General features: G+C 29.4%; 4 protein-coding genes across 4 annotated transcripts; 1 reads left to right on the top strand and 3 right to left on the bottom strand.

Moving 5' to 3' along the window:
- Nucleotides 1–20,421: 20,421 nt before the first annotated feature.
- LOC129312636 (UPF0481 protein At3g47200-like) lies at nt 20,422–23,363 on the bottom strand. Its single transcript, XM_054955310.1, has 2 exons — nt 23,329–23,363; nt 20,422–21,702 (listed from the first exon to the last, which is right to left on the bottom strand). Exons 1-2 carry the CDS (start codon nt 23,341–23,343, stop codon nt 20,422–20,424), a joined length of 1,296 nt encoding a protein of 431 aa, XP_054811285.1. The 5' UTR covers nt 23,344–23,363.
- Nucleotides 23,364–25,141: 1,778 nt separating this feature from the next.
- LOC129313938 (uncharacterized) lies at nt 25,142–26,891 on the bottom strand. The gene is made up of 3 exons (XM_054957326.1): nt 26,849–26,891; nt 26,022–26,613; nt 25,142–25,157 (listed from the first exon to the last, which is right to left on the bottom strand). The coding sequence occupies exons 1-3, from the start codon at nt 26,889–26,891 to the stop codon at nt 25,142–25,144; spliced, it is 651 nt and encodes a 216-aa protein (XP_054813301.1).
- Nucleotides 26,892–43,084: 16,193 nt separating this feature from the next.
- Nucleotides 43,085–48,633, top strand: LOC129312511 (GDSL esterase/lipase At1g71250-like). Its single transcript, XM_054955153.1, is given in 7 exon segments — nt 43,085–43,313; nt 44,288–44,415; nt 45,508–45,622; nt 45,625–45,749; nt 46,563–46,812; nt 48,412–48,515; nt 48,517–48,633. Coding segments are annotated over 7 exon segments (1,068 nt in total).
- Nucleotides 48,634–49,095: 462 nt separating this feature from the next.
- On the bottom strand, nt 49,096–52,062 carry LOC129314393 (DNA repair RAD52-like protein 1, mitochondrial). Its single transcript, XM_054957834.1, has 4 exons — nt 51,704–52,062; nt 51,396–51,433; nt 51,194–51,288; nt 49,096–49,482 (listed from the first exon to the last, which is right to left on the bottom strand). Exons 1-4 carry the CDS (start codon nt 52,021–52,023, stop codon nt 49,339–49,341), a joined length of 597 nt encoding a protein of 198 aa, XP_054813809.1. The 5' UTR covers nt 52,024–52,062; the 3' UTR covers nt 49,096–49,338.
- Nucleotides 52,063–62,832: the final 10,770 nt, after the last annotated feature.

Genomic DNA, 62,832 nt, shown 5'->3' with positions numbered 1-62,832 from the left:
TTAAAATATCTTATATTATAAAATATCAAATTACTATTAAAAAAATATCTTATATAATGGTAAGCATTGTTGATCACGACAATCTAAACTATACTTTTTTTAAGAGGGAAAAAAAACCTTGAATCTATATTGGAACGGATCTCTTTTCATAATTGTCCTGTCTAAAATTACAAATCAAGAGGAGGGCATTTTTAAGTTTCACAATTAATATATTAATAATAACAATTAATAATGTATCCTAAAAAAAATAAAAAATATTGATTTTTCCCAATAATTTAAAAACATTGATAACCTGTTTTATATATATATATATATATAATTTATTATTTATTAAGAAGATATATCAATCCTAAGTAATACTACAATTTCCAAAAAAAAAATCTTGAATGCCACTTCGTTCAAGAGCCAACAACAATCTCCTATCAATCAGAAAGCTTCATGGGTAGGCCTCTTAATAAAAGTGTGTTATATGAGCATAAATTTAAAAAAAAAACATATTAAAAAAAACTAGCATATTAAATTAAAAAAAATTTTAAACTTATAAACCTCACTTCCTCATCAATGTAAAACTCATCACACAAAAACATAGTCATATTAGTACACGTTTTTAATCATTTCTCACTCACAAATGTGAACACTTCTTAGGCGTGAATCTTTGAATGACTGTCAAAATCTCAAGAAAATATTTTCCCCCTTCATTTCGACCTCTATCTCTAAAGTCAAAAGGTGGGAAAACAAAAATCTTGAAAAGCTTGTGATTATGATCACCTCGATGTTCTTATTTTATGTTGTGTCTATTTTTATAAAATTATCTTACATAATTTCTCACACTCCTGGCAACTGGCCCGGGTCGTCTTTTTATAAGTGCATTATTGTCTTGGACTTTTCTACAAATTGTATTTTTTATTAATAGTGAGATGTCGATGATAAATTGATAATAGTAGAAGTCTGAAAGGCACGTTCACGCCTTCACACGGCCAGTCAATGGTTTCTTATTCTTTCTTTTATAATAAAAAGTTTAAGTGGAAGTTAAGTGGGTCCCAGGTCTCATAAGGAGCTGGACATGCCTGTAAATTAAAAAAATATTTATAGATCATCCATTAATAATATTTTTAAAAATAGTACAAATATATAGATTTCATGTAAAAATTAATTTTCAGCTTTTAGCTTTTTATTGAGTCCGTGCAAAAATTAACAGATGACTTTTAGGTCTCCTTTGATTATTAAAAAAAAAAGGGATGAATGGATTGAAAAAAATAAAAATAAGATATAATTAAAATGTGTTGAGAGATAAATGAATCATATTCATAACGGAGAATGATAATGTAATTTATGAAGTCGGGAGTCATAATTTATGAAATTTTTTTAAGATGTGATGATTTTCACATTTATAATATATAATATTGAGTTTTATTATACTTATCATAAAAAAAAGTAATTCAGTTTATTTTTATTTTAATTTTTTTAATTTATTTTATTAACCAAATGGGGCCTTAAGGAATTACTCCCTGACTTTTATTATATTCATACATTTTTATATGAGTTAAGAAAAGCTGTTACATGGTTTTTATTTGTCCAAAAACATTCAATTATTGATCTAATTATAACCCTATTTATCTTCGCTCTTTGAAGAAAAGACCACAAAACCTGGGTTGGTCCTGTCACGAGACCAATATTAAAACTCTATGATGAGCGTAAAAAAGAAAATCTAATATTTTAATAGAATACTATAAACTTGATTAACTTTATCATCTATCAGCATAAGAATTACAATTTTTATTAAAATGATGGAGTGTTAGGACCTGGCTCCATCGATGATATCCGTCTTCACAACTTTTCTGAATGAATTGAATAACTTCAACACAGTCATTGTAAATATCCACATTCCTAAAATTATTAAATTGATTTTGGTTGAAAATTGTTTATGTGAAAAATCCCCATTAACAGTTATTTATTTATTTATTAAAAAATGATATATTAAAAGTATTTTCTCTAAACCACAATATAAAGTATTAGTAACTAATTCAATATTTTTAAAAAACGTAAGTTGAAATCTAAAATTCTTAAAAAAATTCACATTTTTAATTATACCTTCATTAAATGTTCTATATAACTGTACTTTTAATAATAATTAAAATTTAAATGCATCATTTTCTTAAAAAGATCAGAGTAATAATTGAAGTAGAGATATAATTGCAAAATCAATTGTAAAAGTTACTCAACGCCTTATATTTTGGATCAAGTAAAATTTTTAAAAAATATTCTATATTGTGGCTTGGAGGAAGTAACTTTTTACAAAATAAATTAATTATGTAATCTATATAATTTTGACACAATTTTAACTCACTTATTATTATTTTATATTTTCAGTCTATTTTTATAAAGTTATCTTACATAATTTCTTACACACCTCCCAACTGGCCTGGGTCGTCTTTTTATAAGTGCATTATTGTCTTGGACTTTTCTACAAATTGTATTTTTTTATTAATGGTGATACGGGAGATGTCGATGATAATGGTAAGGACTCGGTTTCGGTGGATGAGCACCACTGTGCTAAACGTCAATGCTACATCGTTTCATGGTGCCCCCACCCCCTTCCTTTTCAAAAACCAGTTATTATAAAAATAAATAAATATTATGATACTATATTAAATAAATAAATTTAAATTGTTGAAGTTTGAGTTCAACAGTTCAAATATAGAACTTGACTTGAATAGTTTAGAAATATACTGAAAAAATTAGAACTGTAATTAAAATAATAATAAATAAATATTTACTAAATGTAGGTGTTCGTCTACAAACAACAAGCTATCAAGTGTGTTAGAGATGTTGAGTCTCTAATTGATAATAAAAGGATCTCCAGGGTCACTTACCATAATTTACCCTGATGTCAAAGATACACAAGACTTGGTGGAACAAGGGTTTTGATTATTATTGAAGTGTAAAATGATTACAAATCTAAACTGAAGAAATAAAGGTAATTGATAAACCTAAGAATTATAGATGCAGAATGCAAGTCTTTGGAGTGTTAACTATTGTCTTCTTCTATGCTTTGGTAGTCTATTTATAGTGATAAAGTGATGGCAACTTCTCCTTTAGAATTTAGAATATTGTTTTGAAGAATCGGGGATTTCGTGAGACTCATGGCATGATCTTCACTCATTGTCTTTCATTTTTGGTAGCCAGCCTGTCTTGCCTAAATATTTGAGCACGATGATATTGTTCTCACAAGATCTGAGATCATTTGAGATCGTGTTTTTATGTACCAATGATCCACCGAGTGGGTTTGCAACTAGTGAAATTTCAACATGCTATCTAGCTATGGCTTTTCATTGAGCTCGGAGTTGGACTCTTTATCTAGATGATTAATTAGGCTTGACTCTTCAGTCACTTAGCCCATTTGACTTTATGACCTACCTAATGTTTTGATAAGTGACTTTTTATAATTAGCTCAAACAGTAGAAAACTCTTTTAACAGGAATTTGAACCTTATTTGCTACGTTAGGAGCAGCTAGTTCATTCTATTAGACTTAATTCTTGTTCTAAACTACTCAAGTACTTTTTTTCTAGCTTTCCAGCATAGTTTTAAACTGTTAAGGTCAAATTCTATATCTGAATTGTTGAAACAAATTAAATTTATTTATTTAATATAATAAAAATAATTTTATAATATTTATTTATTATTACAATAATTTTGTGATTTTAGAAGAAAAAAGAGAAAAAAAAAATCTTCCATAAACGGATGCAGTTTAGCCGCCGAGCACGGCGGTGCTCATCCTAGAATGAGAACCGAAATCGAATCCTAATGATTGAAGTCCGAAAGGCACATTCACGTCTTTCAAACGGTCTGTCAATGGTTTCCTTGTTTTTTTTTTTTAATATAAAATAAAGTTTGGGTGGGATTGGATTAGCGTAAGCAGTTAACTTGCTGCTCCTTTTGTTATGAAAAAACGTTTGGGTGGAAGTGGGTCCCGAGACTCATCAGGAGCTGGACATGCCTGTAGATTAAAAAGAAATGCTTCTATAAATATTTATAAATCATCTATCAATAATATTTTTAAAAATAATATAACTATATAAAATCCATGCAGAAATTAATTTTTAATTTTTAGCTTTTTATCGAAGTCGATAATCTACCTCAAGAGGCCATGCTTAATTGATAATTTTTAGGTCTCATTTGATTATTAGAAAGGAATAGAATGAATGGATTGAAAAAATAAATATAAAAATAAGATAATTAAAATGTGTTGAGGGATAGGTGAATCTTAAGGGAGAATGATAATTTAATTCATGAAGTTGAGAGTTATAATTCATAAGATTTTTAAAAGGTGTGATGATTCTCATATTTTTTGTATATAATATTAAGTTTTATCATACTTATCATAAAAAAGAAAAATAATCTAGTTTATTTTTATTTTTATTTTTTTTCAATTTATTTCGTTAACCAAAAAGGACCTTACGGAATTACTCCCTGAATTTATTTTAAGATGTTTCATGCATTTTCATATGGGTTAAGAAAAGTTGTTACATGGTTTTTAGTTGTCCAAAAACATTCAATTATTCTAATTATAACCCTTTTCATCTTCACCCTTTGAAGAAAAGACCACAAAACATTGGTTGGTCCAGTCATGAGATTAATATTATGATGAGTGAAAAAAATATAATACTCCCTCCATCTCAAATTATAAGATACTTTCAGACAAAATTTCATATACCAATAAATCTCATCAAATACACTTAACCTTATCTTTTCAAAATAAAAATATAAACTTTTCAAAATACCCATCATTTAATAAATTAAAAGAAAAGTGATGAAAATTAATTATAGAAAGAGAACAGGTAATATTGAAATTAGTGCATTTAATGAAACCTTAATTTACTTAAAATATTTTATACATATTTTGGGAAGAAAAAAACTCTTTCAAAAGTGTTCTATAATTAGGGATGAAAAGAGTACTATAAATTTGATTAATTTTATCATCTAGAAAAATCTTGTATATATATTGGAAAGGAAAGAGGAACTGTATCCAAATATATGTGTGAAGTTCTGTGAACTTGGATTTGTCAAATCTTTTGGTTGCTGGTGTGGCTAGTACAAAAGGCCTTTATTTTTTTTTCATTGATGAAGGGACATAGAAACTTGGGATGTAATATGTGAATAATTCTACCTTAGTGTTTCAACTTGCATAAAATTAAAGTCACTTATTGCATTATCTTTTTTTTTAATAAAGCAACATTATCAAAAGCAATTATAAAACAATTTCATCATCCGAGTTTACATTTTCATCAACTATCACCTCCTGTAAGAAAGGTGAGGGCTGATCAATGTACAAAAATTAACATCCAAACTATGAAAAAGCTTCACTAATCTCTCGGCATAAGAATTACATTTTTTATTAAAATGATGGATTGTTAGTCCCCACTCTTTATGGTGTAGCAGCCTGGCTTTATTGATGATATCCTTGAAGGGGTGATCATCTCCACAATCTTTTGAATAAATTGAATATCGTCTTCACAATCTTTTTGAATAAATTGAATAGCTTCAATATAGTCATTGTAAATATCCACATCCCTAAACATGTAAAACCAGCATAGTTGGAGGCCTTAAATAACAGTTAGAACCTATGCAATCACAAGGGGAACTTATCCATGTCCCTAAACTTATTACATTGATTTTGGTTGAGAATTGTTCATGTGAAAAATCCCCAATAACAGTGATTTATGTATTTTGAAAAATAATATATTGAAAGTACTTCCTCGAGATCATAATACAGAATATTGGTAAGTAGCTCATGGTTTTCAAAAAATGTAAGTTGAAATCTAAATTTCTTAAAACATTTTTACATTTTTCTAATTATATCCTTATTGAATATCCTATATAAGTGCCTTGATAATAACAATTAAAATTTTAATGTATCATTTTTTTTCAAAAATAGTAATAAATGAAGTAGAGGTATAGTTGAAAATTAATTATAAAGGTTACTCAATGCCTTATATTTTGAACTAAGTAACGTTTCTTGAAGATGTTTTATATTGTGGTTTGGAGAAAGAGTAACTTTTTACAAGGTAAATTATTTATTTCATCTGTATAATTTTGATTCAATTATAATTTAGCTAGTAAACTTTGACTTGCTATAACTTATTTCTGTTAGTTTAGGCTGGGTTATAGCATAGTTTTTAAATTTTGACTTACTATAACTGAGTCTCTTTAATTTTAATAATTTAAAATACTAGACCCAATATTTTAGAAATTAAAATGATAAACATTAAAAGTATAAACATAAAATAATTTTAATATTTACAATCTTTATAAAGATCACATTAAAAGTTTGCCATTGAAAATTTTCTTTTATCGCCTATTATATATATATATATATATATTGTTTATTCTTTATTAACAAGACATGTCAGGCTTGTATGACGTGCAAATCATTTCATCAAACCAACATGACAAGGACAAAGTCGTGTCGATAAAGTTTTTAATCATTGGATATATTTCTCACTCAGAAATGTGAATACTTTTTGGGCGTGAACTTTGTATCATTTGTAAATTGTATTAGAACAATATATCTACCATAAGGTTTCTTCCAATTTTCATTGTGATCACTCCCACTCCCACAAGTGCATGGGATTAATATAATAATAAATTCAGAGTATTTCGAGTTAAACCTAGAGATAGCAATATTTATTATTTTTAAAAATAAATAAGAGTTTTGAAAAGAATTTAACGATAACTAATTAAATAACACAAATAAAATGATAAAAGGAATGAACTAACTAATTAGAAAAGTGCTAGGGATCAAGATTCATATACTAAGATATTTACTCTAATTCATTTAATTATCTTCACTTATTTATAGTGACAACTATTACTAAAATATCATAATGACCTCTTAGTATATTAGAGCTTATTTATCTAAAGTTGAATTAGTTCTCACTAATTCTATTGAAACCTTAAATAAATCATGAAGCTACAATTTAGCCACCATAGATCTTAAATTATTTTAAATTTATTTATCTGTATCTATCTCTAGGTTTAAGCTAAATCTTCACCCCTCATTTTTGGGAAGTACTTCTTTGCCATCATGAATAATCTCGTGAACAATGCATTGTTGCCATGGTCTCACTTTTGTCTTCTTTCTCGAGGCAATAAGACTAGCATTATGCTGCCTCTTGATTTCATGGACGTTTCATATACATCATACATTGAAGTTTCGTTGTACAAGTATTTTAGCCCTATACAAAATTTACCTTGTACAAGTAGTGTTATGTGTATTTTAGGACGTTTTGAAAGGAAAATGAAGGATTGGTGCAAAGATTTCCTCTCCCTTATGTTTTATGAAATTTGGGGTTGAGTAGTAAATTTTTGTTATATGTGTATTTATGTGGTTATGATGTGTTGCACGAATTTTATATGATTCAGTGAGTGTGTTCAGGTAGTTGGTATAGGCTTTATGAGTTTGGACACCATTGTTGTGAGTTCTTGTGAAAAAGGAGTGAAAATTGATTTGGGTATCTTACTTTTTGTAAAAAATGAATTTGAGTGTGAAACTTATGCTATTAGCTAGAGTTAGAAGAAAGCTTTATGTAGACATTGAAATCACCTCAATCAGACATCGGACGGAGATTTGAGACTTGTCAAAATTTCCTCCCAGTGTTGTCATATGACAGTAGAAGTTTGCTACCAAATATCATGCAATGCACCGCGGCGCATGGCATAGAGGCTTTCGAGTTGCGGCGCACTGGCAGTTAGCTGCGGTGGCGTACATGCTATTTTCTGTATAATTCACAGTGTTGAGCCTTAAATTAAATGTTTTGAGTCTTATTTGAATCCCAAGCTTTTGCATTGTTTTGAAACTCTGATTTGAGACTATTAAAAGCGCATGAGAGTATTTTAAATGTTGAAAATCTTGGGATCCCATTACAAATGGTTTAAAATTGTTTCTCCCATTTGTGAGTTGTGAAAACTTGATAATTCTTACTGGGTTTGGATCTTTAATTACCTCAATTTTGTAGTTAATTATGATTATATAGGGAGGAGATTACACGCAGCATTGTTCATTTTATTCAAGTAAGGTTCTAAATTTTTAGATCATTTAAGTGTACAAAATGACTTTCATTTTTCAAGATCTCTTCATAAATATTTTTCACTCATTAAGAGCTATCTAATAGTAACATTATTTTGATGAATAGAGAAATTTTTTTAATTAAAATTTTTCTATAGAATAGTTAATCTAAGGTTATGATGATTTAGAAATAAATGTTAAGGTTGCTTGAAGGTATAATAAATATTATAGAATATTTTTCTAAGGTTAGAGCTCAAATTTCAAAATTTTTGAGTTAAACTCTAGACTATATGGTTGAGTTTATGCTAGATATGAGATGTTGTGATGGATTTCTAATTATTAGCTATTATTTTGAGTATGAATCAATATTTTCTAAGGCTATAAAATGGTAATTTGAGGCTTGACAATAATTTTTAAATTTTCAATTTATTTTGGACAAATTTTGGAAAAATAAATTGATGCAAATTTGATATTATGATTGATTTAAGACTTAGGTATAATCTATTGAGGTATGAGAATTTTAAAAAGGAACTTAAAAATTTAAATGAGACATTAACTTTGAAATTGTGTTAATATGAAAATTAGGCCTAAAACTTTCTAAGTCTTTAAATTAAAATTATTTATTAATTCAATATAAAAATAATATTTAGTATTATGATATTAATATTATACAAATATTATTAAATGGTTGTATAGATTGTGTTGTCTAAGAGAGTGGTGAAAGAAGTATTGTACAGAAAAACATGTTATTCAAGACATAAGGTAACTATTATTAATGTGTGATAGTGCATGTATGTGTGATTAATTATGTGTTTGTTTTGTTATTTGGAAAATCTTGATTTTGTTGATAAATAATATATATGTATATTTTTGTCCAGAAATAATTTTCAAGTGAGTTAAATTTATAATTATGAATATTTTGTGAATATTGGCACTGTTAAAAACATGAAATAAATTGTCTAGTTGATATAAGGATGTGCCAAATGATTTTTATTTGGTTGTTATAAATGCATGAATGTCGAAGTACATTAAAAATTGTTCGGTAGGGATTTTTGTTTGGTTTAGTTACCATATGGTAAAACCTCATTGGAACCCATGTGTAGCTTATAGCTTAGTCCAACTCACCTTTAGTCGGGTGATTTGGCATCCAAGCATGGCATAAGGAGGGTTATAAGTTGTAATCATGTTAATTAAATAACTGTTTAGATTGTTGTTGGATAATTATTTTTGCCCACTTAGCAATAACATGATTAACTATCTCATGTGTATTATTACATATTAATATTTGATTATTGGGACTTTTAAGTCTTATTCCCTGTTGTTATTACATTTTTTTTTTCAAAAGTGAGTTCGGTCGGAGAAGTACTTAAGGAATAACTCGGTGTACGAAACATTATTTTTTTAATTTAGTCTTTTTATTTATTAATGATGTATATCATGCCAACTTAGGATGGATATTATATTCTATTCATTTAAAAATATAAGGCATTTTTAACTGAATCTCACCCTCGATAAAGCAGTTACCTACTTTCAAACTAACTCTATCTTTTCATATTTATGCCTATTAAATATCTTACAATAAATATAAAGTCATTCATTAGTAAAGGTACTTTTGAAAAAAAAAAAGCAATAATTACACCTCGAAAGACTAAAAATGCCTTACATCTTTGAACATATAACATCTCAAAAAATTAAAAATGCCTTATATTTTTTAATAGAAGGAGTATATATATATTGAGGACATAGACTTTATTTATGAATTATTGTATTTTATATGCCAAGAGAATTCTGTCTGTCCCTCATGGTATTGAGTATTTGTGAAGTAAAATTTTGATTCAAGTATGCCCGTATGTGGTAGTTTTGTTTGAGTGGTAATCAGTGCTTTAAAAAAATATTTGGGCCTAAGTTGGGTATTTATAGTAAAAGTATGGTCTGCAAAATGTTGCTCAACTGACTATAGCTTTGAAATTGTAACAAGGGTGTACATTTGAAGAATTTCATGATTATTTTTCTCAATTACTATAGTAGAGTAAATTTATTATGTTTAAATCTGTCTATAATGATAAACCTTCTTTATCATGGTAAACTATTTATAAAATATTTTTATTATAGGAAAAATAATTTTTCTACCATGATAAGAGTTCAAAATTATTAAAATAATTTATCAAACTATTAATGTCATGCACCAAAAATATAACGTGACTGATATGGGATATAAGCACAAGTCCATCCTTTAAGTCTCGATCAATGAAAGTTTTGAATTAATACATCTGACTTACTATCAGCTTAGTTATATACATCTAATTTTACTTTTCACATAATTAAAATATCAAACTTTTTGTAAAAAATTTGGCAACATCTCTCTTATGAGTATGATCTTCCAAAATCTCTACAATAGAAATTTTACAATTTATACCCAACAATATCGAGCTCTACTTTAGCAATAGATAGATAATAAAACAAATCGAATCAAGACCCTAACTATAATTTATGTGGAACACTTAATTATATTTTTATGACATAATTCATAAATTCATATTTACATCAATAGGAAATATTTATAGAACAAATCTCCACCAAGCTCAGCAAAAAATCCCCCATTAGAAAGCAAGACATACAGTATTAGCTACGCTATTTGAAGCCAAAATAACTTTTTAGTGAATAACGTCCCAACCATAACATTTTTGCATAATTAAAATGAATAAAATATAATAATTACATAAGTTAAAGAGAAAGCAATTCAAAGTAAGCACGGAATGAAAGTTCTATATAACTTTAATATCAAAAAAATTTAAATCTATAACAATAAAGTAGCTTTACCATTTGACCTTGACATGTTAAAATAATTAAATAAATACATAATTGAAAATAATAACATTTGGTAGTTTTACAAAAAATCATTAAAGTATGAAATCATCAGTTAATTAAAAATTTATATTTTTGAAAATTTATCAAAACAATTTACAAAAGCGGACACACAGTCCATGAAGATAAATAACTAAACATGGCTTATGCCATAAAAACAAATGTGGACAAACAGTTCATAAGGATAAATAACCAAACGTAACTTGAGCTATAAAATAAATGTAAAACATACAGTCCAAGAAGGTAATGCTAATCAAATGTGGCTTGAAGCCACGAAAACAAACATAGGTAAAAGCTCACGAATATCAAATGTGAGAACAGAGCTCACAAAAATTAAATTAGCTAGTCATTGACTATGGCAAGGCTAATGGAACTACCATTAGCAACTAATGTTCTATATAAAATCTCCTACAGCAATAATTGCTAAGGTTAAAATGCACACAAATTTTTATCTAATTGTTGGATCTCTTTGAAATTTGGTAGACTTTTAGTACTCTTTGAATGTGATGTGTGGGCTCCAAAATTGCTCCAATAGGAGGTCATATGATGAAATGGTGCACATCAAAAGTTAGTTCAAATGTGCTATCATGATAGCAAAAATGCCAAACTTGTAACGTGTCTAAATTTTTATTCATCCATTAGATCTTTGTGAAATTTAGAACACTACTAGTACTCATTAACATTGACTTGTAAGCTTTGAAATCACTTTAATCATAAGGAAATGGTGAATTGGAACCTCCCGAAAGTTTTCACGAAAGGGCTATCATGAGAGCAAAATTAATGCTGTCATGACGGCAACTAATTGCCCCTGTTTGTCCAATTTGCTTCTGTACGCTATATAGTAATCCTTTAAACTTTTTCAAGAGATATTATATGTGTGTTTTGCTAATGTATAGATTACTTAGTAATTTAAATTGTTTGTTTCCTAAGTTGGTTTTAAAATCAACTCCTTAACCATACTTAGTTTATTTGGTTATGGTATGCTTTTGCTAACACTCAAGACAAGTGTTACAAAAGGATATCATAAATGTGTATCAAAATGCCTTATCATTTTGAATAACCTCCCCCTTTCAAGTACATGATCATAATTAAAAAATGCTATTGGATATGTATATATCAAATGGGGAGCATTCTCATTTTCAGTTTATTTCCTTTGATTCAAAGAAATGTCATCTTTGTATATTTAGTGGGGTGTGCCATCTTTATAAAGTGAGAGATATGACAAGAAACATGGCCAAAGGTCAAAACTAATTTTCTGCACAATTGCCTTTTCAAACCTTAGACTTTAAGTGTTCATGACTTTTTCAACTTAACTCCATTTTAAGTAAACAGAATAACTTTGAAAAATTTATAGAGTTAGTAATCAAAACATTTAAAATCTTGTGAGATATATGTGATCAAAGATGAAAAACATAGTTATAGAAAATTATATCTCACTCTTTTCCTTAAAAGCAAAAGTGCATGTTTTAATTTAAATTATCTTGAGCCAATATTTTATATTTAAATCAATGAGTTTAATAGAAAGACTTCTAGCCTAATAATATTATACCTTTCAATTCTAAGGCTTCCAAGATGCATCCAAGCTTGATGAATATCTTCAATCTTCTTAAGCTCTTTTTGAATCATCCTTTTCTTTATATTCTCTCATCTTGAGTGCATGCTAATGATGATTTCAATTTCTTCCTCTTCATGCTCACTCTCATTCTTCACTTTGAAAAACCTTAAATGATATATTATAAATAAAGTAGTTAATCTATGTGTGAATATGCATATAAGTATAGGTATGAAGATTATGGTATTATGTATATAGTCAACTTATCTATATTTGTCATCATCAAAACTTAAGCTAAACATAATGTCACAAGCCATTATGTCTAACAATTTCAATGTTTCTTATTATTGTATTGCTTTTGTTTCTATCATGCATATTTTATCTTATATGTATATTTATGTTGCTGAATACTTGGACGAGGGTGATCCTGTAAATATATGCAATTCTTGTGGTGTATTGTTGTGGTGTAATGAGAAGGGACAAGATCAAAAGTCTAGAGTTAGCCATTCTATTTCACTATATTGCTTAAGAGGCAAGGTTCAATTTCTTACAGTGAAGTCACCTCCTGATCCTTTGAAGAAGCTTTTTTTCAAAAGGACAACCCAATCTTCAAAGAATTCCTACTCAAACATTAGATCATATAACAACATGTTTTCTTTTACATTAATTGGAGGGAAGATTGATCATTCTAAAAATTATGATTATAGTTCCCACTCAATCATATTATCAAGAATGAACAACCATAGGATTGGCAATTTGTTGCTTCCTAAAGGTTCAAAACCAATGTACTCCCAGTTATATATATATATATATATGATACAAATAATGAAGTTACAGATCACATATCTACAGTTAGGTAGGCTTAGATCTATTATTTTGTAATTTTTATCAACTACCAGATGTATATATGCTTTTACATATTATGTTCCTATTTTCTATTTTCATTAATATTGTATACATCTAATTTTTTAAAACTTACTCATTACAACAAGCATTTAAAGGATAATACTATTGATCCTAAAATAGTTCTTCAAATCAAGGAGATGCTTGATGTATGCAATCTATTTGTAAAACAATATCATTCAGGCTCATCAATTATTAAGGGTTGCAACCATAGTGATGTGAAGATTTGTTTAATTAGTACAAGAGAGCATTATGGGCATACTTCCAATCTACCAACTACTTCTAAAGTTGCCACACTGGTTGTTGGTGATTTTGACATGAATTTTCATTTGAGGAATATTATAGTTGAAGAATTGTCTAGATCTACTCAATGAATCAATGAGTTGCATGCATCATACCTTCCTTTACTATATCCAATCTTATTTCCTAAAAGAGAGGATGGTTATAGAGATGATATTGAACATCATGCTAAGAGTCTTTCTCAAATGAAGAAGAAGAAAAGGCTTAGCATAAGGGAGTTTTTTGCCTATCAGTTAATGAATTGGGTAAATGAGTTATCAATAATACTACATGCCAGAAGATTATTACAGCAATTCATAGTTGATGGATACATAATGCTTGAATCATAAAGACTTCTATGGGTGAGAACACACTAGAAGGAACTTAGGGTAGACTTATATCAAGGATTGTCTGATGCATTATCAAGGGGTGAAAGAGGTGCATCTTCTACTAAAAATGTATTATACTTCCTTCATCCTTTATAAGTGGTGTTTGATACATGTTACAAAATTATCAAGATGTCATGGCCATATACAGATGGGCTAGCTATCCTAACTTATTTATCACTTTTACATGTAACCTAGCTTGGCTAAAGATAATAAAGTTTTGTGAAAATTTTTCAATATCTCCTTTAGATAGACTGGATATTCTATGCAAGGTATTCAAGATTAAATTACAAGCATTGATGAAAACTATTCGAAATAAAAAAATTATGTGGGACTATTTGTGTAAGTATGGTATAATTTTTTATGTTACCCATTTATATTTTCATAAAGTAATGTACCTATATGGACCTATGAGGTTGCATTTTCCTTCTTTGACATTGAAATAAAGAATTTCAGTTCTACTGGTATAAATCTTATTTCTCAACACTATATTTAAAATTACAAAGTTTCAATACATAAAAATATTGTACTATGAGGCTTGCTATGTCATATAAATTTTTGGTTCTAAATATATTAATATATCATAGTTATCTTATAAGGTAATTCAATTATATTTTAAATTGATTGAAATTAATAATTGTAATTTTTTGAAATTACTTGATATGTGTTTACTATATAATCTATCATCTATATTAAATACTGTCTTGTGCATAATTGTTGAAATGCTTCATACTACATCACCATTTATTCATTCTTCATGTCTTTATGTAGCTAAGACAAGATGTTGGTCATTCTCAATTTTTTTCTCCAATCACTTCATGTTGGATGATAAACCAATATTATTCTCTCATAGTTCCATAAATGCTTTTACAAAAACATATAATGCCAAAAATTTTGTGAAATATATATTAGGACTTATATAAAAATAAAGATTTGAATTTTTTTAGCATTCAATTCAATAGATTTTCAAGTATTTAAAAATGTTAGTTAATCATAATAAACTGGGTTCATTGGTTTAATATGTTGATTAATTAACATGCACGCCATTCAATTACATGTAGTAATAGTAAAAGCAATTATCACATCCTAAATATACTTTTTACACATTTATTTTTATAGTGTTTCAATCATAAATTTGTCATATTTTCATTATCCTTTTTAATTTGTTTTAGAATTAATTGTATTGTTAGTTTTAAAAAATCACTTTATTTTAGTTCGAGCAAAGTTATGGGTAGGATAAAAAGAAAACACTCTTAACATCCTTAATAGTTTAAAAATATTGTATGGTCTTACATGTATATGCTTTTATTTTTCATATCATAACTGTCTGTTTCTTTATTATGTTTATAGAGGTATATACTATTAAGTTTCAAAAAAGATGACTCCCACATGCACATATTTTATTGTTCCTTGATAAACATGATAAACCAAAAGACCCAGATGATATAGACAAAATTATCTCTGCTGAAATCCCAGACTATGAAACTTCTCCTTTGATGTATAAGTTGGTTAAGAAATTCATGGTACATGGTCCCTGTGGTATGTCAAATCCTAAGTCACCTTGCATGAAAGAACAAAAATGTAATAAGCACTTTCCAAAAAAACTCAATGACCACACAACCGTTGATAATGATGGTTATTCTACTTATAGGAGAAGGGATAATGGCATGATAGTTGATAACAAAGGTGTGTTGTTGGATAACCGTTATGTTGTCTCTCACAATCCTACTTTTTTTGTTAATGTTTAGAGCTTATATCAATGTTGAAAAATGCACTCAGTCCACATCTATCAAGTACTTATTCAAATACATAAGTAAGGATAATGATAAGGTGGTTGCTTCAATTTATGATAGTAATGAAGATGAGATCATGGCATCATGGCAATATTATAATTTTAGATATATTTCAACTTGTGAAGCATCATGGCATTTACTTTCATTTGACATATACCATAGATATTCTTCTATTGAAAGGTTAAGCTTTCATTTCCCTAACCAACAATACATAGTATATTCAAATACTAACAATGTTGCAGATTTGTTAGACAAGCTAAGAATATGTGAGTCAATGTTTCTTTCCTGGATGAAATTCAATCATTCTAATGATTTAGCAAAAACATTAACATATTTAGAGTTCCCTTAACATTTTGTTCATCAGTGAAGCAAACGTGAATGGAAACCTAAGAAAAAAGGTTTTGCTGTAGGTAGAATTACCCATATTGCACCATCAACTAGAGAACTTTACTACCAATGAACTCTTCTCACTAAAATAAAAGGGCCTAAATCATATTTGGAACTTAGGATTGTTAATGGTATTACCTATTCCACATTTAAAGAAGCATGCTTTGGTTTTGGTTTGTTGGACGATGATAAAAAATATATATGTGCTATAAAGAAGGCAATTGGTTACATCTGGGTCTTCCTTAAGAAAATTGTTGGTCAGCATGCTTTTATGTTTATGCCTCAATCGTCTGAATTTTGTTTAGAATGAGACTTCTAAACTACTGTCAAAAGATATGATGTATATACCTCACAATGACATGTCATTTACAAGTATGTATATTATTTGCATTAAATTGAATTTTATGTAATTTTTAAGTATTTTCATATAACTTTATTTTATATATGTGTGATATAATGCAAGCATTAATATATCACAGAATGAAAAGGAACAAGTTGCATTGAAAGAGATTGAAATGCTTCTAAACCAAAATGGAAGGAGTTTTTTAGACTTTCCTTGCTTCTTATGCCCTTATCATCTTCCACAATTGACATTGCAAATCACCTAATCTTACAAGAAATGCCTTACAATCATGGCGCTCTGCAACAAGAGTCTAATTTCCTTATCAACTCATTAACTGATGAGTAGAAGATCATTTTTTATTATATCATGTCTTCTTTATCATTGCTAATTGGTAGATTCTTCTTTGTTAATGGTTTTGGAGGCACAAGGAAGACTTATTTGTAAAAGCATTAACCTTATTCAAGAGGAGACATTGTTCTTACGGTTGCTTCAAGTGAGATTGTAGCTACACTTCTGCCATCTGGAAGGACTACACATTCAAGATTTGCCATTCCGATTCAAATTCATGAGGATTCTATGTGTTGCATTAGACATAATTCTCTTTTAGCTCATCTTATTCAATGCACGAAATTAATAATTTAGGATAAATTTCCAATGGTGCAACGTTTTTGTAATGAAGGATTAGACAAGACTTTAAGGGATATCATGCTCTATGATCATTTTTTAGTGGTAAAGCTATTGTTTATGACAATAAATTTTGCCATATCCTTCCAGTAATCCCAAAAAGTAAAAGGGCTAATATTAGAAATGCATGCATTAGTTCTTCCTATCTTTGGGACCATTGCAAAATTTTTAATTTGACAAAAAACATGCAATTGAATGCATCTTAGTCAAATCATGATCATGATAGATTAAAAAAGTTTTCTAAATGGTTGTTGGATATCGATAATGGGAAGTTAAGCCTTCCACAAGATGGGATTACAGAAATTGAAATACCAAGTGACTTACTAATTTTTAATTATCTAGATCTAATAAGTGCAATTGTTTTAGCAACATATCCTGATCTTATTGATAATCTATTAGATGTTGATTATTTCAATGATATGGAAATACTTACACCAATGATTGATTGTGTCAACCAATTGAACGATTACCTATGTTCCATTTTGCCTGGTGAATCAGTTGAGCACTTGAGCTGTGATTATGTTTGCAAATCTTCTAGAGATAGTGATTCTTTTAATGATCTTTACACCACTGAGTTTCTAAACACTATTAATAATTCTGGATTACCTCTTCATAAACTTGTCTTGAAGGTAGGTTCCCCAATCATATTATTAAGGAACATTGATCAATCATTTGGTCTTTACAATGGAACAAGATTGAAGGTAACTATGCTTGGTGAAATGGTCATTCAAGCCATAACAATGAGTGGCTCTCATAAGGGTCAAAAGGCTCTTATTCATAGAATGGATATGAATCCTTTAGAGAATAGATGGCCTTTTCTTATGCAAAGAAGACAATTTCCAATTATTCTTTCTTTTGCTATGAAAATAAACAAGAGCTAAGGTCAATCTTTACGACATGTTGGGTTATATTTGCAAAAGCCTGTATTTATAACGGCCAACTATATGTTGTTTTGTCTAGAGTGAGGAGTATAGATGGGCTAAAGATACTTTTTAATCATAGTAATCAACAAATGTCAAGGACAACTAATGTTGTTAACGGAGAGATATTTTGATTTTTGGAATGAATACACAACCAAGGTTAATTATTGTGTATTATTTAATAGTCAATAATTATTTTTCTTTTCTTCAGGTCTGTGCATTGTTGCCATATCACTACGAATGATAGAGATGTAATGTATTGTTTACAATTCATCATACAAATCAATTTAGTGAAGGACTTAATTTATCATTTTCTATATTTATTGCTCCCGTGCATCACATGGGATACCATGCTAGTTATAAGAAAATAATTATTTAATATGATAAAATAAATTTTTAAATCAATAAGAGAGTATAGAAGTGGAATTTTCAACGTCAACAAACACCACTTCTCTGATTTTGTTTATTAAGTAATATGATATATTACTTAAAATTATTAATTAAATAAATTATAATATAAAATAATTATTTAATCTAATAAAATAAAAAAATAAAATCAATAATAAGGTAGAGATGTGGCATTTTCAAGCTCAAGAAATTCCACCTCTCTGCTTTTTACTTATTAAATAATAGTATATATTAATAATTAATATTAATTAAATAAATTATAATAAATAATATTTTATCTTATAAATAAATAAATAGTGAAAAAGAAGAGAGGTGGCGTTTTCAAGTTTGGAAATGCCACCTCTCTTCATTTTTTATTAAATATTATTATATACTAATTATAAATACTAAATAAATGAATTACAATAAAGTAATTATTTAATATGATAAAGCAAAATTCTAAATCAATAAGGGAGTATAGAGGTAGCATTTTCAAATTTAGCGAACACCATCTTTCTAATTTTATTTATTAAATAATATAATTTATTTATTAAAATTGTTAATTAAATAAATTATAATAAAATAATTATTTAATATGAGAAAAAATAATAAATCAATAATAGGACAGAGAAGTGATATTTCCAAACTTAAAAAATGCCACCTCTTTGCTTTTTAATTATTAAATAGTAGATATATTAATAATTAATATTAACTAAATAAATTATAATAATTATAATAAATAATATTTTATCTTATAAAAAATAAATAAATAATGAAAAAGAAGAGAGGTGGAATTTTCAAGTTGGAAAACGCCACCTCTCTTCATTTGTTTATTAAATATTATTATATATTAGTTGTAATTACTAAATAAATAAATTATAATAAAATAATTATTTAATATGATAAAATAAAATTTTAAATCAATAAGGGAGTATAGAGATAGCATTTTCAATCTCAACAAATGACACTTCTCTGATTTTTTTATTAAGTAATATAATATATTAATTAAAATTGTTAATTAAATAAATTATTAAATTTGATAAAATAAAGTATGGTTAACAATGGACTTGGGATTCAATATTTGAACTACCTTCTAGCCGCTTGGGTATGTTGGCACTTCTTTGCTTCCTGTAGTATCTACGACGTTGGTGCTTCTAATGCATTTATGCTCGATCATTATCATTCGCTACTATTTATGCTTTTGACCCTGAGAACAAGGTTAGTTTTAAGGGGAAGGAAATGGAATGTCATGATATTGGGCTTTTTTTTTTTAAGAAAAGAGGTATGGGCTGGGCTCAAAAGGATGTCAAAGTCAAAGGGTCTCATTGATTATGGAGTTTTTCTTCTCTTGCCTTCCATGACTTATTTCCTTCTTTTCTAGTATCTCTGTGCCTGCTCTATCCTTTATGTTTTCTTATTTCTATTACACCAAGCCAAACTGAATTAATTCGAATGACTAAAAATATTGACACACAATAATGATTTTTAAATTTGGAAGTAGGAAATTGGTTTCAACTATTAGAAGTACATGTTTAACATTTTTAAAAGTATAAATATTCCAGATTATTGAATTGTCATATTGTAATACTAGATTATAAATAATTAAACCGGAATGATAGAATTTCCATAACTTGGCTGCTAAATCATGGAAATGCGGGAAGCACATGCTTAATATATAATGTAGATTATCATAATATGAACAAAAGCAATCCAAATCAAACCAAACGCAGAGAAACCAAATTCAAACTAGCCACATGATAAAACCAAGCAACTAATATTCGCACTTAGCACATGACGATATAATTAAGCATCAAAAATTTATAGCAGTAATATAATACTAATAGTATAGTATGATCCTAAAAGCCGTCAACAAAAGCACGGACAGTGTTGGTAGTAGTGAAGACGAAGACGGCGAATCCTACAATAGTCGAACTTGTTCTCCAAAGATCACGAAAATATGTAAACTTGAGGTGATTCCATGCACTATCGCAATATCCCCAGGCTGCTCTAATCATGTGGTTGTAAATGCTTGAGTTTATCACCCATCCTTTGTTTAGCTTCTTGATTAAAGTGACCAATTCCTCATTAGTGTCCAATGTATGGACCAACACATATTTGTCAACAAGCAAAGCCACATCTTCTGGAGTGTCAATGAGATCATTAAGCAAACGAACATAGGCGCTGAAATGATGCTGATTCGGATTATAGTGATATTGTTCGAAAGCAATGATGTTTCGCAAAATAACTTCGGCTAAGTCGTCTATGATTATTTTTGGGAATTCCAAATATGGTTTTCCAGACCAAGCGTTGAATCTGATGTCAATCAAGCTTCTGTCATTGACTTGTTTAAAGTTTATCCCTACCTCCTTCAATTTCGTTGCACTCTTTAGACCAGGGATTTGTTGACCCCTGTTGTTGTTTGAACGAGATCCATGTGGAGCATCATGAAAATAATCTGGAAGGCAAAGGTATCTGACGAGATCCGCGAAATGTTTGAAGGAATCATGGCGTACTACGCGTTCTTTTTCCTTTTGGTTCCCTAAACATATTGGCAGATTGCTGAAGTAGTCAAGGCAGAGGTTTCGAAACCTTGGATACTCTTGATCTTTTGGTTTGGGTGTGCCATCATGACTGATAAATCTTTTATATAGCTCCTCTAAGACGAAAAATGGAAGCTGATTTTCAACAAGTAACAAGTCTCGCTGGATGGTCTGAAAATACGAAGGTGTATTTAATGGATAATCATCTTCTTTGGGAGTTGCTGGTGGTGATGAGTTCCTCAAAAAGTGCTCCAATATAAAGACAGCATCCTCCAATATGATTTCACAGATTTTCTTTGTGCGCCAATGATTGGAATGTGGATACTGATTGACAATCATTTCAAAATTACTCTCAATGAAATCTTTATAGTTATGCTGCAATGTTTCCATGTTCTGCACACGACTGGAGAAATCCTTTTTGTATTTAACTTTGTGCTGCTGCATTTCCGTGCAAGGAGCAAGGTAATAGTGAATAGGGCCAATGGAAACTAATAAAGGAGTATAAGCTTCTGGATTCAGCTTCCGAAGAATCTCAGGAATCTTGCTGCAACACTCTGTTGACATCGGATCTGTTGGGATGTGAATCGAGATCTCTCCCTGCATTAATGATCTAGATGGATTTATGTCCTAATAATATAAGCAATAATTACCTTCTAGCAAACTACTTCCTAAGACATTTCTAAACACATCACTAGAATTAAAGAAAGGTGGTTAAGTCATTAATTTTATTTAAAAATAAAATAAACTTCAAATTTTACTAATGAGAACTTTTAAAATTTGCATTACATTTTTTTTACAGTAAATGAGTTTAAATAGGTTTGGATTAACAGTAAATTTTACAAAATGTTTTCCATTATCATTACGAGGGAGTAAATACTCTTTTGGTCCACACAAAAACAAATAATGGTGGTTAAATGGAATTTTCTCATTAAAAATGTATAAAATTTGTAGTACTTTTTTAAATATATTCTTCTCAAAAGTCAAAGTTATGTTAACTAGCTATAATATTTAATTGCACACATGGGTAAATAAAAAATATACTCCCTCCGTTAAAAAATATAAAATATTTTTAACCAAATCTCACCCCTTAATAAAATAGTTACCTACTTTCAAACTAACCCTATTTTTCTATATTTATTCCTGTTAAATACCATATAATAAATATAAAGTCATTATCTATAAAGGCACTTTAAAAAAAAAAGACAATAATTACCCTTTAAAAAAATAAAAATACTTTACATTTTTTAATATTCAATTTTTTAAAAAATGTTTTATATTTTTAAACAAATGGAATAACTTATACCACTTATCATCCTCATATAACCACAAATTGAAATCAAAATAAGGGGAAAAAAGCCTAAATAGGAGCGAAATTATTCCTCGTGATTTGCAAAAAGATTCCTTATTGTAAGAAGAAAAATATACACATCAATCGAGGTTTAAGAAAACCATACTAGCTGAAATTGAGATGAAATTCATTGACGGCGCATTTTATTACTCTCCTAATTTTACTTTAAGAAAAATTTATCATTTTTTTGCTCAAAAAAAAAATTATCATTTAATCCTTATAGCTTTGATCTAATTGTAATTTAATTATTAAATTTTAATTTATTATAACTCATTTCTTATAATTTTGATTCCATTGTAACTCAATCCCTCAACTTTGATTATTACAACTCAGTCCCTATAGTTTTAACTATTGAAATATTAGTCTCTATATTTTTAAAAATTAAATTATAAAGATTAAAATTATGTTAAAATTTAGAACTAATATTTTAAATTACTAAATCCTTTTAATCTTTTTATTGCAAAGATTAAAATTTTAAAATAGTTTTAATCTTTATAATTTTATTTTTTAAAATATAGGGACCAATATTTAAATGTTTAAAATTATAGGAACTGAGTTGCAATAGTCAAAATTGATGGATTGAATTACAACCGAGTCAATACTATAAGTATCAAATTATAATAAATTAAAATTTAAGAATTAAGTTTATCTGTGTCAAAATTATGAAGATAAAATGATTAATTTTTTTTTCATAAGATTTTTTTTTGTATAATATTAACTTTCAAAAAGAACTTTTCACTTTATACGGGGAGGGAGAAAAAGAAAATATCTAAAAAGTAAAATAATGAAGGAGTATTAAATAACGAGACGAAAAGTGCATTAAATAAAACAAACTAAAGAGAAAAGCATAGATTTTGTAGGGTTGGAATATGAACCTGATGATCCGCCATTTCCAACAAACGAAGCCTTTGCTAACGCCTGCCTTTGCTTCGTCATATACAATATTGCGCAGATATATATATATATATATATATATATAATTAGCCCAGGGCAAGCGTAAACATTTCTCGAATTGGACACGTGGCAGTGCGTGTATCACGCACCTAAAGGAAATATCCTCTAGAACCAAATATGAAATATCATTGTGCTTGTAATCTCATAGTAAGGTGGGCCTTGTAATCTTATCTCAAATTACAGTAAAGTCGGTCGGAAATTATTGTTGATGGCGGGTTGTTAATTAACCACGTTTTTTATTTCTAACAAAAAGTTACCGCAATTTCTTTTCTTGGCTTAAAATGCAAATTTATCAAAGCTTTTACAGATATAACTCATATTATAAAATTAAATTAAATAAATAATTTAATATTTATTTTATTTTATATTATAACTTATTTATTATATTTATTAATTATATACAGTTTTATATCAATAATAAATTCCTGATAAATTTTTAAATTTTTAATGATAATTTTTTTGTATATCAATATAAACGTTCTTAAATTTTTAAAAATTTAATTCACTTTTTTTTAGTATAAGATTCCTTTCAACCAGAACCAATTTATCCGAATTTATCTTGAACGTTTTTTGTTAAAATTTTAATTAATATCCTAAAAAATGTTTAAAAGTCCACTGTCCCAATCTTTTTCAAAACGTTACAATATCTGCAGAAGTGGATAATTAGTTCAAAAGGGTCAGAGCTAGATGGGTTCAATTCTTTGCCCTGCCGCCCATTTTCCCTAATGTCTCTGTCTCACTCTTCAGTAGGGCTAATAAGGGATTCAACGGCACTGAAGTTTGACCTAATTTAAAGTTTAATCTTTTTTATAAAAAAAATTAATTTAGACAATTTATAATTCAATCTTGTCTCATGATGACTTAAAAATTAATAGGATCAAACTTAATTCATGAGACTAGGAGACTGGTCCTGTTAACCCGATACTCACATAGCTATTTTTTTTCTTTTTCTCTATAAGAGACAATAATTTATTTCAACCTGATAAACTTAATTAAGATAATAAAATTACTTATAATCATAATAAATTCAAAATAATTTTCAACAACAAGAAAAAATATTTCAATTACAGTTTAGATTATTTAAATTATAATTTCAATAAAAACAACACTCAACAAACTTCAACAACACTACATTACAACAATAATGTAGAAACAAACTCAATAAATTTTTATGTAATCATCTCTTTAGCGTCAATTATACTTGAACCATTTGCCAAAAAAAAAATTATAATTATATTAAATAAATTAATAGGATTGGACTAAACTAAATGATTTAGATGCCCAGTCTTCTGTCTAGTCCAACTTAAATAAATAGTCTAATTTTTTTAATTTTTTTAGTCTTAAAAAGACTAGTGTTTATAATAATTGAATAAGACATGACCATTTTGAATTGGACTGGGTCAGGTCGGATTAAAAAAATTTTATACTGCCCTACTCTTCAGTGTAGTTTCTGGGGTTTCGAAGCACTACGGGCATGTTATATGGGGACAGGTTTTGGACGAGGAGGCCGAGGGATTGAGGTTGTCAGACATGGAATTGAGCGCAAATCCTCTGAAGAATTTAAGATGAGTTGAGTTTGGTTGAGCCCTATGGCACTAGAAAACCCAGAAGAAAATATAGGGGAGCTCAATGAGTGGGATAGGGAAGTTGATGTGAGTTCTGAAGCTTGAGTCTCTGTTGAGTTTGATGAAGGTGGAAGACAAAAAGAAGACACTGGTTAATTTTTAAAAAAGGTCAGGCGGCTGCAAACCTAACAATTAAAGTCAAACAGACAGTCAACACTGTACGATGACATTGCACTTTTTTTTTTTTTTTTAAAGTTCAATTATAGCATCACTCCAAAAAAGGTTTAAAATATTAAGTTTCTTGTAAAAAAGTTCCAGGACTTTTTACCGTTTAGCCTTTTTTTCTATTTTTTAGCCGATACCATTTAGCCATATAATATATAATGTAGATGATTAATATGAACAAAAGTAATCCAATAATCAAACCAAAAGTAGAGTAACCACAATCAAATTAAACCAAACAATTGAGCAAATATATTAGCACTTCGCATTCCACCATATAATTAATAAGCAACGAACATAACACAAATGTAATAGTTTGATCCTAAAAGTCATTAAGAAAAGCAAAACAACTCTTTCCTCACGTATGGTCGAATCTGCCACATGGATCGCAAAGTGGGAACTTCTAGATATATGCAATATTATATCACAACTAATTAAATTTAAATGGTAGAATTATTGTGATAACTTAGCTGTTGAATCACAGGATAAATACATTAATTAAAGCATAATAGTCATGTAGATGAAACTCACACTAAAATAATTATACACAAACACAACACAACTCAATCCTAGAACCTAGATGGACCTACTTATACACATAGATGATTAATTTAATAGAAACAAAAGCAATCCAAATCAAACGAAGACAAAAGAAATCGTTAATTAATTAATTAGCCTCAAATAAACATAAGGCAAAACACTTAAATAGCACGATCCTAATCAAAGTCTTTAAGAAAAGTACGGATAGCGTTAGTAGTACCGAAGATGAAGACAGCGAGTCCACTATAGTCGAACTTGTTCTCCAAAGATCACGAAAATATGTTAACCTGAAGTGAGTCCTTCCACTGTCGTAATGCCTTTTGACTCGTTCAATGAGATCGTTGTAAGTGCTTGACTTTACCACCAATCCTTTGGATAGCTTATTGAATAAAGTGACCACTTCCTCATTAGTGTCCAGTGTATGGACCAAAACATCTTTGTCAGCAAGTAAAGCCACATCCTCTGGAGTGTCAATGAGATCTCTAAGCAAACGAACATAGGCACTGAAGTGATGCTGATTTGGTTTGCAGAAAAACTGTTCGAAAGCAATGATGTTTTGGAAAATAACTTCAGTCGAGTCGTCTATGATTAGTTTTGGGAATTCAAAATATGGTCGACCGGAGAGGATATTCCGAGAGTTGAATCTGATGTCAATTAAGCTTCTGTCATGAACCGGTTTAAAGTTTATCCTTGCCTTCTTCAATTTCGCTGCACTCTTTAGACCACGGATTTGGGTTGAACCTGATTCGCTCTTTTTAGTGTTGTTTGAACCATATTCAAATGGAGTATCATCAAAATAATATGGAAGGCAAAGATATCTAATAAGATCTGTGAAATGTAAGAAGGAATGTCCATTTTCCTGCTTCTGGGTTATCTTGCCTGAACATATTGGCAAATCGCTAAAGTAGTCAAGGCAGAGGTCTAGAAATAATCTTGGATACTTTTGATCTTTGGGTTTGGGTGTATCAATTTGACTGATGAATATTTCATATAGCTTCTCTAAGATGAAAAATGGAAGCTGATTTTCAATAACACTACAAAAAAATAACTTTTAGTAACAACACTAAAAAGTCGCTACTAATTCTCCACTTTCAGTGGCGACAGTAAAAGTCACAGCTGAAAGTGTGAGTTTCTACAGCAATATTTGAAGTCGCCATTGAAATAGTGACTTTCTGCGGCGACTATACAAGATATAGTCGCCCCTGAAAATTGAAAATCAGCGGCAACTTTCTAGTGTTACCGCTGATTGTCAACATATTTTAAAATATGTTATAATTTTTTTAAGAAACTTATGTTAAAAGTATCAGCGAAGACATACAAGTTGTCGCTGAAAGTTGAGAATCAGCGATGACTTTTTAGTGTCGTCGCTGATTGTCAACATATTTTAAAATATGTTATAATTTTTTTTAAAAAATTTATATTGTAAGTGTCAGCGGCGACATACAAGTCACCGTTAAAAGTTAAGAATTAGCGGCGACTTTTTAGTGTCACCGCTGATTGTCAACATATTTTAAAATATGTTATAATTTTTAAAAAAAAAACTTATGTTGTAAGTGTCAGCGGCGACATACAAGTCATCGTTGAAAGTTAAAAATTAGCGGCGACTTTTTAGTGTCACTGCTGATTGTCAATATATTTTAAAATATGTTATAATTTTTTAAAAAAGCTTATGTTGTAAGTTTTAGTGATGACATACAAGTTCTCACGAGGAGAAAGAAGGTGAAACACATGGCCTTAATAGAAAATAGGAGAATGAATAGCAAGTGGTGGTGTTTTAGTTTTTCTTTTTTTCTTTTTTTAACCTTTTTGAATAGCCACATCAGATGTGGCATGCCAAATTTAAGCATGATCGTCAAAAACCAAAGATTAGTGGTCAATGTGGGCCTTTTGTCATGGTGGGCCAAAATTATCTGATTTTAAAAAATGTTGAGGCTACATTATGCCTTTTGTTAGAATACCATCAGTGCTTTTTCGAAAACATTCCAGATAAATTTGTAAATTTATATATGTGAACACCGTATTTTGTGTAAATTCTAATAAATAAATAAGGTAATATTCATAATAAAATAAAAAAAATAAGAATGAAAATAGAAAAATATTTTATTTTATAACAAAAGAAATAAATAAATAAAAAGTTAAAAGGTACTCCTCCATTCGAAAATGTAAGGTATTTTTAACCGAATCTCACCCCTCAATAAAGTGATTACCTACTTTCAAACTAACATTATCTTTTCATATTTATCTCTATTAAAGACCCTATAATAGATATAAAGTTACTATCAATAGAGGCATTTAAAAAAAATGATTACACCTCAAAAGACTAAAAGTAACTTATATTTTTAAATATCTAACTTCTCAAAAAATGCCTTATAAGAGTACTGAATATGAAAATAATAAAACATGACATAAATATAATCAAGCTAGATCATGATCTAATAATGAGCTATAAATATTTGAATATCTTAAAATAATATAATAATCAGAATATTATCTAATATTATGATTTCAAGATTTCAAGATAGCATAACCTAATATCTAATATTAAGATTTAAAGATTTCAAAATAATACAATAATCAAGATAAAGTAATAGATAAGATAACAATTAATCTCCAAATAATAATAACAAAACAATATATAAAAAACATTGATTCCTCATTATATCTATTAGGATTTTACCTAACCTATTTGCTATGGGAGACTTTTAGAACTCTCATAAATTATCAAGTTAATTAATTTAGCTTACATTATATGATTTTACCTAATTTGTTTGTTATGAGAAACTTTCAAAATCCTCATAAATTTTTAAGTTAATTAATTTAGCTTACATTATATGATTTTACCTAATCTATTTTTTATGAGAAACTTTCAGAGTCCTCATAAATTTTTAAGTTAATTAATTTGGTATACATGGGAATAAATTTTCAACATGTACATCTATAAAGCGATTTATATTCTTCTGATTATGTGAGACTTTCAGAGTATACACAAGCTTATAAGTTAATTAATTTATAATCCTCTATAGCTATAAATTATTGCATATACATAGTTTTAAAATCATCAATTGTGTGAGACTTTCAAAGTCCCCACAAATTTATAAGTCAACTAACTTCTTTTACACAGCAATAAATTATCTTACATACATATTTTAAAATATTTTATTCTTATTTAAAAACATAAAATATTTTCCTAAAAATAAATAAAATAAAATAAATCATATTTGGAAGATTGATTTTGGGATACATGAAATTTTCATAAATCTTATCAAAATATTTTCCCAAAAATTTTTCTTAGGATTTTGCTACAAATAAAGAAATCAAATATTTTCATGAATAAAAAATACAAACCAACATTAAAAATATTTTATAAAAATTAATAATTGATATTTTCCTAAAAAAATTCTCAACTAAGGGGCACGCATTTTTACCCCGAACTACGTGAGCTTTGATTCCTTAAAATGGTATGTAGGCCCTAGGGTTCATCCTAGATCAAGTCTAACTTGTAAATAAATAAAAAAATTTCCTTTTACTTTTTTTATCTTATTGTTTTATTAAGGATAATTAATATATTTTTTAAGGCCATATAAATTTATATAGTTATTTAAGATAATTATTCATATGAATGAGTGTTGTGGGGTGTCTAATACCTTTCCCTTATACAATCAACTTCGTTACTCTTTTTCTCTTCATGTAGACCACATGTTAAAAAAGTTTTCAAAAATTTTTTTAAAATTTTGGTGGCGACTTTCAAATATTTATTTTTCATTCGATTTCCTCCTCGAGAAATTCTGGATTGGGTGCGACAATATTGTAGCCCTTTTTACATTTATACCCTTCAACAATGCATTGATATGTCACTTCATCAAGTCATTGTATTATGCATGTTTGGTATATGGAAAAATGCTTTCTACAAAGGAAATGGGAAATGTACCTATGTCATATTCTGTCTAGATACATTCTCTCTTTCTTTCTAGAAAGCATTTTTCTATTTATACCAAACATGAAGGGCGTGTCTTTCATCCTATGATAGAAATGCTTTTTCATCCTATATGATGGAAAGTATCTAAAAAAAATGTGGACAATTTTTTAATAGCCTATTGCTGGAATCTATTTCTAACTTATAAAGTTCATAGTCGGTCTGTTTTTAATTAATCCTAATATTTTGTATTGTTAGGGATAATTTTAATAGTGATTTAGGATTCAATTGCATGTGTTTTGAAGTAATTTAGGAGGTTGAAGTGTTGAAAATTAACAAATTGGTTGTTGTGGGCGGAGTTGAATAGTTGGTGGTTAAATAGGTTCTTTTGGGTATGATTCCAGTATTGATTGAGTTTAATTTATTATTTGTGTAAGTAACTTAATAAACAAGGAAAACATGAAGTTTTGGAAGTCAAACAAGTTACTTTGAATTTGATGGGACTTTATGTTTGTGTAGAACTATTACTAAGAGATGGTTAAGTCAGATAAGTGAGTTATTTAGTTATTTGAGAAAATTTAGTTCCATGCATGCGTGAAACATGCAAAAAGGGGCTGTTTGAGATTTGTTGTTTAAAGACAAATGGGGCTTATTTGACTTTTATATACATGTGTGTGTGTGTGTTTATATGCGCGCGCGCACAATATATATATATATATATATATATGTTTACTGTCAAAATATATATATATATATATATATTTTAATTATTTTGCTAATAATCTTTTCGCAATCCCTAAGTTTGAATTGTTGTTAAGGTTTTGGATTGTCATTGCTTGCATATATTTGGGTTAAATTGTTGACTTCCAATAACTGTTTGTATGTTTAATGGAAATTAAATCTTATAGTTGTGTGATATATTGATGTTTGATGCATGATCTTAGGCTGTAAATTTTGGATTTAAATCAAGTTGGAATTAGTCAATTTAGGTGAAGTTTTCTTTTTTCAATATTTTCTCTCATCTTATTATTTTTTATAAAATATAAAATCTTCTTTCTCTTTCTTAAAAAAAGGAAAACTTCACAAAAATTCACAAATCCCAATTTTAGAGGATTTGAATCCGTAAAGTTTAGCTCAATATGGTAATATAAAGAGCGATTTTGAACTTCTATAAAAGAAGGCTACAAAAGAACCAACAAAAACTTGACTTTTCTCACGTTCTGTAACACAGCCAATGAATTTGTTCAAAGTTATTAACTGGTTGTTAATGAAAAATTATTAGATTTTACTCAATATGTACAAATCTAAGGGGCAATTTGTTTACCCATCAGATTTATTTCTTTAATGTATTATACAATGCGTACAAATCAAGTCAAAAATGTTTAGATATTTAAAGAGTGAGTTTTGAACTTTTAGTAAAAGACAATAAAAGAATCAATAATTTAAAAACCAGACTATATAGACAGTCGGATCGTTGATTAGAGTCATTAATGGCTGGGTTTGGAACAAAAAATTGTTTTTATGATTGAATCAAATTGGACCAAAATTGAGCTACTATTGAGCAGAAAACCAAAGTTGAACCAAGAACTGGAGCGATTTTTAAAAAACTAAACAGTTTTAAATATAATATTAAAAAAGTTTAAAAATTTAAAAAAATTAAAAATTTAAAAATTAGATCGTATTAATAGCCAACTTTATTTTTTAGATAATTCATATGTATAAAATATAATTTGAGACCTTTTTTTTTTATAAAGATGTTAACAATTATATATGTAAATACAAATATTTTTGAGTCTACTCATATCTAATTTAATTAAAATTTACTTATATTTCATGAGTTAATATAATTTACAATATTATTAATTTACAATTATTTTATTAACATACTATATTTTTTCTTGTATTTATTTTATATATATTTTATATTAATTTTATTTGATTATTAGGTCACTAGTTCGATCAAATTGGACTAGTTCGATCAAATTAGACCATGCAATCGTTGGTATTTCTAATTCAATGTCCAATTTCATTCTGAAAATATTAGAAAAAACTAACAAAAACTTGAACTTTTCCACGTTCTCTAATACAACCTGTCTTTGTCCAAGTTGACTGGTTGTTAATTGAAAAAAAAAAAGGATTTGATAAATGTGTGCAAATCTAATGGACTACTTGTTCACCTAATCAAATTTTCGTTTCCTTCAAGTATTATTTAATGTGTACGCATCTTGTAGAAAAGTTTAAATATTTAAAAAGCGAGTTTTGATTTTCTGGTTAAAAAACCAACAAAAGCTTGACTTTTGAACTGTCTCTAATACAACCAGTCAGATTGTCCAAGTTGACTAGTTGTTAATGAAACAAAATTAGGTTTTGCTCAATGTGTACAAATAGAATTGAGTATTTGTTTACCTAATCAAATTTATAATTCCTTCATGTATTGTTCAATGTGTGCAAATATAATGGAAAAGTTTAGATAATTTTTTTTTTGAACAAAGAAAAAAGTTTAGATATTTAGACAGTGAATTTTGGTAAAAGGCAACCAAAGGACCAACAAAAACTTGACTTTTTACACGTTCTCTGGCACAACTAGTGAATTTGTCATTGTTGACTGGTTTGTTAACCAAAAAACAGAGTTTTGTTCAATGTCTACAAAGCTAATGGACTATTTGTTTACCAAATCAAATCTACACTTCTTTCATGTAGTATTTCTATGTGCACAAATCTAGTGGAAAAGTGTAGATATATATTTAAAGAGTGAGTTTTGAGTTTCGTGTGAAAGGTAATGGAAGAACCAATAGAAACATGACTTTTTGCACATTCTCTAATATTGTTAATGAAAAAAAAAAATAGGTTTTGCTCAATGTATAAAAATCTAACTGACTATTTGTTTAACTAGACAAATTTACATTTGTTCAAGTTGACTTCTTGTTAAAGAAAAAAAAAATTAGGCTTTGCTCAATATATACAAATCTGGTGAAAATGTTTAGATATTTAAGGAGTAAGTTTTGAACTTCGAGTAAAATGTTTTTTAAAAAAAATAACAACAAAAACTTGACTTTTCGCGTATTCTCTAACGTTGTTACTGAAAATGATTAGGTTTTGCACAATGTGCACAAATCTAAGGGACTTTTTTTTTATTCAATCAAATTTACATTTGTCCAAGTTGACTAGTAGAATTAGTGAAAAGAGTTCACACATTAGGGAGCAATTTTTAAAATGATGGTGAAATTGAAGGGATTATTGCACATAAGATATAAACTAGATGGTTTAAATAGAGAAAGCTTATAAGGAGTTATTTGTGATTAGTAGGTATATAATAAAATTAAAGAAAAATTTTATCAAACTATTATAATACCAATCATGTTATATGGTAGTAAATATTGAGCTTTAAAGAGACAACGAAAATATAAAGTTGCAATAGCATATATGAGAATCTTGAGTTGGATATGTGGAGATACACAAAAAGATAAAATTCAAAATGAAAATATATATAAAAAAAATAGGCATGACATCTATTGAAGGGAAGATGGTAGAAAATTGTTTAAAATTATTTGGACATATACAAAGAAAGCTATAAGGGGCACCAGTGAGAAGAGTGCAATAAATAATCTTCACAAACCTTATAAAGAAATGTGAAAGAAAATCAAAGAGAACACTCATGAAAATATTTTAATGAAACCTCTTGATTAACAATATTACCAAAAGCTTGGTTTATAATAAAGCACAATGACATCATACAATCTATGTAACCAACCATACTTAGTGGGATAAGACATTTTGTTGTATTAAACTCAATTGGCAAGTTCTTATAATATAATCTTATCTTATCCAAGTTAAAAATTTGATTGTTCAATTTACATTGCACAGCATAAACAATAATTTTATAGAATTAGAAACTAATAATATATGCCAAAATTATGTATAAGTCTCAAATAAGAGACTTATTTACAAACAAATCCTATAAATTTGCAAAAATACAATCAAGTTTCTTAAAACTTGGTCTAATTTCTTATGAGTGTGAAAAAGCCACAATGCCTCAATTTTAGACCTATCTAGTTTTAAATTACAAAATTTCATTATACTATTGGAATATTTTTAAAATGATAAGTTATCTTTTTAAAAAAAGTCATGTCCTTATAAATAAAGGAATTTCTATGAAGGGATACATATAAAGTTATAGTCACCAAGATCATGTCTCTCTAAATTCAAAAGTCACCCTTGAAGGTTTGTACAAATAAAATGTGTCACTTGTTGAATGGAAATGTAATTCAAGAAAACTGATCTACATATTAAAAGGATATTTCTTTTCATAAAAAGTTATCGTAAATAACCCTTAATTAAATATTAATTATTGAACCATATCGATTCATGAACCAACAAAGGGCTGTGAACCAACATAGGTTATGACTTTTAAATATAGTTTTATTACTTTAAGGTACCATTTTAAGGCATCACTTCAATATCTATAAATACCACTCACTATCATTCATTTTGGAGATCCATTAATTGAAACTCAATGCCTTTATCTTTAAGTGCACCCGAGATAAAATCACATTATCACATTGTAAACACCATTGTTGTCTTAGCTTAAGTCTTGGTGGTGCAAACCATACTCAAGGGTCTTCATTGCATCCTAAAGGAAATTTACCACTAACCTAACTTGCACCTAAAGACTAGACTAGGTGGAGGCAAATTAAGCCTAAAGGAAAATGGTGGCCACACATTAAAGACATTGTGCACAACCTTATATTTATCTCTACATCATTTATTATTCAAAAAGCTATTTTCATGAACAATCTTTAGACTTAAATTTGTGTACCATAAATGGATTATTTTGAAGGGGTTGACAATAATCTCCATGAAGCTATAAGGATTGGAAGGAGGAAACGTTCTCAAATGGCAAAGAAAGATAAAATTCTTTTTTAAAACTTTGAAAGTGGCTTATGTCCTCACCACTCACAAGCTGCAAGAAGGATAACAAGAAAACCCAACCCAAATAAAACATAAGCAAAAAAGTCAAAGAATGATGACTATATTTGCACTAGACATATTCTCAATATGCTTGATGAGTCTGTCCTTTATGTTTATCAATATTTATCCTCTGTAAAGGAACTCTAGGGCAAACTAAAGGCAAGGTACATGAAGAGGATGCAACAAGTAAGAAATTTATTGTTACTTATTTTAATATTACTTATTTTAATAATTGTAGAATGGTTGGTGGGAGATCTATAATAGAACAAATATATGAAAGTCAACATATCTTGAATAATTTCAAACAACACAAAATGCATATAGATGAATATGCATCATTGTCTCCTTAATCATAAACAAACTTCCTCCTTTATGGAAAGACTTCAAAAAGAGTCTTAAATATAAAAAGAAAGATATCTCTCTTGAGTAAAGAGCCATTTTCATCAACAATCTTTAAACTTAAATTTGTGTCCTATAAATGGCTTCTTTGAAGGAGTTAACAATAATCTTTATGAAGTTGTAAGGAATAGAAAGAGGAAATATTCTTAGATGGCAAAGGAAGACAAAATTTCTTCTCATAACCTTGAAAGTGGCTTATGTCCTTACTAATCTCAAGTTGCAAGAAGGAGAAGAAGAACACCCAACCCAAATAAAACATAGGCAAAAGTCTTATGCATAAAAGGATGTATCATTATCTTTTCAATTATAAACAAACTTTTTCCTTCATGAAAAGACTTCAAAAAGAGTCTTAAGCATAAAGAGGAAGATATCTCTCTTATAAAGAAGTATATAGAAAACAAGATGATGCAAAAGATACCAATGTTCACAAGAGGACACATATGGTAAAAGGAAGGGCAATCCTATAAACTGTCAACCAATCAAGCTAATAGCTCAGTTGAGCCGAAAAAAATCATTTGAAAAGTTAGGCCGAATTAGGCCACTTTGGACTAGCGTTCGGACTGGGAATCGAATCTAGTTTTTAAAAATAGGACTGTTCAAAAGAAATACCCTTTTCTTTTTTATTTTTATCAATTTTTTAAGAAAATGACTAATTTTTCTAATCATTTGATGTCATGTTATATCATGTGGCTTGTTAAGTCATGATAAACTTGAAATATTTGGTTTTATTTTTAAGTTAAATAACAATTTCATATTTATATCTTATATTTAGATTATTATGTATAATGTACATATATAATATTTTAATTTCATCATTACATCACCTATTCGACCGTTGGGTTGGACTATACGAATTGTGAACGCTGGCCTTTCCAATCCAATATTCAGTTTCATTCTAAAAACATTGAATACTACCTTCATTATCCTAATACAAAACCAAAATCACCATGGTAGCTTGGGACTAACCCAAGTTAATTACCATTTTAGCACAATCCAATACTCTAATTTCACTACTTTAATTACCTAAATCCCAATATATTGGGTTTTCTCACAATCGATGGGTATATTATCTCCCTTTAACTTTATTTAACTCTCATTAGCTTAAATAATAACAATTATAACACTCAATCAACTAAAATCTCCCTTAAATTGTCTAGGATTTATTAAAAAGCCTAGGCCTAATCCCTTAACTAACTCCTATTAGTCCCACTTAAAACACTAGGTTCAAACCTGTAGCCTTAAGATCCAAAAATATTGTCCACAAGACAAGACCTAGTGAAAAAACCTGTATAGAAGAGGAGGAAGAAGAGAGGTAAAGCTTACCTAAGTGATTTAAATCTCTTAATCCCCTTAAAATACTAATAGACTCATGCCTTAAAAGACCCAAACTTTGGCTCCTACTCCCTCTTCGTTTCTTTCTTTCTTTTTGTCACATAAATGCTAGATTCATGTTTTAAATTTCAGATTTTGTCTATCCACCATGGCAAATGGTACAAAAATGGCAATCTGAAATTGATATTCCATTTAAGCCTAAAAGCCCTAATACCCTTCTGACCTCGATCCAAAGGTTGTAAATCAATCCTTCAATCATATTTGCTGTCTCTAACCATTCTTAAACCATTCTCAAGATTAAATTTACTCAATTATTCTTTACTATCTTAATTAATTAAAGAATTAATTTTTAGGATGTTATAGAAAGATAAAGACAAATCCCAAACACAAAATGCCAACAAGAACAAGGAAAGGAAAGGAATTTTTTGTGTGGAAATGTTTTTCCTTACAAGAAAGATTATCATTTCTATAAAAGAAGAAAGATGAAGAGAACAATTCATCCTCCAAAGACAAAAATCTTTTGTTTTTAATATTTGAGATCTACTTTATTGACAATGATGAGTCATGGTGGGTGAACTTATACTACTATAAAAAAAGGCTTTTTACACTAGTTAAAAAGAATTTTTACACTAATTCTAGAACCAATGTGGGAAGAGAGGATGTAGAAGTCTTAACTTTCTAAACCAGTTAATGGTAAAACTAATGCGAAAAGTTAATCTTATCTAACTAGTCATGTGTGCAAGAACAAAAATCTCTTTGAAATGTTCTCTATATGAAAAATGATTTACGTGTCCAAGTTTAGGGCAAAGGGACCATGGAAATTGAATTCACTTTTTAAAAAAACTTACTTTAAGAGATCTTTATTATGTACCAGAAGTTAGGAAGAATTTAATTTCTATACTCTTACTTAACAAGTTTGGGATTAAATCTGTATTTGATTAGGACTTTGTAATTACCTCTGTCATTAACTCCCAATTATCAAAACTAACACTATTAAACTATTATCAACCTTAGCATATTATTAAAACCATTTATTAAAATAATTAAGAGTTGGGATCCCAAAATTCAATAAAAATTTAATAAAAATACTTTTCTAAAATTAAAGTAATTAGTTATGCAAAAACATGAAAAATTCAACCATATATTAAGCAAAAAGAACAAAACAGACATTTGAATAAATCTACACATGTTCATCACACCTAAGAGTCTATTTACAGTAGCCAACTATGCTTGACTTGCTCATCATGGCCAAGAAAGCTGTTCTTTATGGCCATCATCTAAGGACCCATTTGCTAATGCTATCAAATTACCCTCGCCACAACCATTGCCCCTTATGCTATGGCTTGAGGTATAAAAACCATCTTGTTGTGACCAATGGATTTCCTCATCACAACCACCACTAATACTCACGCTTGTCATAATCACCAATTCATCTCATCACGGTGAGGATTGTATTATAAACATAGTCATAACAAAAATCAATTATCCAACCTCATATACCCATAAATATTCACTCAGACCTCTAATTAGAGAAATCTAAGTTTCACATGTATACAATTAGGTAAGCTAGCTATTAACACTATTTTCATCTCAATCTAATATCATATTAGAATCCTAGAACATTATATGCCAATTTTAAGTACTTAAATTCTTGCACAATAAGAATGCCTCCCCTCTCATTCTATAACACAAGCATAATCATGCATGAACACTCTGTTCTCTAATATATACATATATATATATATATGTATATATTTTTTGCTATAACAAGTACCACATATTAGCCATGACGTTCACACATTTGTATGGTTTGCCTCCTCACTAAAAAATATAAGGCAAACAACTAACAAAATTGCCCAAGATCACACTTGGACTCATATGCAAATGAACATAATCATCACATATACAGAATCATGCATTTATCCTAGAGTTGGAAACTCAGCATTCAGTTGCATAAGATTTAAACTAGAGACTTTACAATTAAAACTCTAGTTCTTGGGAGTTAATGCCTCTTCTTTTGTCTTCACCTTCTTATCCCCTGGAAAACATTAAGTAATAGGAGTGAGATTAAATAATCTCAATAACTAAAAAACTTAACAAGAACATATCAAAGTGTGGCAATTACATACAATAATAACTTAGTATATACAAACACATCATCACATAACTCATGATTTATCATGGCTTGTAGTATTATGCCATGACATATGGCATAGAAAGGGCATTCTAACCTTTGTGCCATGAGCCACAACTTGCGCACATTGCGCTACGATATACATGCCCTGTTATAATAACTTTTTGAAGTAAAATTCAAACGTGCATCATTTTCACATCTGATGTCCAATTGAAGTAATTCAAGAGCTCACTAAGAGTTTATTTGATAATTTAGCTAACAGTACAGTTTCATTATGATTTAATATCGTATAAAGTTAGATTTTAAAACAAATTGATGCATCCAAGAGCTCAAAACACAAGCCCTATACCATTAGCCCATCTCGAGGCTTAAACGAAATCCAATAGACTAATAAACACTTGATTAAACAATAAAACACAATATATAACATCAAACACATGTTTTGACCACTTATGCCCTAATTTCACATAACAAAGCCTATCACCACAGTATCACACATCACCATAACTTAGCCAAATCACTATAACACTTTACCATAAATCATCATTAATATACACATGCATGTCAATTTTAGTTCCACTATATCATATTTCTCAAAACACCATTATAGGCTAAAATTTCTCCAAATATATCATTTATACAAGCGTAATGGATTGCATTACATATATTTACATCATACTTGCACTTTTACTAGTATTACAACACTTTCACCACATGTATCATCAGCACATACAATGCTAGGTTGAAATACAACATACACATGATTTCATACAAGTGTACTATCTCAAAAATGTTATGCATTTCTAGTTGACAACTCAAAATACTTTGTAATTACAAATATATACACAAACCTAAAATATAACTTTAGCATTATACTATATATTTATAGCTAAATAGTTATTCCTTGCCCAATTCTTTCCCTATTTCTCTCTCTAACTCAAAACCTGTAAAACAAAAACCATAAAGTGAGATAAACATATCAATAACTAGGATAATCTATACTATCGATTAACATGCAAAATTATAAACAAGTTACATAAATAGATATTTAAAAGATACTCGTAAAGGAAGTGACAAATTGCCATAATATCATGCATGATCCTATCTATTCAAACCTCTAGTACTCCCAATTAAACCTATAGGCTACCTTACAAGACAAAAACTATATATCTAGTTAGAGCTTACCTTTCATAGTAGAACTGCCTATCCAAAAGCTTCATAATCCACTTTTAGACTACAATCTTCCCCTATTACAAGTAATCAAGGTGTTGTTAATCTAACACCACATCTTACAAATGCTAAGTAGCATAGTTCTCCAACATTGTACTCTTTCAAGCATTACCAAGAGTATACACTACACATGACACCTTGAGATGTCAATGGTACCATATAAATTTTAATCACCACTATCTCCAATTGGGTAAGTTCCTACCCTTACTAAATATATACTATAAATCACCACTAAGTCATGCATATGCAATTTCCTACAATCATTATCAATTTTCCATATTACCATGCCAAATAATCATGCTTTACTGTCTATTTTAAAACATAACTACTACTTTTACCTTCGATTTAAACTACAATTTAGCAAGCCATGACTTTATGCCTTTCAAAAGCATTCTACTTTGTAAAGCATATACATATTTAAGTATAATCTACTTTGTACTAATGCTACTGACTCGTAAATAACTTTACAAGCTAATAAATAATATAAATTATTTGGTTATCTCAACCTCTTTGTCACAAAAAGGGTCACCTATGGCACATATTTGTTATAGTCACTTGTTTAACCTCGAAAGTATTCCTAATTACCCAATCTAAAATATAAAGCACTATATGTTAATTTCTCAACTTAACATAAGTACTTTTAGCTAAATTTAACCCAATTTCACCACTCACAATCCATAACCCTAACGATTGAGCTAATAAAAGCTATGACCAACTCTCACTATTATCTTGAATCCCTACTTGGTGAAGTTACAACATAAATCAACTCTTACAACCCTAAAAACTATAAATTTTGGTTATGCCTTCCCCCAATCTCAAGCTCCTATAATCACATCACACAAAACCACTTGCCCTAAGCTCAAGGAACTTAGATCAAGCTATTAGAATCACATGCAAGCCTTTACGTGTGGATCTCTAGCTTTTTCAATTTATATCAAAACTTCTCACTCTCAATTCTTATGAAATCAAGATGACAAGATAGAAGGAAGAGGGAAGAGGCTTACCAAAGTGCTTGATAGTACAAACCAATCTCCAAGGCTATACCTAGTCTTGCCCTAGTAGAGACCTTTCTCTTCTTCCTTGTGCTCCTCCAAAAATTAAAGTTTTCTTCTAATTTTTTTCCTAAACCATGACTTATTAACCTAATTTAAGTGCCATGCAATGCGGCATATAATGCAAATGCCACTGTGTATAGCACAATGAGAAAATTATCACTTATCTCATTCTATCGAATCCAACTCTAACCCTAGTCCATCCTTAAAGTTGTCCAATAGTTCAAAACATTAATTAACAATTCAAAAAAATAATTAATTTAATTAATTTACTAATTATTGTTAATTAGTAATTAAGTTTCAAATTAGAAAACTTTGAATGTTATACTTGATTATGAGATAAGTTAATCAAGTTTGCATTTATGACATGATATTGGATAACATGAGCATATTGCATGATCATGGATGGGTGGAAATTAACCCAATTAAGTGAAGGCAATATAGAAAGGTATAACCTCTATCAAGATTTGGACATGGTGGTTGGCATATTTGATTAAAGTGTGTTTATATCCATTGTCCCTTGGGAATGGCATATGTAAGCATGCCATTCAGGATCACCAATTTCCTAGGGGGATGGTAGGAGTCAAGTGTAATGACATCTCTCATTAACCACACTTAAACTTGATTAATAAAACCAACCCTTAAGAATAAGGATCAGCCGTGGCTAAAACTAATTAAATCAAAGTCCTTAAAACTATTTTAGAAGATTGGGATTCCAAAATTATTTGAAAATAGATTACAAAACAACAACCATTGAAAATGCATAAAATCATAGTAGAAGATATCATGGAAATGTGGAAATTGAAAGATCATATAAAATTGAGTCAACAAAGGATTATGAACCAACATGGGTTATGACTTCTTAGTAGAGTTTTATTACTTAAATGTACTACTTTAAGGAATCACTTGAATATTTATAAATACCTCTCACTATCACTCATTTTGGGAAACTCATTACCTTTGTCTTTAAGTGAGCCAAAGATAAAGTCAAATTATCACATTGTAAAAAATCATTTTTGTCTTGACTTGAGTCTTGGTAGTGCAAACCATACTCAAAGGTCTTTATTGTATGATGAAAGAAATTCACCATTAACCCAACTCACACCCGAAGACTAAAATAAGTGGGGGTGAATTAAGTCTAAAGGAGAGTAGTGCTCACACTTTGAAGATATCATGCACAGTTTCTTCTTCGTCTCTACATCTTTTATTTTTCAAAGAGCCATTTCTACCATCATATGCATTATGATATTTTAGTTGTAAATTCATGACAAGCAATTATAACTATATATAGATATATATAATGAGAGGAGAATGATATTTTTATGGACTACACTTACAATCGATCCTCACGAATTTATAATTAGAAAGTTGCATTTACAATTGAAATTATGTTGTTTTCAATATACCAAGTATATAAAATTGGGGCAATATAGTCTTTTCACAGTCCTATCAAATTATATAGCCAAGTTTCAAGAGACTTGGCTTTATGTGTTTATGAATTCGAGGGACTTGGCTATAATTAAGTTTCTTATTCAAGACTTGCACATAACTCCTTCATAATAAATTTGATGAGAAACATTTTAAGGAAAAATTTGAGAATTCAAATTCGAATAGCAAAATATTGAAAATATAGAAATAAATAAAAAATAATAGTAGAATAAAAGAGTCTTGAAGCCCAATACAAACAGCAACTGTTGGGACTTGTAGATAATAAACTATAGAAAGCAACTACGTTATTCATGACATGATGGAGTTTGTTACTCATTTTCATAGCAAGAAAATCCGATTGGTTGAATCATTAAACAGTTAAACTATTATTTTGACCAGTTTAATAAAATGACTATTTTTTACTACTTTGATATGATTTGATTACAGCTTTGATGATTAACTCTTAAACTAGTGCCTTGATCAGTTTAATGACCAATCCGATTTTTAATACCTTGCTTATTTTAAATTTATTTTACCAATCATTCTCAACAAGTCACCCAGTTTGTTACTACAAGTATTGTCGATCGTTTCATAACAAACAAGCATGGAACTTGATGAAATGGTTACGAAACTGAAGATTCCATCAAGTAAAATAATGAAAAGATAACAAAGACGTTGAAAAGGCAAAACCAAAAACGAGAAAAACCACACACAAGAACACACAACGCATTGGTTCTATGGGCTTCGCTTCATCATTTTCTGCAACAAACCACTCAAAACAGTTTCAGAAACCACAATATATATACACACACACCATGTTTGGTTTCTTTGAAAATCAACAGAGAGAAATAAGAAATGGGTACGTGGAATAATAATAAAGTTGTGAGTGGTTTGATGATTATTGTTGTTGTGGTTGTGAATCTGATGATGGTGAGCTTGGAAGTGAAGGCACAGACACACAGAGTTCCTGCTTTGTTTGTGTTTGGAGATTCATTGGTGGACGTTGGAAACAATAACTTGTTGAACACTTTGGCAAAGTCTAATTACTTTCCTTATGGAATTGATTTCAGAGGTGGTCCTACTGGTAGATTCTCCAATGGCTTCAACATTGCTGACTTCATTGGTAATTATTTTTATTAATCAAACTTTGCGATTATGTTATACATATATGTTGAGTCAGATCCTTATAATTTTCTGTGATTATTTTTATATATTATATTAGTTTAAAGTCTATCATATCTCTTTTATATTTATAATTGAGATTTTAGGAGAAATTATTTATCAGTTAAATTAATATTTTTAATTTATAAAAGGCTTTATATATATATATATATATATATATCTAATCTCTCCATCTAAAAAGAGAAAATTATAGTAATTTTTATTTTCTATAATAAAATTTCTCGCCATTACTCATGCGATTTTTGTCCTACAGTAAAAGATTTCCCTTGTTAAATTTTTTGTATTATCTTTTATTATTTTCTTTAATTTTTCTATAAATTCCAATTATTTTATCCTTTTTTATTTTGCTTATCATTTTCACACTTTCTAACAAAAAATATGTGTGTGTATTATTGTATGCATTGATTATTAATTTTCTTTTTGGAAAACGAAGTTTTTCTTGATGATTTTTATTGTTAATCCATTTGGTGATACATGTTATTAAGTCAATTTAATTAAAAAGTCATATTACTATTTGCTTTCTTTCTTTTGCTTTTTTCCTCCTTTACTCAGTTCTACTTTTTCTGAAATCTATCATTAATTAGATCATTAATTTGAGAAAAATATATTTTTGATGCATTTGAAAGTAAACAAACGATCATGCTTTGTTATCAGTTCTTAAGAAAGTTATTACCAGATTTAAAATAAAATTACAACTCTAACCAACCTTCTATTTTTAAAAAAAAGTTATCAATATCCTCCAAGATATGTATATCTTCCTTAGGCCTATGTATATTTAAAAAAAAATCTTACACGTTTTAAGTTTTTTTTTTTTTTCCTCTCTGATACATTTCAATAGAGTAAACGTTAGAAAAATAAAAACAACACTTAAAAATATTTTAAATTTAAAAAAAAAAAGTGGGAATATGTTCGCAGGAAACCTGTTAGGTGTCCCTCAAGCAGCAGCATTTGCAAACCCCACAACAAGGGGACCCACAATACTTAATGGAGTCAATTATGCTTCTGGGGCTGCTGGCATCCTTCAAGAAACTGGCCGTCACTATGTACTGTACACTTCACTCTCCTCATTATATGCTTTGAACTTTTCATTAATACTTTCATGAATAATAAAATTTTTAATCCATCAAGTTATTTTAGTTAGTAATTTAATTTTTTAAAATTAATTTTTATCAAATTCATTATTTATATTTATCTTAATTTTTAATTTAGTTTTTATTATTTAAAAAGAATGTAACACTGTCAAAATCTATTGATATGAATAGTAAAATAATGATGATGGTAAACATGTAAATTAATAAAAATATAATTATTTAAATAAAAAAACAGACCCGTGAATTGAAAAAAAAAAATAAAAGAACAAAATACAACATAATGGATTACCTTAGTAAAATTAAATTGACTTAAAAGCTAATTTGTTTTCATGTAACTATATATATACATATCAAGTTATTATCATATTTTACACATTAGATTTATTTAAGAGTCCATTTATGTTTGAAAATTTAAAAAAAATATAAAAAACCAAAGCAATATTTGAGATAAATCTAAAAGATTAAAAGTTTCATTATCCTATAATTTTATTATTCAGGAAAATTTAATTTAATTAATCACCATGTTTTAGCCCAAAATGTTATATTTTACTTTGTGCAACACTTGATTAAATTTGTACATTTTTTATACAATCATCTGATTTCTTACTATCTTAAAGATAAAAACGTAGATCACATGCATTGCATGATAAAAGCCATACAATTCAAAACTTGTACTTCCTTTGTTTCAAAATAGTTGTTTTGTTATTTAAGGATATGTACGCAAGATGCATGTTAAAAAATCCATTAAATAAGCGAAATTATGGATAGTTACAATTACAATAATATTTGACTAAAATGCCATTATAGTAAAATATTAAAAATATTTTATCTTGCCCAAAAATATAAAAAAATATCGTTCCCCTTTATAAGTTCCACCCACAAAATACTTGATATTTGCTTAAAATTTTAAAATAAAATTAAAACTCTAAATTTAGGTTTTTTTTTTATATTTAAAAATTCATTGATCCATTTAAACTCTATTTTGCATGTTAATAGAATCGAAATTAAAAGGAACATTAATTAGTTGTACAATATTATGAGCAGGGCGACAGGTTTAGCTTGAACCAGCAAGTGTTGAACTTTGAGAACACATTGAATCAATTGAGAACAATGATGAATGGAACAGCATTGAGCCAATACTTAGCCAAATCAATAGCAATTTGGTGTTTGGAAGCAATGATTACATCAACAACTATCTCTTGCCTACACTATACAATTCCAGTTACCTTTACAATCCCCAACAGTTTGGCAATCTTCTCCTCAATAGCTATGCTCGTCAAATCCAGGTAATATTTTTTTTTTTTTTTTGGGAAGAACATCATTAAAGAACCGCTGAAAAAATTTAATATCTAACAAAAACTTTTAAGTAAACATCAATAATTAAAAGTGAAATTGTTTTCACAAGTATCCAATTTGTCCAAACCCTTCATTGATATTCTCCCTTCTTTTTTTCTCAGTAGCTGTTTTTGCATTCATATTCTAGTCACATTTTCCATTTCAAAATATCTTTCAAGCCAATATTTGTATTTGGTGCTAATTCAGATTCAAATTTTATCAAACCCCAAATAAAAAAATAGCCCCTTCAGCGTGATTTTATCATGTTTTAGTTGAAGAGCTTGATATCAAATACGCTTGAAAAAACACCCAAGTATTAAAAAAACATGAGTCAATCTAGACAGACGTACCTATATTGAAACACAGCCACACACACACAAGTATAGGTTTGAACCTATGACCTCCCTCACAAAGAGGGAGGATTTTATGCCACTGGATCCATAGGATTTGGCATTAAAACCCATGATCTGTTCCGTCTAGATTATCAGTTGTCCTTATCGATAATGAAGTTCGACCCCCATATCAGTTAGAAGTAGTGAAGTACGTGTATGAGTGCAGACAGGTAGCTTCACCATTTAGGTACTACTTTTGTTAGGTAATTTTTATAGTTGGTTTAGTCAGAAAACCAATATATATATATATATATATATCAACAATTGATTTTGTGCAGTGATGTAGATATCAAATACATTTGGCAATATACCTAGACATTAAGGATTTATTAGGAGCTGCATTATTGAATATGGAACTGTTGGGATTTGCAGGCACTATACAGTTTAGGGCTAAGGAAGTTCTTCCTAGCAGGAGTAGGACCACTGGGATGCATTCCAAACCAACGAGCAAGTGCCCCACCAGGAAGGTGTGCAGATGGCGTGAACCAGATGCTTGGGACCTTCAATGAAGGCCTGAGAGCAATGGTTGACCAGCTCAACAAGAACCATCCTGATGCCATGTTTGTCTATGGCAATACTTATGCTGTTTTTGGTGATATCCTCAATAACCCTGCCGCCTACTGTAAGATTTCTAATCTCATCTTAAACAACTTGTGTCTATATTAATTTAGATCCTCTTGAATCTTACACATGTGAAGTGTCTCTATAATCTATCAGAGATAGAGAGTATGTACAAGACTCACTGCCTCATTTTCTTTCTTATTCTCACTTCAGATTCAGAGACAATCAACAGATTTTTCTTTCAAATTTAAAAGTTACGACTTTTGTTTGTGTGTATCCTTTGAAGTTTGTAAATGATTTTGATCTTACTGGCACAAGAAACACATGCATACCTATGAAACAGAAAGAGACCATAATAACTTATAGGATTATGGTGCAAAAATAACTAAAAACTTTAAGGATCGGAAAATGTTGGGTATTTTATAAAATTAATGGTTACCCATACACCATTGTTGTCTTAAGGATATCAAAAGCTTTTGGAGAAAAAATTTATGAGTATTTTTGCACTTTGACCCTAGTTTATAAGGTTCCCTTTCTACTGTCTCTCCCACGCACATTTTAAAAGTGCTTCAAAGACTTCTGTTTATGTAGTCTAAAGTGCCCATATGATCCTTAAACAACCTGCCTGCATATTGATTTTGATTTTCTAAGGTATGAAATCTGTGAAGGGCCAATCAAATAGAGACTGCGGTAAGTAAAATTTAAAACTCCCTCTTTTCTGTCTCTTTATTTTAGATGTACTTCACATGCTCCATTTCGTATGTCACATCCAAAGTGTATATATAAATCCCATTTTAAACATGGACCTGGCTTCTCTCAATGCATTAGAGAGAAGCCTCCTCTGCCTCTCCTTTGAGGCAAGGCTAATCTAAATCAAATTTCTGACTGTCCAAATTTAATATTTTTATTTTTTATTTTTTATTTATATTTTTAAAATAAAAAATATATGAAAATTGTAAAAAAAATTAATAAATATATTTATCAATCTAGACAGTCTAGATTTAATATATTCTATTTTTTATTTTTTTTTATATTTTTAAAATAAAAAATATATGAAAATTGTAAAAAAATTAATAAATATATTTATTAATCTAACAGTCCCGATTTAATATAGATGGTCCAAATTTAATATTAATTTTTTAATAAATTTACTGCTCTATTCAGAATATATTTACAATGTTCAAAATATATCTAAAAAAGTCAATTTAATTTTTTGTATTAAATTTGAATCATCTATATTAATTCTGAACTGTCATATGTTTATTAAATTTTTTTTACAATTTTTATATATTTTTTATTTTAAAAATATAAATAAAAATAAAAAAAATTAAATCTATCTAAAAGTCCAAATTTTCCTCTGCCTCAAAGGCTTTCTCTGAAAGGAGAGAAGCCGAGTCCTTTAAACATCTTGTTAATTTAAATTCTAAGTGTGAAATCCCTCATCTCTCGAGCAGAGTGACAAATATGTAGGAATATTAGACTCACTTAAAATTTTACCCCTTCTCTCTCCCTCCCTCTCACTCACTCTTGAGAGACACTCCGCAAACTTCAACCATTAGGATCTAAATTTTTGAGATTGTGGGGGTGTGTGTCCTCTTCTCACATAAAAGGATATGATAAATTAATTTGACCACAATGGTACTATGGCGATGTTGTGCAGCATTCAGTGTGATTGATAGAGGCTGCTGTGGAATGGGAAGGAACCAAGGGCAAATAACATGTCTTCCATTTCAAGTTCCATGTCCAAACAGAAGCCAATATGTGTTTCTGGGATGCCTTCCATCCAACACAATCTGCAGCATATGTCTTCTCTTGGAGAGCTGTTAATGGCCCACCTTCTGATTCTTATCCCATTAATATTCAGCAGATGGCTCTTCTTTAGCTATCTGCACACTCTGGCCAAAATGTACCAAAACTATCTGTACTAGCAAGCTCTATTTCCCTGGCAGAATAAAGTAATAATATAGATCGTATTTCTCTATCACTCATTTCAGTTTCTATATATATATATACACACACACATATAAGCATCTAAATAATAAAGTTAGAATTTTAGAACCTGCACGTTATATGTGCACCGGGCAAAATACAAGAGTCTACAATCATTTCACCAAATAATCACTAGCATCTTGATTTTCACAATCATAAAATATTGATAAATTAGTTAGGGTCTGATGTGCTTCACACAAGATAATATTGGACCCATCAGACTTGTATCAAAATTAACTAGACTATGAGCGCCATGTTTTATATGAAATTTGATGTGAACTAGATTATTATGATTATGAATAATGCGACTTCATTCATACTTGTATATATTAATATATCACATTACCCAAACACGTCGAGTATCAAATGCTAAAGATTGATTGCAAAGAATCCAAAAGATAGATGACCTGGAAAATTCCGCTTGCTACTACGGAAGCTTGTGGAGGCCACTTTCAAATGACCATAAACAAAACGGCTTCCTATTACTACCATCCCAATATATATGATCCCCTTCCAATTAATAGACGAAGACTGCATACAAAAGAAGATATAAATGGCAGTCACAAACCATTGGAACTTACATGGCAGAACCAACTGATTATGATGCATCTTCATGATAAAGGTAAAGCCCTAGCCCAAAGCGTGCACAAGCTCGACGAAAAGCCATAGCTTCTGCTTTCTGTAAAGGATCTCCATAACTTGTGTCATCCAATTCAGCAGTACCAGTTGACTCTCTATAAATCTACAGAACAAGGGGGCATTACGGATGAAAAAACAATAATGTGAAGAAGAAAAGTTCAACATAAATTATAGCAGCATAATGCCTAGTGCCTCAATAACTGGAGCATATTTTTCCTTCAGTGACTACACAGAAAGATTAAATAAGAATGAGTTTCAAACATGGATGTGTAAATACATGAATTTCAAAAGCAAAGATGCAAAAAATAATGCACACTCAACTTAAACAGGTTTGATGTTTACAAGTAGAAAGTATAAAGAACGAACCATGCTGTCCTTGCGTGACATTGTCTAAGTGTTTAAGTAGGACGACTAAATCATTATTTTTATAAATACCCAGCCCTGTGAAGCTCGGTATATGCATACTTGCATAGCACTCATGTTTAGCCAATGTTGCAGGCATATGACCTCACCTACTACTTTTGATTAACATTTTCAATATAAGAAATTATCAATATTAGACATCTTGTTTTTGTATATTGATTAAAATGCTCAAATCTTGTCACCAAAAAAACTGCTCAAATCAAACCCAATAGTCAAGATATAAAAAGATGAGGGAAAAAAATTATCAATATCCAATAACAGAGTACTTCATGTACAGGTTCAGTAGACTCCCATCAATGAATACGCTCGATGTATAAGAGAATTGATGTAACTATTTAATGGCTCCACTATCTTAAGTTATTCCTTTAACAGCTAAATTGTCATGGCCATCTACATTCTTGCCATTGTGAAATGCTCTTTCCAATCTCCATTGACTCTTTAGCTGTACGCACGTTATTTATACCACCTATAGATAATAGAGAAACTGGGCTCGACTTGAATAGTCATCTAAAATAGGAAACCTGCTTCATGTTTCTACTTTCAATTGCAATCCTGAGTATTTTAAAAGAATGACGCATGAAGAAGGCATTCCCATATGCATTTGATTTGAAAGATATACACATTTTGTTACTAAAACCATCGTACATCTAGGTTTTAAGGGTTAAACCAAGGAGTAAAAGTGCAATGTGATAACTTATATGGTACAAGAAGAACACAAATAGTAGAAAATAGTTAATCAAGCTGACTAATGTAGCAAGTTTTAAGGAAGGACAGCCTTCAGTTATATGTTAGCTTGTGTGCATGTGTTCAAAGAAGAGCCATTCAAACAATGAGATACACGTCACGAAGGATTTATTGTTTGCCCATATGCTATAGACCCAACTTCTAAGTCCAAGACACTTTCTATATGTGTGGAAATTCATGTTTCTACTTTATATACGAGGAAGAAACTCTTCAATTTATAATTAAGCATTAAAAAGAAAAAATTTGAGAAGATATAGTAAATGTTTTCCTACCAATCAAGAAAGTTTTGCTTCTTTTAATATTTTATTTGTAGAACAATTAGCATGCAAAACACGAATTTTGATGATCAAATTTTTCTTTCAGTTACAAAAGGAGAATTTGAGTTTTCGACCACTACACTAACCCTACCGAACCCATACCACTGGAGCTAGCCTCAAGCTCAAGTGGCTAGTGATGAAATTATTTTTTAAAGACAGAAATATCACGTATAATAAAAAAATAATAGCAATTCACAGCATGAAATCAAACAAAAATTTGAAAATACATGTTGGGGAACAAATTAAAAAAAAAAAAAAAAAGTATGATGCCAGTATCAAAAGTGAAACAGAAAATTGAGTTACGTAACTTGAAGGCAAAAGAATTGATACCTCTGCATCAGTGCCATAAAGGGTCACGCGATAAACTACCGAGACAGTCTTGCCATCAGCACCGTAGCTGATATTTCGAACTTCACCAGACCACTCTATGAGAAATTATAATATTATAGATTTCATTGTGATAGACATTTCAACAAATCAGATATCCAAAAATAAAATCATCATTTAAAGTACGATAAGACTATCTGCTTACCAGCAGCATGTAAGTTCATAATACGGTTGACGACATGCCTGTACAAGAAATAACACAGCAATAGGAAAATAAGGTAAACTAACGAGGGCGGGGTTTAATCTACTACATTAACAAGACCCAACAGGACGATAGCAGATGACTACTTCACACTATTATTAGAACAAAATAAAAGATGATAAACAACGATACCCACATACCAAGACACAGGATACCAAAATTTGAATGAATATACTTTTATATTATTTTCATTTTTCCTGGGATCTAGACAAGGAGAATACTGGAAGTTTAAAAACAAAAAATGGGAATACCAGGGAATGTATTTAATAGGGAACCCATCTTTCTCAACGCGAGTTTTGATTAATGAATCAGGGACTTTCTTGTTCAGCTCCTTAAGTATTTCAGAGAGGGGCCTGCTGATTCCAGAGGTAGGAACGACGTCACCGTTATCGTCGCGGAGTCTTTCACTCTCTGTTGCAGAAGCAGAAGTAAAAGAAGATGATTTGGGATAAAAGCGCCAATAGCTTAGAGGAAGGACCGGTTTCGACTTGGAAGACGAAACAGAAGAAGCAGACGTTGATGATGAGAGCGCTCGAGCAAGAGATTTCAATCTGAGAGAAGAAAACGCCATTTTCTTTTGGGTTCACTCTGAAAACTGGACCAGGCGCACTAATTTGGGGGTTCGAAGGGTTTTGTCTTCCTAAGGCTTTTTAAATTCCACTTTGGTCCTTTTGCACTCCCCGCCATTTCTATCGTGAATGGATTTAATCAATTAAATTAACGGCGCATTTATTTAAAATTAAAAAAAGTTAAATAGTTTAGATATTTTATATAAAAAAATTATTTGTAAAAATTTTATAATAAGCAGACATTATTTTATATTTAATTAAAATGATAAAAAAGTGATTATTAATTAGTTATTTTTAAATTTTATAATATCTTAAATGATTTATTATTATATTATTTTAAAATATTATATTATATTATTATATAAATGATTTATTATATGTTATTTTAAAATTTTGTGATATCTTCATATATCCTGCTTCTTTAACACATTCTTTTTCATCTACTACATTAAATTATTTTTAAAAATTACTTAAAATAGCTTCTTAAAATAATCAGAGATGTTTTTTCATATTTTGATTTTTTTCAAAAGTTTAAACAAATATAATAAAAATTCACAAAATAATTTTTTTTCAAAAATAAGTTATTTTTCATAAAATAAGCTAAAACAAACTGGCCCTAAATTAAATAACTATGACTTCAACCTTTAAAAAATTATTATAAAATATAGTATTTTTAACTAATTCTTATTTTAGAAAATATTTAATTTAATATTATTAAAAATTATCTACTCTTTTTATACCTACCTTAATTTAATTTAATATAGTAACTTAATCATAAATAAATTAAGATAATTGAACTAATTGAGCAGTAAATGGTTTGGCAAGAAAAGAGGTTCTTAGTACATAATTAAACTTTATGAAGCTTGCATATATGAATTGGTTTTTGAGTAAAGCTATCTTGAGCCTTTGACATGCTCTAAAAAATTCAGCTTAGACATGAGGATTGAGCTATGGCATTGGACAAGGACTATATCCTCTTGTTATGAACTTATGATGCCTCTTGGTACTATATCCTCGATCAAAATTGTGACTTCAACCTAACAGAATACATTAAGGAAATCCCCATTAGTATATAGGTTTAGAGACAACAGATTGGGATTTTGCCAAAGGTATGGTATGGACTACATGAGATAAGATGATGAAATGTGGATATGAGGAATGTATAGAGGCAACATTCAAAACATTAGCCATTAGCTCTATCCCACTTCCTAAAGTGAAGATCTTATAAAGAAGAAGAGATGAGGAAATTAAGACAAAGAATAGAAGTAAATTGTTAAATGTCTCCCTCGGGATATCTAGTGTTGGACTTTGAGTTGATTTTAGATCAGGAAAAATGTTGTATGATGAAAAAGTAAGCTCCCTGTCTATCTCTAATTATTAGAACGCTTGTCACCTGGTTGCTCTTAATGCTAGAAGAGCAAAAGGTGCCAGCAGTAAATAACAATGTTGATTGTTGAAGAGGAACCTTATTTAAAACCATAGGGAGGGAGACTAGTTATGGGAGAACAAGTATAACTACACCCTCTAGGGTCTATGAGATGAAATGAATGACATATCAAATGCAATTTCATTTGAATCTATTTTAGAAGAAATGCCTAACAATGAGCTAGTAGTAGTGAAAGGAGTCAGTAAAGGAGAAGAATTCAATAAAGTCAACCATCTAGATCTCCCAACAAAGAAGAAATTATAGAGAGATAGATAAAGTAATAGTACAGTACCCCCTACCCAAAATAATATCCTGTGATTTAGAAAATAATGTAAAGTGAGTTTGAGAATGCTACATGATATTACCAAGTTGTTATTAAATATTGATCTTGACTCTCAAGCATGTGTCAATAAACATTGATATGTTATGTGTAACATTCTAGATTTAATTCTTGAATTAAGTAAACTAATCAAGGATAATTAGATGAAATTGAGTATTAATTTGTGTGAGGGTAGTTAGAAACAATGGGTTATTGGATTTGGGTCTAGAAGGCAATTGGGCCATCTAGACTCAAATTTAGGAGAGAAGAAATTTGGCCCACTACACGCTTTGCCATGGCATAATGCATTTACGCTGTGGCGTAATGTTGAAAATTAAATTTTTAAAAAAGATGAAAAAATGATTGAACAAAAAGAGAGAAACAAGAAATAAAGAGAGGGCGATAAAGAGAGTATTTGCTTTGTTAAAGCATCAAATTTTGCTCCTTTTTTTTAGACATTTTAAAAGTAAGATTTGAGATTGGGAGATGATGATTTTCAGAATTAGGACTATGGGTCTAAACCTATCAACCAAATGGAATTAATGGGGGTTGTTTAATCTTTCTATACCTAGATGTAAAGTTTTTATAAGTTTGCAAGTTTGGGTCTAGTGTTTTCAATGTACCTTAGACACTTTGATGATGAAGTGGATATTATTTAAGCTAATGAGAGCTAAATGGAGTTAATGATATTTAACAAACTCATTAGATGTGAGATAGTGCTTGTAATTGGAAAGTTTGGTTGTTAAAGTGAGTTTAAAAGATAGAAGCGGTGTTTTTGGGTAATATTAGTAATGAATATGCTATAAATTGTAGATTAAACTAGTGGTGCTCCATTTGAGCTCAACTCTAGCTCAAAAGCAAATGGTATTAAGAGTAACCTTTGAGTACTTAAAGATTTGAAATAATTAGGAGAAATCTATTTCATGCTATTATGTGTTTGAATAATTGTAGGTTTTTGTGAACTTGAATTTATGTTTTATTATACACACACACATATGTGTATATAACTCTATGAATGTGTATATTGACTTCATTTAGAAAAAAAGGTAAGCAAGGTCTTTTAAATTATTATAAATATGAAATATAGAAACAATGCTTTTAAACTCTTTGAGTTAGTAAAATTTGATGAATATGAGTATAATAAAAATGACATTGCGATATGCTATGTGATTTAGCATGTGGTGTTTTGCATGATCATATTGATCACAAGAGTTCCCTTATTAGAGTAATGATTTGTGTTCACGTGAATCATACTAACGTCGTGAGGCCTCAGTGTTAGGATTATATTTTACCCGTAAAACCCACCAAGCGATGGTGGTAAAAGGGCTTACCTTTTAATCTAAACTAGCAAAGTTGATAATAGGGTCTTGTGACACCCTTATGTTTAAGATGAGAGAATCCATAGTGGATCCATGGCCTGAGAATGAGTATAGGGCCTTGGCTGGGCCACCCCCATGACTGGAAAGCTTGGACTAACTCAATCATATAGGTTTAGCTCATAGTTATCTTGTAGCCCATAGATTCTCTCATCAATGATGGAGGTTTGGAGAGAACGATGATCATACATTACATTGAGTTATGTGATTAATGATGATAAAAGGTTTATAATTTCTCACTTTTCATGCTTGAGATTATTTGACTTGCATGAGCATATTTTATATTACCTTGATTATTAGTAGTTGTACTCACCCCTTGCTTAACATTTCACGGGTGCTAGCTCAGGTCCGAATAAAGGAAAGACACCGGACACTTAGGAACTCGACTTCCTACTGTATAGCCTCATATTATGATAATGCCAACTTGGATAATCATTTTGAGTACTTGCACTATTGTATGCAATTAAGGTTGATTGTTGGTATTTTATGTCCTAAATCAAATTGTATGAGTGTTAATGTTCGATCAAGGCCGAAATATTGGTGCAAGTATACTTTGAGTTACTAGTATGATTCTAAATGATGATTTTGATTAATTTTAAATGATGATTACCTTCCCTTTACTTTTTGATTAAATTGGGGTTGAGGAGTGAAAATAAGATCTGAATTGTATTTGTGTGTTGTGATATGTTACAGAAGTTGTCCTAGGTCTTTTGAGTATAGCCTAAATGGTTGTGTGAGAATCTAGCACTTGAAATGACTTTTGGAGACCCTATTTGTAAAAAATGTTTAAATTGAGTTAGTTTATGTTTGGTTGTCCAACTTTGTGATATAATATAATTTGACAATGGAAACTCCTGCGATTAAATAGTTTATAAAATAAGCTTTCTGTAGGTATCTAGATAAATCATCTCAATCAGATATTGGATGAATATTTGGGACACGTTAGAAGTTCGGCCATAAAGTTTTACCATGATAGCATGTTGCTATTATGGGTTCTGCTTTTTACATCACGGTGTAAAATATGTATGTTGCAACATAATGCTAAAATGATAAAGTATGCTTGCTATGTCATATGCTGCGGTGCATGTGCACTAGTCCTCAATGTATTATGTCAAAAATGTTGTTTTGGCTCTTTTGACCTTAAATTGATTTGTTATTGTATCTTGTATGATTTTTCATGCTTCTTATTGTTTAATCTCTAATTTTTCAATCAAGGTTTGAGCTTAAACATTTTAAATAAATGATTTTTAAAAATAATTTATTTAACCTTTCTTTCATGTTAAATTATTTGAAACAATTAGCTCCTAAATACTATGAGACTGTGTTATGTATGATATGTTTTAGTAATGTCAAAGTAGACTTTACATTATGCAATTGAGCAAGAAAAATATTATTCGACATGATCACATATGTATGGGTGGAAGTTTACTCTATAGGAGTTAGATAGATCCACATGATAATACCAACATCGTGAATGCCTTAATGCTTGATCTACTATCTTTTATTGTCATCATCCTATAGGAAATGGCATAGGTCGGGTATTGCCTTGCATCACCAACTTCTTATAGGGAATTGGTATAGGGTCGAGCACATGACACCCCTTAGATTTGGTAAAGAAGGAATCCATGATTTGAGAATGCATATGGAAGCCTTTGACCAAGTTATCTCTCACAGTTGGAGAAATTAGACTAGCTCTATTTGTACTATTAACTCATGAATTCAATCAAAGATACGGGAGATTGTAAGGGTGGTGCATTGAGAAATTATTTTATAACGTGTTTGAGTAATTTGACGTATTGTTTGTGAATATGGCTACTTTGCATAGTCATAAATGTTATCTCTTGTGTGTGACTAAATTTAGTTATTTGGTTATTGATATTTCGACCACACCCCCGCAGATTAACATTTTGTAGGAGACAATCCAAGTAAGAGTAAAAGAGAGGCTTGCGATGCTAGAAACAATTAATTTAATTGTAATGTCTTGACTTTTACTATTATAAAAATACATTTCTAAGTTGCTAATATATGTCAATTTTAGGGGAAAAAACTGATGTAAAAATAGGCAGTGGTAATTTTATAATTTCTAGAAGGTATTTTACATCTGTTTCCGACACAATTGACGTAAAAAACATTTTTCATGTCAATTATAAAAGGAACTGATATGGAAAACTTAATTTAAAAAATTTTTAATTTTCCACATCAATTTCAAAATAAATGATGTGGAATATCATGGTTTTTTTTTCAAAATTGAGATGATATCTAAATTTAAAATTTGAAGAATGCCAAATGTAACTCTTCAGTTCCATTTCACCTTGGTTGTTCAAGTCCATGATGCAACTCTCCTCTCCTCTCTTCTTCTTCCTTTCTCACTAAAACTTCCATCTTTCTCCTCCCTCTACCATCAGAGGTCCCATCAGTCACTGTTCTACAGCCATTATGCCTTCTCACCCTTTGCCATCATTATTGCCGCTTGGGTTCTATCGGCATGCATCTTCTATTTCTCCTCTATTTGAAACAAAATTGAAAGAGTAAACTTTTCTCCTTCATCTCTCTATTTCCCTTCCAATCAAAGTGCCCTTCCCTTCCTCTTCAACTCTCTCGATCATAGCTGGTGCATGGGTTGCCATGGATGGTGCATTGTTGATCATCAGTGCATGGGTCTTCTACTTATGGGCCTTCTCCTTGCCATTTCAACTTATGGGTGTAGGTATTGCTCATATTCTTCCATCTTCCTTTTTTATAAGAGAGTTTTTGCTAACTCTTCTACTATAATTCTTTATTTTCCTTAATTTTTATTACCTATTGGTATTGTGATCAGTTTATTTAATTGAATATTTATATAGTTAGGTATTTTAATAGATGAATTTATATAAAATTGCTATTGATGTTAGATTAATTATGTATTTTTGGAGGTATTAAAAATAAGGGAAACTATGCCAAAATTTAAAAATTAAACAAAATCTTATCTTAAAGTAGTCATTGCTATTAAATTGAAGTCCTTTTAATGTTTTATAGATAAATTTGAGTATTTAGATTATTGGGTTGATTTAGTTAGCATTGCGATTGATCTCGAATTAATTATATATTTTTGGGAGGTCATAAAAGTAAGGGGAAACAAACAAAATATTTTTAAAAAATACACTTATAATATTGCTTTTATAAGAAAACTGATGTGAAAATTCTACTTTATATATCTTATTTTTTTAATCGATGTGGAAAATCTACTTTCTACTATGATCCTTTTTACTTCATTTTTTTTAACTGAAAAGGTCCAAAACAACTTATTTAAAACGTCTTTTTGCAATAATGTTTATTTTGTGTAACTGAATGATATTTACAACTAAGGTTTAATTATGTCACTTGCATGTAGTTACACATCTATTGACTTGGCATTTTTGGTGCACTTTGGGCCATCATAGGAGTTTGCCCCAAAGTAACTTTCAATTGGGTCAAATACCTATGCAAGTATAATATGTATGTTTAAATTGGATTCGTACTACTTGATGATTTATGATGTTGTTTAGTAAAAATGTTATGTTTTCACACTCTTCTAAATTGTGGTCATTGAGTGGTCAAATTGTTTGTCATGATGATTTTGATATATGTAGTTGTTTAGCATGATGCTTTGAATTAACAAGTAGCATTGGTGAATTATATTAACAAGTTAAATTTGAGTTTTAATAAATCATTTTAAATGAATATATATATATATATATAAAAGTTATTGTCAACAAATTTTGCTAGTGAATTAGAAAGTAGTATTAGTTATTAACAAGTTAAATTAGGATTTTAACAAGTCACCTAGATTGAATATGTATAAGGTATTGTCAACAAGTTTCGCTAGTGAGTTAACAATTAACAATAGTAAATTAACAAGTTAAAGTTTTAACAAATCACTAGGATTGATTTTATAGAAGGTACTACCAACAAGTTTTGTTGGTGAATTAACAATTATCATTAATAAATAAAAAATAACATTTTTAACGAGTTTACTTATCCCTTGTTTAGTAGTTTGGGTGTGTTATATATTATATTTGATACTACATAATTAAAAAGCATTATTGGCTTAATGGTTATTATGCCTTGGTACACCAAGAGGTCTTAGGTTCCAACCCCTTAGCCACCTAGGGGTATTTATCTTTTGGTAGCTACTACCCACTATGGGGCTGGTGGTTGGCCATCGACAATGACATTCTGGTAAGATAGAATTTTAAAAAAAATAATTAATAAAGAGTATTATGGTCATTTCTCTTTAAAAGTTATTTTCAACTTAGTCTCTTCATCCTATAATGAATTTTCATAATTCATTACCTGATTCAAAACAGAATTAATATGTAAATTGGACCCTAAACTATAAGTCTAGGGGCAATTTAAAGCCTACACTCATAATTAGTATGTTTTGAATCTTGAACAATTAAAGTCAGTGCGTACTCACCCCTATCGTTAATTTGAAACTAATGCTTGTCACTTTCAAACATAGTAGGCCCACATCTCTCTATATGAGTCTCTAGCTTTCTCTCCTCCCCTCCCTTCTCTCTATTTGTCCACATTCTTGACCTCTTGTACCTCTCTTCTATTCTCTATGCTTCATCATTGTCTTATTCCTCAAACCTCAACAACGATCTTTTAGGCCTGCAACTTGGTGGTGGCATTCGAGCTCCTCTTCTCAACCTGCACCTTCTCAAGCTAGCTTCTTCCCTCATTTCATCTCAACGAAGAGATCATCATCATCATGTTAGTCACCACCAAAACCTCAACTTATTTTGCAATCAACAAGTCCCAAACACATCACTGCAGTACTTTAGGTTCAAGTTTGGGTTGAGAAACAACATCCTGTTCTACCATCTAAAGTTGTTTTCATGCCCTCCAACTAGTGGAGATTGATCAAAAGGATGTTTGCGGAGGAAGAGGTAGGTCTAGTCGTTGTGAAAGTTGGAGGGAGAAGAGAAAATGGAAGTAGTTGCAAAAGGGAGCGGCGGCTGATGGTGGTGATAAGGCTATTTAAGGAGAGAAGGCGATGAATGAAAGGTGGCAACAATGATTGAGGCAAAGGAGGAAAGGATTTTGGTTGAAGAGCACATCCTGACTTGCCTCCACTATTAACCCCATCAATAATAACCAACCCAAAGTGAGTCAAATATTGTAGTGCATTTACATGGTACCATCCATGAACTAGATGCCTTAGCCTCGCAAGCCTCCAGAATTCGATCGAGCTTTCATGAGTTCATCCCCACTAGCTTCTCTAAAGCACATGCTTCCCTTTCTCCACCACCATCATTGCCCACTTTACATGTAGCGCCATTGGAAGAAGCATGCACACCATGTCCATCTCACTACCATAAACCTATATTGGTACCTAAGAGATTTGAATATGTGCCCATTCTCATAATGAAGTGAAGATCTTCAACAATCTAGTAATGGAAAGAGGGAGAGAGATGCTCAGAGAGAGGGAGGGAGGGAGACAAACACTAAGAGAGAGAGGGGGGAAAGAGAACAAGGAGTTGTTAGATGTAAATATGGGCCCCACCATTTAAAGTGACAGACGTTTAGTCTAAATTAATGGTGAGAGTCAAATTATTTTAAATTTAATTATTTAGAATTTAAAATATATCAAATTAAAATTCAAGGTTTAAATCGTCCCTGAACTTATAATTCAGATATCAAATTACATATTAACTCTTTAAAATAATGTTACATTGGTGATTCTATATTGAAATTCTCCCAATTGTCTTTCCTTTGGTCTCAAACAAATGGGACATTAACATGAGTGTTGTAATTGACAATTCATGGTTTAAATTCAACTACAGAAATCTCATGTTTAAAGTGATAGCATTGTTCTGATTGAAAGTGTACAAATAGATGATGAGATTGAAATAACTAAACTTTTACCTTTCATGTGCGAGAACAGTTGACTTTCTTAAAATATGGGAAAAATTTTCCAATACATGCATGCTATAAAGTTTAACTTAAAGCATTTATTTTGTTGCGCTAAAGCACAATAGAAGATACGATGGCTCCAAATAGAAGAATACTCTTTAAAAAAAAAATCCCTCTTTTTGTCTTTCTATTATATTATAATTATAATGTATAATAACTGTGTGACGTAAAATGGATTGTCATTGGATACTTTTTCAAATTTATATCAAAATAATTTGTATGAATACGACAACTCTTTTATACATTTTATATTATAATCCAAATAATTTGAAGTTTAAATCTCAACTTTTTATATATAATAATTTAGTTAAAAAAATGTTTATCTATTGCTCTTAATATCTTAAAAAAAATGTTCTCGACTTTTAATAAAACTTACTCCTTATACTTACTATAAAAAAAAGCTTAGATAAGAATGCGCATCTATCTTATATAAACTATTCATATCAAATAACCAAAAAATAAATTATGACAGAATTACAATTAAGTCTCAACTAAAGAAAATTAATTATTTCTTCAGTTCATTTACAAGTCAAACATCTATATTTACGTGTTAAACTTCTTTATTTAGTTTTACAATTAGCAAACAAGACTTGTAAGCAATTAGTTTTCTTATTTGGGACCAATATATAATTCTCCCTAACATTATTTATATATGATGTGAATATCTCATGTTTTATTTTATTTAAAGTAAACCGTTAACAAAATCGTGTTTTTCCATATCTGATCTAAACGACATAAATTTTTAAAATAATAGTAGTACGAACAAGTAACAACAATAACAACAAAATTTGGATGATTTACATTGAATATAAAATCTATAATTGGTGAATCAATATCAAATTCAAAATTTGGAGAGTACATTTATTTAAAAATGAGCACTCATTTTTTAAAATAAAAAGGTAATTATTAAAACCAGGTAAAAGCCACAAATTAAGGGTCATTCCTAACTAAGATCAAGAAGAGATAGAACCTACAATCATCAAAGGCTTAATTATGATTATTTCTCCAGATGCTATTCTTTAGTGGGAAAATGTAGTCAAAAGAAGAAAGATCGCTGTGTCATAATTATTGCAAAGGATATGATGACAGATAATTGCAAAGGATGCTAAGTAATAAATTTATTTATGTTCTATAATCATGGTTATCAACATAAACATTTCAATAAAACTAGTAAAAAAATTAATTAAGGGGGGATTGAAAAAGTTCGTCAGCAATTTGGCAAAAAAATAAAAAAGAAAATTTCATTAAAGTCCGACAGAAGAGACCTAATTATAAAAAAGAATTAAAGGAATTTGAAATTACTTTACTGAACAATAAGATTAAAATGAAAATAATTTTATATACAAAATAATGAAAATATTTTTACTTTATTAAAAAAGAAAAAAAAGATCACCCTTCTACACTAGTACAAAATATAAAATTTATGAAGTACTTTTTACATCGTTTGGAAGGCAAACGGTGTAAAAAGTTAAGGCGGTGATATTTTGTAATTATGTTAAAGTATTTAACTATTTTTACATCAGGTGGACCTCCACTCCATGTAGATAACCCACTTTCTACACTAAGTGGCGTCACCGATGTAGAAAGTTGATTTTCTACATTGGGTGGAGGTCCATCCAATGTAAAAAACTCACTACCACCCGATGTAGAATATGCATTTTTTACATCGGGTAGAGTCCACCCGATGTAGAAAATCAACTTTCTACATAGGGTGACGCTACCCGATGTAGAAAGTGGGTTTTCTACATCGAGT

Source organism: Prosopis cineraria, unplaced genomic scaffold, assembly GCF_029017545.1.
Source record: "Prosopis cineraria cultivar Desert tree isolate PC_DT_omini unplaced genomic scaffold, ASM2901754v1 PC6, whole genome shotgun sequence".
Classification (NCBI taxonomy): Eukaryota; Viridiplantae; Streptophyta; class Magnoliopsida; order Fabales; family Fabaceae; genus Prosopis; species Prosopis cineraria.
This window is presented reverse-complemented; position numbering and strand designations above follow the sequence as displayed.

What these genes read in the sequence shown, in the direction of transcription:
- LOC129313938 (XM_054957326.1), bottom strand. Translation starts at nt 26,891, where the DNA reads ATGGCGACTTCAAATATTGCTGTAGAAACTCACACTTTCAGCT. An exon ending in AGAAACTCACACTTTCAGCT is followed by an intron (nt 26,614 to 26,848) that starts GTGACTTTTACT and finishes CAATATGTTCAG; the next exon opens with GCAAGATAACCCAGAAGCAG.
- LOC129314393 (XM_054957834.1), bottom strand. Translation starts at nt 52,023, where the DNA reads ATGGCGTTTTCTTCTCTCAGATTGAAATCTCTTGCTCGAGCGCTCTCA. An exon ending in CCTATTAAATACATTCCCTG is followed by an intron (nt 51,434 to 51,703) that starts GTATTCCCATTT and finishes TTTCTTGTACAG; the next exon opens with GCATGTCGTCAACCGTATTA. An exon ending in TATGAACTTACATGCTGCTG is followed by an intron (nt 51,289 to 51,395) that starts GTAAGCAGATAG and finishes AATTTCTCATAG; the next exon opens with AGTGGTCTGGTGAAGTTCGA.